This window comes from Artibeus jamaicensis, unplaced genomic scaffold (genome assembly GCF_021234435.1).
Source record: "Artibeus jamaicensis isolate MK-2021 breed Jamaican fruit bat unplaced genomic scaffold, CSHL_Jam_final contig_387, whole genome shotgun sequence".
In the NCBI taxonomy this organism is placed as follows: Eukaryota; Metazoa; Chordata; class Mammalia; order Chiroptera; family Phyllostomidae; genus Artibeus; species Artibeus jamaicensis.
In genome coordinates, this window is record NW_026521812.1 from 8,746,116 (window position 1) to 8,810,175 (window position 64,060).

A 64,060-nucleotide genomic window follows, 5' to 3' on the forward strand; every position below is an offset into this window, starting at 1 on the left:
GAGTTTCCCTCTAGGCACAGGACTTTTTCTGCAAATTTTCTGTGTGATCATATCACCTACCCAGGTTCACTGCCAGCAGAGACCTTGAGGATCCTCTCAGTGGCTATACAAATCACCCTCTTCCTCTATCATTTCCCTATTTCCAAAGTTAACATCAGAGACTGAAAATAAACAGGGTTTGGCAGCTGCCCAGGACCAGCTCTAACCCTCGGTCGTGGAACCAAAAGCACAAAGCAAATATAACCCTAGGCTCGCCCGGACACCGATGCCGGAACCGAGGACGTGCGGCCACGGGGGTCGCGGGTGCAACCCGGCGGAAGCGCGTCTCGACGCAGCGGAAATGGGTCACGTGGGGCGGAGGAGGGGCGCGGAAGAGACGAAGGGGCCTGCGCCTGGCGCCCAGCTGGACTTCGGCTGTAGGGTCTGTATTTTAAGTGACGTCTAGGAGGGAATCCCAGCAGGTCGCTGTGTGACGGACTTTAGCGCTTCTCCGTACGATTTCTAAATCGTCCCCGCGCCGCCGCCCTCTGCCCTCTGCCGGGCTTGGGGACCTAGTGCCCGGCGCTGCGGCCGGACTTTGCCAGGTGAGCAGCGGATGGGGAAAATATTCCTCAGAACGTGGAGAAATAGCTGAATTGGGAGGCATTATTTCAACGTGCTAACTTAAATTAGGAATACTTTCCAGGCCCTGGGATAGGTAGTGTTAAATGGCTAGAGAAAAACAGTTATCTGAGCCAATCAAATGTAATGTCGTGAAGCATACAGTCACCAAGAATTGCAAAGTGGGGCCAAAGAGCCAAAGATTTTATAGGACAAAGAATAAAGAAAGAAAGAGACATGAAATATCAGATTGAATGGGCTCCATAGTCAACCTTGTGTAGGTTTGTAACCTAAGGGCAGGTGCTGATGTAAAGGAAAGTGGTTTTCCGGAAATCCTGGAGGAAGAGGGGCTCTTGTCTCAAAGCCCATGTTAGCATCTCAGGCGTCTTGTCTAGTTTATGTAGGGGAACGGTGTAGGAAGAAGGGAACTAAAAAATTTCTGGCAACGTGTTATTTCTGGGCTCTGCCCTTGGCAGGTCTCGGGATGCATCATCCTGTAGATTCGTCACTGTATCAGCAGTTTTCACTGCTGCTATCTGGGAAAATGCTTACAAGGAAACTTTCCATACCTGAATCTTTTATGAGTTTGTTAGTACTGCCTATTCTGTAATCACCACCTGATTAGAATATTCGGTTTACTTCAATCTCTGTTACAGGTTGAGAAGGCCCAAAGTCGGCTTCGCTTTGGGAGATTTGCCTGACACAATATACTGCGTTTCTGGTAAAAGGGAGCATTTATGGGATGGCAGAGTTTCCTGTTGGCTTGCTGATGTGCAGTCCTGGGAAGGTAATGTTCCCGAGGATCTCTGTAATTGTCCTTCTCACGACCTATGCGTTAAATTAGCTGGGTTAACTAAAACTTACACCATTTGTTTTGTGCGGCCAACTTTCCAACAACAACAAACATAAATGCCCAACTCATTTTTAGAGTTTTTTTAGAACCTGAATAATCCTTTTATTGCCACACACATACAAAGTTATAAATGTAGGGGATCAAAACCACCGATTACTTACCTGTTAAAAAGACTGATAAGGCCTAGTAAGAAAAATCTACATCTCCCTCCTCCAACCCCCTTTTTCTCACACATCTGAGAGCCTCTTGTTTACCAACCAGTGATCTAGGTAAGAACTCCCTTCCTGAAACTGGGCTTGGAAGAAAAACGTTTTAGGGTAAAGACTGAAATTGTGAAATCTACTAGGGGAGGGAGGAACGTAATAATGAGATCAAACAGCTGACCTCTTCTTGAAATTGTACTGTTCTGACTTGAAAGACCAGTGTGTAAAGATCAGCGGAGCACAAGCTGCGATCAACATTCCAGTATGAGAAACTAGCTTTCGAAAAAGAATGGAGTCTAATGAGGGTAAGTGGGGAGAATAATCAACATGTTAAGTGGAGAACTGTTAAGCTTTCTATGATATGGATTCTTAAGCCTGTTTGCCACCTGATTATTTCATTTATCAAGCACTGCTCAAGGCACTGCAAATGCCTTCCTGCTGTTAAATCTAGTGGCAGATTTGGTTAAGGAAGGAACTACGGAACAGTGTGACGGTTAATAAAGAATATGAAGGAGAACAGGCAATGAGAAAGAGTATTTTACATTGTGTAGCATGTTAAAGGAGATGGTCGGGAGTTACTCTCATGGAGAGAAAGTGTAATAGGTGAGGGCTCACCTATACAGAGACTTCGAATGAAGAGAACACCTGAAGAATTTGAGGAACTGAAGAAGTTAATTGTGGCTGTATGAGGAAAAAGGGTGTGTGTGGCATGTAATGAAATTTGAAATTATATAATGAGAGCCTAAAATGAACTCAAAACTTTTTTTAAAAGATCCTGTATTGATTGTCTGAAATAGAATATATCTGATTTTTTGTTGTTTACTACCTATCTTAGGCTGTTTTCTTATTAAGTATGTGTTTGTGGTTATTTTGTGCTTTACTGAATTTCAGAATGTGTAACAGGTTTTAAGAGAATGGCTAGGTTATTCCCCACGCAGAGGGGGCAGCCCTTTGATCACCTTAGCAGAACTTACCAAAACGGAGAGTGGCACCTTCCATCTCCGACTTCCCCAGTGCTCCCTTCTCTTTCCCTCTTCCTGTGACTTGACTGCAAGCTCATTCAGCTGAACTGAATCTGCTTGAGGCAGGACAGCAAAGTTCCCTGCATGACAAGTTGTAAACGTTTGCTTTGTCCTGAAGAAAGTTTATGAAATTGTAAATGTCTTAGAATCTGTTCAGCCCTGGCTGGTGTAGCTCAGTGGATTGAGCGCGGGCCTGCAAACCACACAATTGCGGTTCGATTCCCAGTCAGGGCACATGCCTGGGTTGCAGTCCAGTTCCCAGCAGGGGAACCATACATTGGCAAACAAAAGGCAACCATACATTGATGTTTCTCTCCCTCTCTCCTTCCCCCCCACTTCCCCTCTAAAGATAAATAAATAATAAAATCTTAAAAAAAAAAAGGAAAAAAAAAAGAATCTGTTCATAATATTGTAAGTCTGGAACTGATTACTTGGCTGCATGTTTAGAGAAAACCTGAATCACAACCCTTGTTCAATTACTTGTACTTTCAGGAACTATAATCACTTAATAATAGCTAACACTTTGTCAGCTCTTCAGCACTGAAGCCTTGTCTCTGAAGTTAGAATTGGGATGAAAGTGTACATATTAGCTATTAACAAATTTCTAGATTTGGATTCCTCAACCGAGGTCAGCAAATCTGGTAGCCTTAAGCAGGGCCCTTGAGTTTTTATGGTACTGTTTGTGGCATAGACAAAGGAATATGAGAAGAGGAGAGAAAAGGGGGAGAGTTAGCGGAAAGGGGCAGGAGTGGGTAGGGGGCAAGTGAAAATATATGGAATTAATAGAGAGAAGGCTAACATGAAGTATTTGTAAGGTTTCCTTGGAAAAATCAGCATATTGAAGATGTCTAATGAGGTAAAATATTAGTGACATAAATATTTAAATTTGTAATGATTTAAGGACAAAGAGAAATAGATCCGATGGAATCAGTACCAGTTGTCTTTGAGTTGTTGACTTGGAGGGAGGGGTAATGTATGAAGAGAGAGTGGACTCATTACAATGAAAAAAGACATGTTGTTCATTGATTCTGTTATCCCACAATAAGAATTTAAAATGCTAGTGATTTTATAAACCATACTCCATTATCTTCTTGTTTAATTCTTGTTCTTTTCCCCAAACACAATATTGTGGAAAACAAAGGCATTTTTTTAAAAAATAGCCATCCAAGTCCTTATCTGGTTTCTTTGGCACATTTATTTTATACTGAAGTCATAGTCAGTGTGAAAAAGATCAAGACTTCTTCTTCCCCAATTTAACTTTCTGTAGAGTTGTCTCTTGTATATCTGATATATCCCTAGGTGCAAAACATGCAAGAACATAATCCAAGAAAAAGCAAGCTTGGACATATTTGAGAGGGGGGAGGGGCAAGAATGGGAGAGAGTAGCAGGGAGAGAGAGAGACTTGAAATCAGACACAAAGAATATCCCATATTCTTTACTTTATATAAAATTCAAAGCAGACAAACTGATTTTGAATATTAGAGGTCAAGATAGTTATCTTTATTTGGAGTGGTGATTGAAAGGTGGCAGAGTAAACCTGAGATTCATGTTATCTGCTGAGTGCTATATACTGAAATGTATTTGCCTTGGGGAAGTTCATTGAGCTGTACATTCTTCTGAATGTATGTTTTATGTCAACAGTGGTGCTCATGTAAGGTAAAAAGTCTGTGGGCAGAGTTGTGATCACTTGATAAAAGTGAGACAAGAGTAACAGAACCCTGGGAACACAGAAACCACCCACACATTCCGATTTTTCTCCATCTGCCTCTGGACCCCTTCCAGCCTCTATAAAAACATCACAGAAAGTAAGGATTATGCTAAGAATCAAATTTCTGTTAAAGAGTGGGCTTTCTCTTGTAGCATTTCTGCATTGAGACTGTCTGTAAGTGGACATTTGGACTGATTTCTTCTTAAATTTTGGAAATGTTAGAATTGCAGAAATAACTACTGTCATGAGAAGGATTACCTGGAGGCAGGAAATGGTGCTAAACGCAGAACAGCAACATTCTTCTAACCCTCCCTAGTGTATTAGAACCGTGTAAATGCACTGTCACTCTGTTACCATCTCAGTGGTAGATCCTGAAATGATGTCCTTTGTGAATTATTTGGTTTGAGAAAAGGGAAAAAGGGAAAGAATTCCATACTAGAGCCATCTCTTCTAAGAGTGCTTTTATAAGTTGGGAAATACTTCCAATTAAATAGGAAGGTCTATTAACAAAATAATGTGACAAAAGTGTCTGTTCATCTGTGCTACATATACTTATGTCTCTTTTCCAGAAATGGCAGGAAGTCTTTTGAAGACATCATCTGAGTCTCTAAGGACAAAATTGCTACATCAAACAGGATTGTCACTTTATACTACATCTCATGGCTTCCATGAAGAGAAAGTAAAGAAAATACTTCAGCAGTTTCCTGGGGGAACCATTGACCTTCAGAAGGAAGACAATGGCATTGGCATTCTTACTCTGAACAATCCAAGTAAAAGGAATGCCTTCTCGGGTATAGAGAGTTTTCTTTTGCTTGTGACAGAATAACACTAAGTCTAACCTGCTGTTACATGACTCTTATCCTTACCCTGGTGACATTAACTCTTGGAAGTCATGGATCCTTGTAGAACATGAAAACAAAACTGTCATGTGAGCCAGGAACATTTTTTTACTAATTGTGGAAATTTTAATGCTTTTCTTTTAAAACAACCCACAAATACAGATGCTGATGAAAAGGAAACTGTCAAATTAATCTTGACTATTTTTTTCCATTGAAATGTACTAACTGCTTACTAACATCATTTGTTTGTGTTCAGCTAATGTCACTGGGAAACAAAAGGCATTTTTCAAATATTTTTAAAAACTAAAAAGAAAAACTTATACATTAAAAAAGAAATGACTGATTACCTTAAATTTTTTGTGTGAATTGAAATAAGACTGACTTTAACCATGTAATTCCAATATTACCAGTGAAAATGCTTCCCGCGCCTGTTTATTGCTCCTTTCCTAACTCTTAGATACTGTAAATACCTTCTGTTTGCTAGCCAGTGCTCTTGGCATTCAAGAATTTTATGTTTGAGAGACCTGAAGGTCCAGGATATATGGTAATTTGCAATTTGCCAAAGCTGAAATTCAAATGATGCTACCTTGATGTTATGCAGAAGCTAATGAGTAACCTTGCTGAATACCCAGCCCTTGTATTTCAAGGTGATTTTGGCAATTTCTCTATTTGTCATTTATATACTTTATGAAGGTAAATTATATTCTGTAGTAGCATTTGAAATATTGGGCTCAAAAATACCTGAATGCATTGTCATGTATCTATATATAGTCACACCTATAAACATAATTCAAAAGACTGTAAACCATAAGTTGTCTATGGTGGATCTTTAAATCAAAGATGACTTTTCCTTTCCACCCAGCAGAGTTCACAGATGTCTATCTCTGTTAGTGTTAATCACGAGAAATATAATGCAAGACACAAATGTGAGCCACATATGTAGTTTCAAATTCTGCAGTAGCCATATTTTAAACAGTAAAATGAAACAGGTAAAATTAATTTAAATTTCTAATTTAACCCAGTGTATTCAAAATATTTTAACATGTGACTAATATAAGAATTTAAGCATTTTTTAAAATACCAAGTCTTTGAAATCTGGTGTGTGTTTTACTCCTATTGCACAACCCATTGCGCCTTTGGACTCGCTACATTTTGAGTGGGTTATAATAGCTACGTGAGGTGGTGGCTACTTTAATGAACAGTGCAGTTTCATACCTTCATCGAGTCCAGAGAATAAAGACCTAGGAAACTAACATTAGCCTAGGAAAAATAAGATTAGCAAAGTACGATTGCTCTAAGAGTGAGATTAGATTAATAGTTTTCATTTACTACTGAATAGCCACAAATACATTAGTAAAACTTTGTGTTCAGATGGAAACAAATGTTAATTTGGTTCCTAATTAACACTAATACAAATAGAACTATTATACATTAGTGTGGATAATGGTATTTTGTTGGGTTGGGAGATGATGATTGAGCCCCATACTACATAACCCCCAAGGCCTTTGTTTGAAAATCACCCAACCAGATAATCTTTAGGGTCCCTTCCAACTTTTAACATGTATTTTACAAAGTCAGAAAGATGAGTTCAAGATTAACTACTGGTATAGATTTCTCATAGTCAGGGCCAGCTTTTTTTTTCTTGAAGCTTAAATATTAGGGATGACTAAAGGTCCATATTTACTTATATAGATCTATTCTCCCCTTAAAGGTGTATTTTTCTATAAAAAGAAAAATATTAGACTGTAAATCTTTTGAGATTTGCAAGAACTATATTTCTAAAGCACCTAGGACATCCGTGGATAGGTCTGCTGTTCCAACTAGGCCATAACTAGAATTAAGAAGGATAGCCGCATTAGTCATTATTTATTGTGGGACCACTTCCCTCCTTGTTACTTCAAAAAATGACCAGAAAATAATAGTTCTTGACCTCATGAGGTTTATATTCCTTAGAAGTGAACATATAGTTTAATGGGCTATACGTAGTAAATTTTGGAATCTTGTGGTAGAGATTTTGCCAATTTCAACCCTCTGTTACGATCTTTCTATTGGCTTTTAAAGCATGTTCTTAAGCAGAAGACAGAGTAAATTTAATCATGCTGAGAGCATTATGAACTTTCCAAACTTGGAAGACTTCCACAAATAAGTGTAAATGCCAGTCTCTGCTATTTCCACCTTAAATATGTCTATTATAAACAAACTCCAATAGAATTTTTGAATGATATCAAGGTAACAGTCTAAATAATTTATAGAATTAATGTTTGCTAGTCATTCTATTGTCAACTAGGTACTTCCATGGTATGCCTTGAGCTTCTTAGCACAGTTTCTCAGCCAGGAAACAAGATAACATTTACCCTGTGTTACACTAGTTTTGATGTGGTTAGGTATGAAATGTCACTGTAGTTTCAACTGCAACCTACTTGAATAGCAGACCTGCCAAGGATGTCCTAGATGCTTTAGAAATACAGTTCTTGCTCTCAAAACACTTACTATCTAGTAGGGTTTTTTTTTTTGTTTTGTTTTTTTACAGAAAAGCACACATTTAGGGTGAGAATAAATCTGTATAGGTAAATATGGACTTTCAGTGATCCCAGTACTGCCTGCCCAGTATTACCATCTCATGCTCTGAGGCCGTACCATAGTTGAATTAGGGATACGGGCACAACTCGTTATGTGTTTGCTCACCAAGACAGTGCATACTGCTGTGAAGTGAGACCTGTACTTCATTTTACCCTAAGGAATATGTTAACACCATATTCCATAGTTTGATTCTAATGTTCGTATTCCTAGGAAATATATATGTTCTCATTTTTCTTCAAAACCATATATTTGTGTAATTTCTTAAGAAAGAGATTGCTGACAAATTGTGAACTTTTAAAACAGGCAAAAAAATAAGTAAATAAAGCAGGCACTGTTATGTGTACCTCTTCTGGATATATTCTCAGTGGCAGCATAGCAGGGATTTAACATTCAGTAAAAACTTGTAAAATGTATGATCTAAGTACCTTGTTTGCCACCGCATTGTTTCTAAATTATTTCTATTCTCTGAGTGTCTTAGCCGTTTGTGATTCCCCTTCTACTCTCTGACAGGTGTTATGATGCTACAGCTTTTGGAAAAAGTGATTGAATTGGAAAATTGGACAGAAGGGAAAGGCCTCATTGTTCGTGGGGCAAAAAATACTTTTTGCTCAGGGTCTGATCTGAATGCTGTGAAGGCACTAGGAACTCCAGAGGCAAGTATATATGAATTGTGTACTAGGTTCTACAAGCTTATTAGACACGTATGGCCGAGATATTTCTATTTTACTTATATTTATATCTTATTTACATTTGTTGTAATGACAGCTACTCTTTAATAGCTTTTCAAGGATCAGAGTTTTGTTTTGCTTCTTCAAGATTAGTAGTGTGAAATACTGGAATTTAAAAAAGGACAGGAAAATTAGCAATAACCAAAGTGTTACACATTATTAAATTTAGCAAGAATTTGAGTTTTTAAGTGGAAGCCCCTTCCATCTCCTGATAAAGAATTTTACACAAGGTATAATATAAAGTACTGTCATATCTTTGGTACAGAGTAGGCTTCAACAAATGATAACAATTTAAAATTTTGCTTTTAATTATTATGCCTATAGAAAAAAATCTTAATCATCTTCCATTATCAGTCCTCCTAGGAACCTCTTTTTCTTCAATTCAGGCTTCCACCCACAACAAAATGAGAGAGAGAAAGGGCAGGGGGGGAGGGGAGAGAGAGAGAAAAAAAATGACAAGGAAAAGGAAAAAATGTATTTGTTGCCATTTAATTATAGATCTGGGCTATATTTAGGTAGTAAAAGGGGAGTTGTATTATTTATTTATTTTTAACCTATTTTTAAAAAATTGTTGATACTGTTACAGATGCCCCCCCATTTCCCTTCCTTTTCCCTCCCTCCCCCCCAAGCCCGGACACCAGCCTTCAGTCGCCCTCCCCCCGAGATCTATCAGTCAGTTCCATTGCATCCATGGCTCTGGTTTGGTTTGGTTCCTCAGTTTAGTTTGTTCATTAGATTCCATGTGTGAGTGAGATCAAATAGTATTTGTCTTTCTCTGAATGGCTTATTTTGCTTAGCATACTGTTCTCCGGGGTCATCCATGAGAACACAAAGGGTAAGGTTGCTTCTTTGCTATTCCACAACTCTCACACCACTACCCGTGTTTGCATAAATATATGGGAGCAGAGTTCTCTTGGTAATTTTGGCAGACTTGCATTTGAAGGCTGGTTTCAACACTTTCTGGCTAAGTTATTGCACAGTCACTTAATCTTTCCAAATCTTATCTTCCTAATCTATAAATGAGAATTATGTATTTCACACACTATTGTAAGGACTCAAGGTAATGTATATAAAGTGACTTCTAGCACAGTATCTGAAAAATGTAGCTATTTTTACTTTAAAGCTCTTGATATCAATAAATATTCATGAAATGGTTCACAATTTGTAGCACCACCAGACTTAAATTTGTAATGCGTCTGAATGGTTAGAGTGTGAAGCTGGCAAATCAAATGTATGGACTCTTGCCCATGCTCTACTAATAATTAAACATGTGACCTGCAAGTCACTTGATTATAATTTTTCATCTCCACAGTGATTGAATTACTCAGCACCTTTGTTCACAAAAGACACTGTAAAGGTAGAATGAGAAAATAGGTGTTTGTGGGTCTGATACAAGTCAGGTAGGAAAACATCCCTAAAACGGTGAAAGGTTATTTTGTTTTCTTCTAGTTAGAAGGTTGTTTCTGTCTCTTCAGATGATGCGGCCAGGATTCTCCCTCCATGTATGTAAAAGTTAAAGTGGAAACACACGAATGGTCTGAGTTGTGTAGGAAAACGTATACTTTTTATACAGACTTAAGGGGTCACTTTAAAAAGTGCGTTCTTTCTAATATGGACATTCTCCAAGTTATCTACTCTGCTGAATGCCTGCAGTTGAGTAAGGTTAACTTCTGAGCAACCGCTGACAACTAAGGTGGAGGGGCCCCCAGTGCTAAAGCAGCTCTGGGGGTGTCGGTCACCTGCAGTGACGCATATCTGCCAGTCTAATCAAAAATCCTGGAGTTGTGATTTTACTTTATAATGTGTATTTTAGAACCCAGCTCAGTACTTAAAATACCTCATTTTATTTAAAGCATTTTCCTGGGTAGATGGATTCTTTCTTGTACTTTTATGAAGCCTGCTTATTTCCATATTTTGCTATGTATAATGCACTCCCATGCATAATGTGCACCCACATTTTTGGCCCAAACTTTCAAGAAAAAAAATCGTTCATTTTAATTTTTAATTAGTTTATACTTAGATACTTTTTTGTATTATAAAGGAATTTATTGTTGAGCATATCATGATATAAGAAGTGTCATGTAATAAATAGTTATAAAAGATGAGAACAGATACAAGGTATTTCAGGTGCTACCCATGTATAATACACATCCTTATTTTCCCCTCAGAAATTTGGGCAAAAATGTGTGCATTATACATGGCAAAGTACAGTAATAGTATAGGAAATATGCAGCATAGAAATAGGAAATTTGAATAAACTTCTCTTATGGATAATATTAAAAAGCACAGTAATATGTATGGGGTATATTTGTCTCACAATGATTTTAAAATTAACAAGCAGTAGAAATAATGTCTATAAAGTTCCTGATAAGTATTTCTACTTCTCACATAGATGGCATTTCTATATGTCTCAGAAATAACTACAGGTATGTGTGACACTGAAATTTAAAGTGGCATGGGGACTTATGGGGCTCGTCCTTGTGTATGAATGTGTCTGCCCCTCACTGCCAGGAGTACACTTACTCTTTTTTCTTGTAGGTGCATCAGTAGCATCTGCCAATTAGGGTGCATTTGCTCTTTGAGCATGATGCTTTTAGAAATTGGCTTACTTTCCTTTCTAATTACAATAAGATACTTGAAAGTGACTATTAGATGGCAGTAAAAAAACACGATTATGTTGATGTTTTTGCCACTGTATTTTTTCATTTAAATTTTTTTATTAATGAAAATGACCAAATATAAACAAAAGTAGAGAGACTAATACAGTGAAACCCTCGTGTATGTACTCATTATAGCATCAGCAACCATAATCATTTTATTAAATCTGTTTATCATTCCACTTTTTTTATGTAGCTGGTCTGTTAAGAAGTTGGTTTCATTTTGGCTTTCTTTGTTTAGTGAGTAGGAAAAGAGCTTCAACTGTCCTTACTAGTCAATTAATTCTTGAGAAAGAATACCAAGAATTCTTGGTATTGAGAATAGTCGTGGCAGAGAGATGAATTGGCACAGCACAAGCATTAGGCCCTGGGAAGTTATGGGACAGAGAAAAGAATAAAGTAGGAAAAAATCTGATGTAAGTACTGGGTTGGCCAAAAGGTCCATATGTGTTTTGATTTCATAAAAGACACATTTTTCATTTTCACCAATAACTTAATTGATTATTGTGAGTATGTCAGCTCTCTCTTGTAGTATAATGTAGATTATCCTAATGTCTGGATTTGATCGCTGTCTACTTCAACTGGTCCACCTGCCTGTGGAGCATTCATTGTCCAGCAAGAAATCTCCAGCATGAAACTTTTGACACTTTCTGTGACACAGTCACAGGACTTTCTCCACACACTGCACAAATCTTTTTTTGCATTTCAGTTGTGTTTTTACCTTTCTTGAAATAAGAAAACATAATATGGTGAAAATGTTGCTTATTTTCTCCTATCTTCAATATTAAAGTGGCTATACAAAAGTTCACCCATTTCGGTAAGTTTTTTTTTTTTTAAACACACTGATATGACAGCTGTCACAATACAGTTGGTTTTGAATGAAGTTAAAGACAATTAAGCACCACTAGAGCCATCTTACTGAAAAAACCAAATGACCTTTTTGACCAACCCAATATTTACCCAATTATACGATTTGAATTTGTTTTCACAGATGTTCTGTAGGTCACAGTAAGTCTTTTTTTCAGAGGGCAAAAATAATTAAGATCTAATTATAAGCTTTAAGATATGAGGAGATAAAAACCTTTTTACTTTGCACTGAATAGGTATTAACCCTTAAGGAAAAGTCGAACATTTTAGAAACCTTCACACACTTAATCTAGCTTGAAAATATCCTTTGCCCCCTGACCTACTTTGTCCTATTCTGCCAATCCATTGCTCCTTGTTTCTCATTGCTTAAATTTGTACAGCGACCTCAAAGTTCTTGTCTACCTGTATTGCTTTTGGGACTACTATTGAACAGTCCCATTTTAGCCTTACTGATTTATAGACAAGCTATTACAGTTTTCTCTAAGCTCTTCCAAAGTATTCTGAAGATATAAATAAGATATGTTTATATCTGAAGATATAAACATAGCAGGCACTTAGTGGGGGAAAGAGGCTCATTTATGGTTCTAGGATAAGATACTTTATGGGTTGGGCATTTCCCACTTAAGATAAATATGGCTTAGAGTAAATAGGATGTTAATATAGTTCCTTTGGCACTTAGGCTTTGTATTGCACTTCTCATTTCTATTTTTGTAGAGAAAGCTGGAAAAGTAGGGTTGGGTCTCAGGGTATCTTCCAGAAAGGATGAAAATATCACCTCCTGCAGCAGCTCTACTGACCTATTTTTAGTGTTTGCCAGTTTGCAACTTTCATTTATCAGAGCAAGTCTAGCTTTTCATTGGTTTTTTTCTTTTAGTTCTATCACAAGTAGGGATTTATTGCTGATTGGCAGTTTGGCTGTAGAGTCTTTGTGGTGTTGTGGTGTTGACCACAATTTCATACTGCTTTTAAACTTTTTTACTGTTTTACATTTGAATGAGAATTCTAACAGTACACAGGCTGATACCTCCTTCACTTTCATTTCAATCAATTCTAAATACTGCCATCAGAATGTTAAGTGCTCTAAACCTAGTAACAGAAAATATGCCTAATAGAATTATTTTGAGATCCTTTAACAGGCTGTTGTAGACAGGTTTTCAATAGAATATAAATCATTCTGGTTTTGAACGTATAGCTCTTTGTGCTTGTATTAATTTTCTTTTCACTTTATAATATAGACTGCCCTCCCTTAGAAAGGATTTTGTTTAGGAAATTGGTACCATACTGGTTTTTACCATTCATTGCCTGCATTTGTTTTATTGGTCAGCATAGTTATCCATCTAAAAGTCATCTGACTCAGTTAATGTCATCAGGCATATACTATATATATGTAGCGAAACATTGTACCAGCCTCTGAAGATAATAAAGAAGGCATTTTTCCAACTTCATGGAACGTACTGCTTAAGCCTTAAGTAAATGCCATCTCCCCTTCTACTTTATGAAGCCTTCCCAACTACCCCAGCCAATTGAAATGAATTGTTTCTTATTTGGTACTATTCTCAGTTTGTTGGAGCATTTTAAAAAATACTTATGCTATACATTGATGTATTGCATTTCTTTATCTCATAGATTTTTGAGGAATAGGAACTGGGACCACAGTCTACTTACCGTAGTCTCTAGCCCTAATCTTGCAAAGACAAGCCGAAGAACAAATCCTGACACAATGTACACGAGACAGTCTATAAGTATTATCGTTAAATTACAAAAATAAAAATATTGCGAAAACACAAAGGAGGACAGTATTACTATAGGGTTTAGACAGTGTTGATGGAAAATATTTGATCTGTGCACTCCCTAAAATATGTAGAGGCAAGGACAGGCTTTCTTTGGAGTAATGGGAGTGTGAACAAAGACATGGGAATAAGTGTAAGCTGCTAAAGGAATGGCAAGTAGTTTGTTGTGGCTGAAGTTAAGATGCTTGGATGAATGGTACAGGTGTCGGTAAAGTTGGTAAAATAGTTTGGGATCAGTCCTCCCAAGAAATTTAGACTATTTTATTGGTGATAGGAAATAATCATCTTATGGGAAGGTTCACGGGAAGCAGGATGCACTATATGTTGCAGAAGAAAAAGAAGTTAAATACAGAAAGGTGATTTGGGAAGCAAGGCTATTTTAATAATCTAAGCATGAATAACAAAAGTCTGAACTAGTGTAATGACAGTGAAAATAAATGAAGGGATTATGTTGGAAGTATTTTGAAGGAAGAATTTGGGAGACACGCTCGGTGACTAGATGAGTGTGGAAGAACTGTGAAATGGAAGGGCCAAAGAAAACCAAAATTATGAGCCTTATTGACAAGATGACCTTTTTCTCTTAACTTATAACTTGCTTACTTTTATGTGGACATTTTTCCAGCTGTCCTTTAAATCAAATAGAACAGGTATTTTTTTTATTCTTTATTCCTTCCTTATGGATGAGGAAACTGAAGTTCATAGTTATGCCTTGCTCACGTTCGTGTTATTATACAGTGGTAATGCTAGGATTCAAACTCAGCTCTGTTTTGCCATGAGTATGAAGTATTGGCAGAATGTGAAATTTCTAGTAGGTTTTGCGACTCTATGTGAAAGCAATAGTTGAAGCAATGGAAATGGATCAGATTTCCAAAGAAATTGTAGATAAGGTGGTGAAGAGAATGATGGATTGGATTGGTATACATGCATTTAGTGGATTTAGCTGAATAAAAAGAGAAAAAGAAAACTGAAAAAGAACAGTAAAAGAGAAGAGAATCAGGAGTGGACGGGTTACTAGAAATTGAGATTATCAAAATAAAGAAACTTGTCAAAGCAAAATACCATTTCTTATAGATAGAGGAAGATGAGGAAAGGAAAAGCCATTTAATCTGACATGAAGATTATTAGCAGCTTTTGAGGGGAGTCTTGAGAGAAGTTTATATATAGATCAGAGTATACTGGCCTGAAGGAGAAAAAAAAATGCGATGAGTTTAGACTACCTTTAAGAAATTGCTTTTATGCGTTTATATTCTTAGGGATCGGAGTTTTGGATAATTAGCGGGTGCCTCTTATGTCTCCTCTCTCCATACTACTCTGAGTAGAACTCCGTACTCTTCTGGGTCATTTGATTTAAACTCTCACATCTAAGTGTTTGCTAATGCCTCCTGCAAAGCTGAGCTCGAATCCTAGAAAATCAACATCAAAAACTGCATCAATGTGCATTTCATAGCATCAAAGAATTTTAAATGAAACCTCTTTAAAAAATGTTAGATGTATTTTTGACTTTGCTTCTAACTCCTGAAATAAAAATCTTATATAATAATTTACATTAAACCTTTGTGTTTATTTTTATTTAAAGGATGGAGTGGCCTTATGTATGTTCATGCAAAACACCTTAACAAGACTTATGAGGTAATATAGTTTTCTTTTCAAAATATGATTTCTAAAAAACAAAAAATAGCTCTTTATTCTATGTGTTGCACCAGTTAAAAGAGTGAGCTGATTTTCCAATTATATTTATTCTAATGATGACCTATTTGTGCCATCAAGGGCAATCATTTAATTAAACATTAGCGAAATAAGTATTTAAAAAATAAGATACATGAGAGAAAAAGAATTTAAGACACAGCACTTTTCCCTAAAGCACGTATATTACTATTAGCTATATATATGTAGCTATAGAGATGAGAAAGTTAAATATTGATATTACAGCAGAATAAAGACACATAAAGGTTACCTAATCTAAGTTGGTAGAATGTATAGTGAAATGGTCTGTTATCTAGAGGAGAGAGAAGAAGAACTGTGGATTTCTGGAGAGGATGGATTCACTTTGCACCTAAATGAATAAGCAAAAAGAGATGATTCTTGGCCTATTGCTGTGCATTTGGGGTTACAAACTGACTGGTTTGGGCTGATTAGCTCTCTACTACTGTATTCCAACTGGAAACAACTTAATTACAAAAACTAAGGAAATTCATATTTATTTAGTATATTTACTAATTGGACATCACTGTACTTTTGTTCTTCATATGTGAGAGCATAAAAAGAACAAAGGAATCATAACAATACTATTCTAAAATACTTTTTATTGTATTGGCAACTGTTCACCTCCATTTTCCTATTACATTTGACTTTTTCTTAGATAAATCTTGAGTTTTGTTTAAATATTTTTTTTAAATTGGGAGTAGCGTAATGTGCAGTCACTTTAAAGCTACAGCTTTGCATTTCAGTTAGAACCTACAAAACAAATCCAGACCTTCCAAACATTTTAGACTTACCTTTTAACACTGAAACAGTACCGCACTGCAAAGTGGGCCTTTGCCCCCAGGAGAGGTGAAGAGATTTCTTTTTACCACAGAGCATCCCTTTCACGTAGGAATTGTCTATGGATCGTTTCAGTGAGCAGTGGAAAGGTAGGGACCTTTGTAACAACACAGCCTGGGAACTCCTTCTTCTGTACCACATATCCTCCCTTTGGCTACGGCCCTAACTTTCCCATGTATAATCTGATGTGAGTAAAAGTGGACCAAAACAATATCACATTGAATTGTTCCTGATTGCTGGTAAGTAGTTGAAAAGTTCCAGGAGCTGTATGTTATCCAGAAATATCCATTTATTTGGAATAAAGTTACAAGCTGACTACAATTTGAAAATATATGATTCAGAGAGGTATTTTGATAAATTTACATGGCATTTAGTATGAATTATGTATCTTCAGATATATTATACTCTTTTGCTCCTCATGATCCCTATCCTGAGGTTTATTATTATAAACATAGTTCAATAATTTTGTTTCTATTGCATCTCAAGTTTTAAAATAATATTTGCAGATTAATACTGAAATGAAAAATGTTAACATACATTTTTCCTTTTTCCTTCAACATACAGACTTCCACTAATAAGTGTCGCACTAGTTCAAGGCTGGGCGTTGGGTGGAGGAGCAGAGTTTATTACGGCATGTGATTTCAGGTAGGGTGAAAACTGCACTACCCTTGCACAGGTACGACTAACGTGCTCAGATTTATTATTCACCTGAACATAAATATTTCATATAATCTTAAAATAGGAAAATCAATTAGCACATTATTTTATGTTATCATTAGAATAGATTATTTTAGTCAGTCAAGCATAACTCTGCCATCACTTTATTACCACTCATTCAAAAAGTTAACAAAATAAATTGAGTTTAAATAAATCAAATTCATTTAAGCAAAATCCTTCCCAGCATCTTGGGCTTTAAACAACTTTTATGTTCAGCTGATACTCAGGGAATTTATTCCTGACATAACCCTTTTCTGCATTGTAGGAATAGCTCTGAGCCAGTGTTTGAGTCAGTTCCCGAATGTAATTTAGAACTGTGATTTATTAAATTTATTCTGTGAAAAGCCACTTCATAGGATTGTGTTCAGTGTTAACAGTATTCCCGTCTCTAGACCATTTGGCATTGTTTCTGAATTTCTATTCTCCTTTCTTCACTTTTGACATCTTCTGTTGAACAAGGCAGTGCCCCTTTCAAATTTGGAGCTAGATTCAGATTCTCAGGGGACTTGTTCTTTCTTCCTTCCAGTTAAAAATTATGTATTGAAAACTACTGTGTTCATGGGTATTTGAAGCTAAAAGCAACTGTTCATAATTGAGGAAGATTTACCCTTGTAGGAATTCACACTTGTGAGGAGGAAGTTCTCTTTCCCAGTGGTTTAATAAATAGGCATTTGCGAGACGTATTCTACTGGACTGTCTCTCCTGATTAAAGAGTCAAAGATTTAGTGTCTCTTGTTCTTGGTGCTGATAGAACCAAATCACCTGTGGTTGAACATTGAACCCTTTTGAAAGCTAAACTAACTTGTGGGGTTTGTTTGTAATGAGTAGATGAAGACAATGATTTTTTTTAAGAAAAATTCAGACATGACCTTTTGTCCAAATTAAGGTTTTAACATAGTGAAACCTTCTCACTAAAGTGTGGAGTCAAAATAAAACTCATAGGCACCATCCCCTAAACAGTATAACTTTATGCAGTCTATTAGGAGAGTACAAATACTGAACTGGCAATTGTGAACACCTTTTGCTATGTTCACTAATTTGTTAACTCATCTTTATTGTACTCCTTTGCTTATTAAGCACCCTATTCATAAAAATCCCAAGATTTGGGGACAGTGAATTCCTGCGATAGGAAATCACTGCTCTCAGTCTCACCCAAGCCGCGCACTGTCAACTTTCGGAATAGTGTCTCCGGTTCCACTCCAGCCTCGCTAGCTACTGTGTGTACTGTGAGGTTAGCGCACATGTAACGAAGCTGCCCTGCCTAGGTTCTCATTCTGGCTCTGCTATAGCTGCACAAGATGTTTAAGTATTGATACAGTTACCTCAGTTTTTCCTCTGTGAAATGAGGTTACTGCTGTACCCTGTACAATTATTCTGAGGATTGACATGAAGTTCTGTAGAAAACTAGTATGTTATTGAGTGCTAACGTCTTAACAGAGCAACCAGGGTAACCCTTTTAAATAAGTCAGATACTACTCTCTTGAGTAACCTCCTCCAAATAGCTTCACGCTTAAAAAATAAAGTCTGAACTCTCATGTAAGGCATATACACCTACCTCTCCAATTTCTACTGCCATTACTGTTTCCTCCATTCCAAGTACAGAAACCTGTACCCAGAGATTCTAAGAAATTCTCCTTCAAGGCCTTTGTACTTGTAGTCCCTCTTCCTGGAACACTTGCCCCCCCACCCCCGATTTTTTCATTGCTCACTCACTAGGGTAGCTGCTCAAATATTCAGAGGCCTTTTCCATCTAAAATAGCACACCCCTGACACACACACCCTCCTTCTCTAGTCCCTTGCCCCATTTTATTGTTATAACTCTTACCACCACTGACATTGTATCATTCAGTGTCTATTAACAGGAATGGAAACTGGCATTGGTAGTGCTCAGTACATATTTGCTGGGAGACTGGATAGATACTGGTTAAAAAACAATTTTTCTTTTCCCATGGACAACTGACTCTGTTTTTTATTTTTTCATAGTATGCACGTAACATTACCTACTCACGTATTTTCACTTAACCTAGGTTTTCTCATTAGGGCACCACTTACTTTAGAGGTGCATTTGGGCTTTTAAAAATAAAGACACATTCTTATTTATAAAGAAGCAAGCACAACAAAAATGTTGATACTGGTTTTAGAGGGAGGTCGTTGATTATTGTATATAATTCGAATTCTATATTTAGCCAGATTTTTTAACATTCAGTTTTTAATGTATCTACCTATAAAGACCTATGGAGACTTCTGATCAGATCATGAAAGGTTGGTAATTGATGACTAAAGCATATATACTTAGTTAAAATTAAGTTGTTTTTTTTCTTTTCTGTGTTGCAGATTAATGACTGCAGGGAGTGAGATCAGATTTGTTCACAAGGAGATGGGTATAATACCAAGCTGGGGTGGCGCTACCCGGCTAGCTGAAATTATCGGCCGTAGACAAGCTCTCAAAGTGCTAAGTGGGGCCCTCAAAATGGATTCCAAACAGGCTTTAAACCTAGGAATGGTTGACGAGGTCTTGCAGTCTTCAGGTGAAACTGAAAGTCTGGGAGAGGCACAAGAGTGGCTAAAGCAGTTTACCCAAGGGCCCACAGAAGTAATTAGAGCTTTGAAAAAAGCTGTTTCTTCAGGCAAAGAGCTTTGTTTCCAAGAGGCATTACAGACCGAAAGAGATCTTTTAGGGACACTTTGGGGTGGACCAGCAAATCTGGAGGCTATTGCTAGGAAAGGAAAATTCTGTAAGTAGATGTTTTAAAATAAAAGGTACTGCAATGATTAATGTGTAAAAAAGTTAAATATGAAATGTCAGAATTACTTCGAAGGGTACCACTGGTATTTGGGTTTTTAATCATTTCTGAGTACCTAAACTCATTGGCATAATTTTTAGAATACTCTAGTACCCCCTCCACTTGCAGAAGTTAGGTTCCATGATTCCCAGGGGAAACCTGAAAGTGAGGATAGGAACAAACCCTCTGTATACTATTTTTTCCTTTAATTACACACCTGTGATAAAGCTTAATTTACAAATCAGGCACAGTAAGAGATTAACAGTACTAATAAGCAATTATAATATACTTTAATAAAAGCTTTGTGAATGTGATCTCTTCAAAATACTTTATTCTACTTACGTTTTTACTTGCAGGAAGCACGTTATTGTTTCTCTCTGATATGTCCAAATTGCCAGCATCACTATTCTGGCACTTTGGGGCCATTATTAAATAAAATAAGGTTTATCTGAACAAGCAAGCACTGTGATACTGATAACAGAGCTACTAAGTGACCAACAGGCAGGTAGAATACACAGATACACTGGACAAAGGGATTCAAGTCCTGGGTAGGGTGATGTAGGACAATGTAAGTCTTCATCATGCTACCAAGAATAGTATACCATTGAAAACATGGCTTATTTCTAGAATATTCCATTTAATATTTTTGGGTTACAGTTAACTGTAGGTAACGAAAACCTCAAAGTGAAAGTACATATGTAGGGAGGGGTGGAAATTATTGTATTTCAGCATTTACCAAGTAAATCTGGAATGTTTGACTACATACAAAATACTTTTGGCTTAAAAATTAATACCCACTCCCAAATTCCCATACCATTTCTTAGCCTATAACCAAAAACTAGTTTTTAAAAGAAAAAATTTCAGCCCTGGCTGGCGTAGCTCGGTGGATTGAGCACAGGCCTGCGAACCAAAGGATTGCAGTTTGATCCCCAGTCAGGGCACATGCCTGGGTTGTAGGCCAGTTCCCAGCAGGGGACACATGAGAGGCAACCAACCATACATTGATGTTTCTCTCCCTCTCTCCTTCCTTTCCCCTCTAAAGGTAAATAAATAAAAATCTTTACAACATTTACTCATATTAAAGAAAATTTCTATACGAAACCTACTCCTGGGGTTATTTTTATTGTTTGTTCTGCCTTATCTGGAAAATAATTTATAAAAACAAAAAACAACCTTAATGAAACTTGAAATTAAAGAACAAAAGTGGAAACAGGAAAGGGTATCACCAATCGTTTTGTGCTCTAAGAAGGCATGGAGAATGAAAGATGCTCCCCAGCTTACCCCCTACAAATTTGGAGTTTTATTTATTTGATGTTTCTAATAATTTTATATTTTAAATTACATACTAAACAAGGATGGCCACCATGTAGCATGTCTACTGACTACAAAACTGGCCATTCATTTGTGTGCCCTGGAATTTACTGCTGTTTTTTCAATTTTACTACAGGCATTCTGTAACCTCCATTTGTACTGTACATCAGATTTCTGTTTTTCCTGAAAAGTAGCTAGCCTTTATTCTTTTATAACTTTTAAAACTGAATTTAGTAAAAATACATAACTTAATATCATGATTATATCAGTAACAGACTATAAAAAACATAAGTCAAAGAATTAAGTCCCAATTTTAACATATCACAGAGGTAAAAGATAATTTCAAAGTAGTGACAGTTTTTATTTGCTATTTTTAAAACTCAATTCACACCTCAAAATCATATTAAACTCTTACATAAACTTCATCAACATGATCCTACTGTTTTGAGTTAGGAAAATACAGTAAGACCAACTTATATTACTTTTTTACAGAATCAAATTCTGAGTAACCAAGTCAACCCAATACTTCCTACCTGGCCACAGGTTCTACAACATTTTGTATAAAGTGAATTTGTGTCTATGAATACTATCAGTATAAGTAAACACTTATACTCTGTTTATAAGTAAGCCTACCATTCAGATTAGTGTTAGATTGCTAATGAAGACTGGCAAGAAAAATATTCTCTCCTATTGATTATTTAAGAAATCCATCTCATACGCTCTTCATTTACTTCTATGTGTATTTACTCCATGCACAATGCCTGTAGATTGTTTAATGCCCCCTACGGGGAAAAAAAAAAACAAAAACAAAAAAAAACAGACTTCTCTGAGCAGGTGACTTATTTAAGCTGAACACCACCACTTGAAATTACCACATTTTTAATGACCTTTGGCCACAAACGTCAAAATGTTTCCATCCCATTTCCAGACCTAAGCAAGAGACGATTTATTTTTGATAAACTCTAGTATTTATTAAATTATAAATTTTGTAATCAAAAAGAAAACTGGATCAAGAGAAACATCAAACTACAAGGACTAGACAGCAAAGTGTATGGGAACGCCATGAAATATGTTACAGACAAGATTATGGAACGTTCAGTTATTAGAGGTGTTCTTTACACTTCCATTTCAGTAACTTTACTAGTAAAGTTTTCGTCTATTTTAAAATCCCAAATTCACATGTATTCTCACATTAAGCTTCCTGTTAAAACTGATACTGGACATTTCATAGGTGCCAAATTTTAGTTAATGGTTTTAAGTCAATCCATGCAGAAAAGTTAAGACAAAATGCAAGAGTCAGATGGGACGATTAAATGCACAGATAATACAGATACACCGGCCAAAAGAACTTTAGAAATCTTTAAAAACTGTAAAATAAACAGACCTCAAGAAAACTGGGTTATTACTAAACAACTCTCAACTATTAACACCCAAGTTCCTTATATTAAATAAATTTCTCAACAGAGACATGTTAGACATTTTAATTACAGATCTATCCTTCCTATACCCCTTCCCACCCCAACTCCCAAAATGTATTATTAGGGATGAGTATGTTATGTGGGCAGAAATTTACAGATAACCATTTTAACCTTGAGCATGGAGTTGAAGACTTTTTTAATTTAAACTTCGGTTACTGTGCACTGTCCATCAGGCCTTCTAGATCTAACAGTGCTACTCACTGTTACACCCCCTGCTAGTGATCCATCAGTTCCTGATCGATCTGCTCGATCAGATACTGTCTGGTTTGTGTTAGGAACCAAGAGTCTCTGTTGGGTCAAGGAGTGTTGTGCAACAAGCGCTGATACATCCTCACTATCACTACTGGCATCTGATTCAGTTTCTTCAATGGAAGTATCTGGTGCTGGTACCCTGCCTGAAGTTGGTAATTCATGGTCTTCTCCTTCCCCTCTATGGCTCCTTTCAGCCAGGCTGTCTCCAATGAGCTGTAAATGAGCAAAAGAGTCTTCCAGAGAAGTGCTTGCATCAGGGGTTGGTGTTGCAGGGCTTGTTAACTGACCATCTACTGATGTCAGGGGCCTTACAGAAGAAGACACCAGAGGCTGAACAGAAGCTCCACTCTGTGCCGATACACTGTCCGCTCCATCAGCAGAGCTCTCTCTTGCTAGGTTTACAGTATTAGCATCACAGTCCAGCCTAAGTCCAGCTACTCCCTTCTTTGGTATATCTATTATATCCCGCTTAATTTTCCTGCGACGTCCATGTTCATTTCGCCTATATTGAACCATATTTTCAAGATCGGCAACATACAGAAATCCAGCAATTAACATTTCAGTGCTCTTTTTACCTTTGGAGAAAGCATCTTCCAGCTCTCTACTAGTGCGTTCATCGTACTGCCACCACCCGTTTCTTCCTTCATAATACCATGCATATTCACCATTCCCTCTACTTGCTGCTTTGAGTTCTTCTGGTGACAATAAGGTTGGCTTGTCAAGGAAATCCTCAGGAATTTCTTGTCGACATAGGGCACATCGCTTTCCAAGCCATGAAGCTCCCTTTACACACAGATAGCAGAAAACATGTTTACAAGGCAGACTAACTGGGTGAACACATGTTTGCAGACAAATGGCACATTCAGGGACAGTTAGAGAAGGTGCGGTATTAGAACAGGACTCATTCGCTTTCTTGTTCGTAGGAAGCATGTTTACTGAGTGATCAATTTCACCACAGCCAGCCATCCTAAGAAAATAAAATACGTATGTTATGACTCTGTTTTAACTTTTAATTCAACAATTCAGGAAAAACTTATAAAACACCTATCATATGTAAGCCACATACTAGACAACGGGGATACAAAAATGAAAATACAGGAAAAACTCTTAACGTGTAAAAAATCTTTTTGGTTTGTATACCATTAATTTTTGCTTGTTGGGGGCAATAGGGGTCACAAATGTTAAGCCTAAAATTAAAAAAATACAATTAAGGTACAGATAGATTTTAAATAAATACACCATTTTATTCAGTCACAGATCATGTAAGATAGAACTAAATGAGATTTAAAAATGTACAGTACATTCTAGACTCACTTTGACAATCAGTCTGGAAAGCAGTTACAGAAACAAAAAAAATGGCTGAAAGTAATTCAGATGACCATTACAGAAAGTGATGACTTTGTAGCCTTTTAGGATATTAATGGGTGGCAATTTTGCAAATATTACCATATGTTAATGTGCTTTTGGTCCTTGAAAAGTACACCACACGTAACTAAGACTAAAGCTGCAATCCCAGAGGCTCCCTAGCCCTGCTGTGAATCTGAAAGCACAGGTTAAACCAGTCATTTCATTCCCTCTCTGTGAAACACTCTCTTTTAACAGCCTCTTTTTGTTGCCATGACCTTTTTCTAAACCACATATGCTCTTCCTGCTGTACTCCTTCAAAATGACCTTATCTATTCTAATGGCTTCAATTGTTACCTATATACAAATGATTCACAAATTGATATCACCAGCTCAGGTCTCTCTTTTCAGCCCTAGACGTATAGTTCTAATTACCTATTTTAGATCTCTTCTCCAATGCCACGGAGACACAAAAACTAAACTCAAGATGTTTCCTCCTCATTTCCTCCTTTACAGCACCACCATCCGCTTTTTGAAGCTAGAAATCCATACCGGAAATTGCCCTTTTCTTACCATTTTCCTATCCAAAACATCAGCAAGCCAACATTTTATTCTCTATCTCCTGAATCATACTACTATCATCCATCTCTACACTTCCCTAGCCACCAAGTGCCCATTGTTTATTTAATTACTGTGTATGACTTTTAATTGGTTCAACCTTACCACCTGCTTAAAAAGTTGATTTTAGGACTAAGACCAGGATATCTCTATGCCCTGAATGGTCTGGACCCCAAGTCCCATGCCAGCCTCATCTCACCTGAAACTTTGCCTTGATTGGCCTTCCAGCCACACTGGCTACTCTCTCCAATAACAGTTTTTCTCCACATGTCCTCACTTCCCACCTCCCCAGCTCTCCATGGGCAAACTATTTCTCATATGACATCCCTCTGGACAAAGCCTCCATGACTACGTCAAATCACCTTCCCCGCCCCCCTACTACCATGCACTTCTCATTTGTAGCACTTAACAGAACTGCAGTGTTACACCTACCTGTGGAATTATTTTGTTAATGTCAGTTTCCCCATAGGTGGGTGGGCTTTATAAGGGCAGAGAATAGGCCACTCTTGGCTCATTTCTGTATTTCCATATATAATGTATGGCAGACGTAGAACACTCAAAATTTTGTTAAGAAAATGAATGTTTTCCCTAAGAAAAATATGAATACATCGCATTATGAAATAAGTTGTGGGGGATTTTGTTTTATTTTCAATAACATTAAGTTAAACAGCTGACTGATAAACACTTTCTTCCCTAAGTGCTCACTTACACATACCTTTGGAATGTATAAAAATTCCGTCGGTACAATTAACGATCAGTCCTGAAGCAGCACCCCATATACTGATAATCACCTATGTGATGACTATATTCTGAAATGCTGCAAATGGCCAAGGGAGAAAGGATAACCTAAATAAAGGCAGTTTATGCAATGAGACCAAGAGTGGACAATAAATCTAAAAACCTGAATGTTGGTTTCCCTGTTACTTATATACACTTAGGCACTCAGTTAAACCCTTAGTCTAAATTTCCTCACCTGCGTATCACAGTTTATAAAACTTACGTGAGAATAGCACCCCCCCAAAAAAAAAGCTTTGTAATCACTAAAGCTCCCCTGATGTTACAATCATGTAAGACCAAGGGAGAAAATGACATGAATGTCCAAGATGCCCTGAAGAGAAGAGAGGAAAAAAAGAAAGACACAGACTTGTCAAACTGGGTGTATGAAGGTTATACACTAGTCTAGAATTTAGGACTTCTGCATTGTTGATTCAGATAAGCATTTATTACACAACTACTATGGTCCATGTACAGTGAAGAGTACTGACAGAGGTAAAGATGTGTAAGACACATCCACTGTATAAAATATGCAAACATGCATACAAGCAAGCATATAATCAGACGATGGCTTGATTCTTGCAGTAACAAAAATGTGTTAGATACTTATTAAAAGTAATCATCATGAGAGAGATGACAGGATGGATATAGGTCAGAAAGTTTAGGGTACAGGAGGCTGGGAGTGGAGGAAACTCAAGGCAGAGACATTGAGTCAAATAACCAATGGAAAGGCAGGAGATGAAGTGATAAGGTAATCAGACTGAGTAAGTGTAAAATTTTAGAAAGAAAAACAAAAGCCTGGTAAAATTTAAACAAAACGCTGAATGTGTTACTATGACAAATACTTTAAAAAATACATAATCCAAAACCCTGCTATATTTAAGTAAAATTGACACAAAAAGACAATTTTCCATCAATCTGGAAGATAAGTAGCTAAGTTAGCTTATCTACAAAAACATTACTCTCTGCCCTACTTAATATGACCAATATCTTATATAATCCTTATTCTATGCATGGATAAACCTAAATATATAATTTAAAAACTAAAAAAAAAAGAGAGAGAAGCTATTACAACCACCCCAGGGGAAAGCATGAGCTGTAAATAACACACTTGTAAAAGCACAATTCTGTTTGGGCAGGAATTCTCATTAGAATGGAGTTCTTAAAGAATGAAGGAAAGGTGGATAAATTTCACAGAAAACACACAACAGGCAACTAAAGCTTCATTATTTCACCTGAAGCACTTTCAACTACCTATTTGGCATAGCAGATTTGAAATTCTGCTTTCATTTAGCCCACCAACTATACCATTAGTCTAAATAAAAAATGAAGGAAAAACTTAGTAAATACATCTTACACAATTGTGGATGAGGCACATAAGAGTGCACAAGATAAAACTCAATATAGGACAAGATAAAGACAAGACAACCCAAACTACTAGACTGCCTATAAAACATAACACATACTTAAAAACATAAGACATACCACTTTAGTTTCCTACAAAGTCTCTATTTTGCATAGTTTCAATGACCTTCAAATAGGTCAGATGCTAACATGTGCAGAGGATCATACAAATATGTAAATAAGAAATGCCCCGCCCTCTTTTGCAGAGCAAGGGTCTGAAAAAGAGTTAATGCTAATCAATGAGAGGTATTCTCTAACTAATAAATGTCTTAGGAAACTTAGTGGCCATTCAAAAAAGGGAATATATTTCCTGGTTACTAAATTAAGAGTAACTTAATATTTAAAAATTTGGAGTTAAGGTTAGTTCAACTCTGTTAAAGAACATACATATAACTGGATTTGTAATGTGATATTATAACTTTTAAGCACAAATCCCATTCTTCTTCTTCCCATAGAAGACTTAGAGGGTTATGGAAAACTGCTTAAGTTCTTAGATTTTGTTTAATCTTCTTGAAGACATCTAGTCAAAAGGTAAAATTACTATAAATGAAAAAGGTCTTTAGTTTACATGGTACTGAATAACTTTTTAGACAATAAAAATTTCAAATATTGAAAACCAGATTTTTTAAAGTGTGAGCTCAGAATCTAATTATAAACACAACAAAAAGGAAAGAAAGAATAAGTTAACATACTACCTTTTGGTAAGTCCAAAGCTATCAAAAATGAATGTCACCTTCCTTCCCCAAACTTTGACTACTTTTAAAAGAAAAAAATTCCTTAAATCTTTAGCCCTCCTAGAATACAAAGAGTTTAAAGTTTAATACAAGTTAAAAATGAAACTTTCAAATTTAAATTTAACAATGACCATTTCTAAGTCCTCTTAATCAGGAGTGTCATACTCATTTTCCCCAAGGGCCACATCAGCCTCACAGTTGCCATCAAAGGGCTGAAATAATTTTAGGACTGTATAAATGTAACTAGTCCTTACCTGTTATAGGAGTTGAAATTACATTCAGAGTTGAATGGCTTCACAGTCTGCACTCTTAAATGCTACAGAGATTGCCTCCAAAATAATTATGATTGCCCAAATATAAGAACCACCATCAATAATGTTAGGAAAGGTAGAGCTCCAAGGAGTTACTAAGAAGTTTCACAAAGTGGTAAAGGAATGAAATTTATATTGCCTGCCTCAAGAGCTCTGTCACTTTTAATATTTCCCTTTTTTCCCCCTTCCATTTTGAACACAGAAAAGTATGTGAGCATCTAAAATGCCCATTGCACAAGGAAGGAGATGCAAAATACTTGCCATCAAAGTGTAGAGGCAGATAAATTAATGGCCACATTCACACATTACTGATTAGTTTTACAAAAGGCATAACAGATACCAGAGAGAAAAAAGAAAGGAATGGTAACTAACAGGGATGTGATACATTTTGAATGAACAAAATGTACTATGCAATAAGTGCTGCAAAGACCTTGTACATTATGCTATCTTAACAAATTTAAACATTTATTCTAAATATCAATGATTCTTAATAAATTTTAGGTCACAGACTTACTAAGATTTGATGAAATCTTACATAAAATTTCAAGGGGGTTCAAGAATCTCTATAAAGCTGGTCTACCTAGAACGCCCAAAGAGGCAAGAGGAATCTACTGAAGGATTTTATGTAAGACAGTGACAGCCAACTTTAGTAACATCAAGATCACTTGGACAGCAGTTTAAAGGAAGACTTGGTGGCACAGTTCAAACACCTGGATTCCCCATCCTTTACAAGATAATGGGAAGGAGGCTGCAGATGTAAGGTTCCAACAACAGATATGAGAAATAGGAAGGAAACAGAAATAAAAACATGGGTTACTGATGAATGGTGGTACTATATCCATCAGGATACAGAACTGAGAGAAAGTTCTGTCTCAGATATAATGATTCTGAGATAATTATGAAGTCATCAGATGAAGATAGGTAGATGAAAGCTGAATTTACTAGACTGGTACTCCAAAGAAATCTAAGCTCAAAGAATACTGATGAATCAACATACATGGTTCTTGGAGACATGAAAATGGATGAATGCCCAAATTAAATCTGTAAAGACAATAGACAAAAAGAGTCAATTACAGAACCCTGAATTACCCCAACATTTCTAAGTAAGGCAAAATATGAGGGGGACTCAAAGAAACTGGAAATTATCTTCTGGAGGTGGGCCCCTTTTTAGCTTCCCCCTCTCAGTGAGTGTGCTAGGAACCCATCTGTATCAGTGCACCAACAGGTATTGTTGTGAGGGGCTGCCTTAGGCTTCAGTGAATTTTTTGGAAGACTCAATACATTTGCCCATTTCATGATGGGTGATTTACGAACACATCTGCCCAAATAGCGGTGAGTGTTCAGCAGTTTTTGCCCAAAAATGACAGGATCCCTGTGCCCCATGCTCCCTATTCATTCTATCTCACCCTGAGCAACTTTTTTTTGTTTCCCCTGATGAAAAAAGTCCTCAAAGGGAAATATTTTGCCAATATGTAAGAGGTAAAACAAAAAATGGCAGAAGCAGTAAAAGGCATCAAAATCGACAAGTTCAAAAACTGTTTTGAGCAGTGGGAAAAACGTCTTCATGGATGTACTGTAACAAATGGAGAGTACTTTGAAGGTGACTGAAGTTTAAACTTGTAAGAATAAATACACAATTTTTAATAAATAGGGGTTTTGGTTGGGGTCCCCCCTCATAGACTGCAAAGGATGCAAAAAATGGTCACAGAGAAATAGAGAATAAAGAGAGACCACCACCATAAAGGCCATGAGGGAGACACTTGCAAAAAAGAAGGGTCAAACAAGGAGAGGACTTATAAAAGTTACTCTTTAACTCAGGAAAATCTCCACTTTTGTAGTGAAAATTTGGTGCATAAACTGGGAGCACCACATAGTGATTAGCCATTTTGCTTTCCCAGAGACCATTGAACCTGCTATCAGTAACTTTTCACTCAGCTAAGACATCTTATTTTCCCTATTCGCAAACAGGCTATTACTATATAGCACTTCCAACCTTTTAGCTAAGAGATATACTGAACTCCCTTATCATTAAGAAATTAGATAAAAATGAATTCTCAAAATTTATCTTTATTTTCTATCTTCCTTATTACCATTCCTCTTGGCTCAGATGAGGCACTGCTAGTTGTCTTCCAAGATAATCCCTCAATTTCTGGAATTAGAACCATGTTACCCTGGCTGGTGTAGCTCAGTGGATTGAGTGTGGGCCTGCGAACCAGACAATCATGGTTCGATTCCCAGTCAGGGCACATGCCAGGGTTGCAGGCAGGTTCCCTGCAGGCCAGTTCCCAGCAGGGGACGCATGAAAGGCAACCATACATTGATGTTTCTCTCCCTCTCCCCTTCCCCTCTAAAGATAAATAAAAAAAAAAAAAAAAACATGTTAGTTCCTCCAAGATTTTGAACATTCTCTAACCCTACATTTCAAAATCAACTACATGTGAAGAATAGTAATGGCCTCTTTTAGGCTAAATCTATATGATCACATTGCACTGAATATTATTAACCACTGACTTCTTTTGCTAAGTTTTTTTAAAGGCTTTATTTATGTATGTTTACAGAGAGGGGAAGGCAGGGAGGAAGAGAGGAACAGAAACATTAACATGAGAAACATCGATCTGTTGCCTTTCATACAAGCGCTAACAGGGACCAAACCTGCAACCCCAGCACGTGCCCTGACCAGGAATCAAACTAGTGACCTTTCACTGGGGGGCTATGCCCAATCAACTAAGCCACACTGGTCAGGGCTCTTTTTCTAAAAGTTTTACTCTCCATTTTCATGATGGTACTCTCTCCCAGTTCTCCTATTTCATTTTCTCTTGTCTTCTCTAGCTTACCTTAAATACCAGCATTCTTCACAAAGGCCCTATTTTCATACAACATTCTATATCTAAACAATCCACTGAACATTCCAAACACATATACTTACACGGCACCCAACATCTAGTATCCAGAACCATTCCACCTCAGACCTACATTTTCAAAGAGTCTACCTTATTATTTTCCAAATACTAAGTGAAACCAAATGTAACTAAAAACAAAATATCTGCTGGTTTAAAGTTGTATCTTCTTCCTTTGATCTTTAGCTTATAAAAAACTCTGAACCATTCTCATTGCTCCCTTATTCCTTGGCTGTTCTCTTTTCTATGACAGAAACTTATTATGTGTTCCCCTTATTCCCAAAGCCCGTGATCCAAATTCTAGTCCTGGACACCTTCATATTCACAATACTGACCTCCTAAGTCACCTCCCTGACTTCAGCCTTTCTTCCTCTCATCTTTTCTCAATTCAGTCATAATGAATTAAGTATTCCCTCCACTGAATCTTTAATCATTTTCTACTGTCTACATAATCTACAGTAAATTCCTAAACACTGGCTTAATTACACTGATACAGCCTTTAAAGTAATACAGAATCAGTTAAAAGTCTTGGCTCTACATTTATTTTCACTATGTTGACCAAAACAGTATTTTCCAAACTTCCCTAAAGGTAAGACTAAGTTGATGTGTTTTCCCCTAGAAATCTGGACTTAACTGGGTTAGTCTAAAAACTTGTGTTTTGTTTAATAACTGTCCCAAAGGGATTAACTCAGAAATTTAGTAAACAGGAACAAAATAACTTCGTCTAATTCTGTTTATCAGTAAATAAAGCTACTACTATCTTTCACAGTGATTAATTTCTATAATTGAATAAAATACCCACTTAAGAACCTGGCAGTGTAGTAGGTACTAAGCAAACACTCATTCCCTTTCCTGTAAAATCTTTCTTCCACGCCACTTCCCCACTTAGGCTTGCTTCCTGACTCCCCTGAGGTGCCTTCATGTTTTAGGCAGCTCTGCCCCTCCTCATCCCCTTAGCTTGAAAAATATTACCTAATTTCCTGATTGTTAAAATTCTATTGATTCTTTAAGATCATGCCAAAAGTTCTTCTGTTCACCCTGAACCATTCAGATGGAATAAATGCTCTCAGTTCCAAAAGCATTTTATTGCTACCTCACTATGGCATTTCTCCTACTATTTAATTATTAAGTTTATATATATGTCTCTCTTATTAGACCAGAGCCTAGGTCCTTGACAGTCAGCACACAGACTATTGGAACCACAGGATTAAAAAAAAAGACAGATAACAGATGGATAGACAGATAACATGAATAAAATTAAATAAAAGATATATCTGCCCTAATGAAGAAAAAGCTTATTGATTTAATTTTTTATGAAATTCTCAACAAGAATGATATGGTCACACTTTTAATGAGTATATAATCAAAGTATCATATTGGAAAAGTAGATGACAGTAGTTATATATCAAAGTAGAAGTACATGTGAAATAGTATGTGTAAGAGTCACTTTTTTGTTCAGTATTTTAAACACTGTCACCACCAAGACTACAAATGTCTAAAATGTTCACTGCATTTTTCAAGCAGGACAGTGTTCATATTAATGTGGAAGATGTAAATATGATGTTTATTGTATAAAAATGTTTCATCCAGAATAGAATGAAGTTCAATATAGGTATGATCATGTGGTACTGTAACATTTGGCAGCACATTTTATAAAGACTAAATAATAAGAAAATAACTAGTAAAACTGGGGATAAGAGTGAAATCAATATAAATTAAAATGCAATAATGTACAAATTTTAAAAAAAATTATTTTAGCAAAACAAGTTTTTAGCTCACTAGTATTTTATAACCCATAAGTGCCTCTTATTTATAAAAGCTGATACTGTCTACCTAGCATGGTTATTTAAGTAAGTTACTATGTAAAGAGAAAACAGGACATAGAAGAAACTGGGAGATCTTTCTAGTTTTTTAGTCTTCTATGAGCAAATTTTCTGTCTACAGTTTCACTCTTTGAAGAGACTTTTACCTATGAGATTTTTGTAAATCCTACATTAGTGATAAGTTAATCTAAATAAAATTGCTAACTCAATAAAATATCTAAAAATCAATACAAAAGCGCTCATTTTGTAAAATGAGAAATGACAGATATTTGATTTACTGCATTTTATCCCAGTACACGTAATTTACTACAGCGCTGGGAAACCATGATGCCACACTTACATTTCTATTATAGACCCTACAGGAGCTCATCACAAAAGTAAGGAGTCATCTCTACCGCCATGCAGCCACTTCACTGTGTTTGCTCTTCCACTGCTGGTTCATCCTGTGCTGCAAAAGAAAAAAATTCAACATCAAGTTCTCTACAGACTAATTAAGAACAACAAAATTATTTAATTATGAAAGGGTATGACCCTTTCATTTAACATAGTGCAGTGGCAAATTTTATCTTCCAAGTGAAAAAATTTCAAGACCAAGATGTTTGCTTTCACCACTATTCTACACTATACTAGAAGTTCTAGCCAGAGCAATTTGACTTGAAAAGATTTAAGGCATACAAATTTCTAAGAAAGAAGTTAAACTACCTTCATTTGCAGAGACAGTAAAACCATCTCTATTTTCTACACAGAAAATCTCAAAGAGTCCACAAGAAAGCTATTATAGCTAACACACAAATTCAGCACCAGGGTTGCATAGTAAGTCCATTTTGTTCCTATGTCTAGCAGTCAGCAATCCAAAAAGGAACTCGAGGAAGCAATTCCATTTATATTAGCATCTAAATGAAAAAAATACCCAAGAATCAACATCACCAACTTCTGACATAAATTAAAGAGCTAAATAAATGGACAACTAGTGTTCATGAAATGGTGTTCAAAATGATGTACAGATTCAAAAATTATTATAAAAATTCCAACAGCATTTTTTGCAGAAATAGAAAAGCCAGTTCTTAAATTGATATGGAATTGTGAAGAGCCCTAAATAGCCAAAACAATTGAGGATAAAAAAGAAACAAATCTGGAGAACACACATTTCCTGATTTTTAAACTTACTACACAGCAATAGTAATCAAGACAATGTCATACTGGCATAACAACAGACAAATGAGGCAGTAAAAGAGAGTCCAGAAATAAACCCACATATATAGAAGGCCAGCTGATTTTCAAAAAGGGTGCCAATTCCATTCAATGGGAAAAGAATAGTCTCTTCAACAAATGCTGCCACAATTGAATTTTTGCACGCAGAAAGTGAAACCCAGACCCCCAATTCACACCATATACAAAATAAACTCAAAATGGACTGACAACCCTAATATAAGAGTTAAGCCACGCAAGTCTTAGTAGAAAATGTTACAGGTAAATCTCCATAATCTAGAATTTGGTAATGGATTCCTAGATATGACACCAAATGTATGAGCAACAAAAGAAAAAAATGATAAACTGGATTTCATCAAAATTAAAACTTCCTAGCATCAAAGGACATTATCAAGCAAGTAAAATGACAACCTACATTACAGGAGTCTATGTCTATGAAGAGGGTTTACTATCTGGAATGTAGAATATTCCAGAATTCGTAGAATTCCTACAACTCAACAACAAAAATACAAAAGAAACATTTTAAAGTGGGCAAAAGACTTGAATAGACATTTGTTCAAAGAAGACTTAGAAATGGCCAATAAGAACATGAAAAGATACTCAATATTATATTAGTCATTAGGAAAATGTAAACGAAAATCAAAACTATATGCTATTTTACATTTACTTAGATGGCTACAATTTAAACAAACAAAAAAAGAAAATAAGCATTGGTGAGGATGAAGAAACTGGAAACCTTGTACTGTGTTGGTGCGAATGAAAAACAGTAAGTATAGCCACTGTGGAAAAGTGTTTGGTGGTTCCTCAAAAAAGTTAAATGTAACAACGGACAATTCTGCTCCCAGGCATATATCCATAGGAACTGAAAACAGGGACTTGGATACTTGCACATCAATGTCTGCTGTGACTATTCACAAAAGTCAAAAGGTGGGCACAGCCCAAGTGCCCAGTAACAAAAGAATGGATAAACAATATGACATGTAAAAGTGTAGTATTATTCAGCCATAATAAGAAATAAAAGTTTTCATACATGCTACAACATGGATAAACCTTGAAAACATAAACCTTATTTCACTCTGGCTAAGTGAAATAAGCCAGACACAAAAGGACAAATGTATGATCTCACGAATACAAAATATTAAAAATAGGCACATTTAAAGACAGAGTAGACTAGAGGTTACCAGCGGTTAGAGAGAGGGGTACAGAGTTTTTGTTTGAGGTGATGAAAAAGTTGTGGAAATATACAGTGCTGATGGGTATAAAACATTGTAAATGAAATTAACGACACTAAACTGTAGACTTAAAATGGCTAAAATAGTGAAGTTTTCATTTATTTTTTACAATAACAATTTTTAAGTGAAACAAGTTTTTTATGGATAAAGCGGCCCACATGATATGTACCCTATAGCCATTGCCTTCCTTCAAGGAGACACTGTGTGCAGAGATGAGCTTATCACATTAAGACCTCCTGACATTTATATGTATGTCCAACTTTACAGCCATGCCAAATTCTCCAACTGCCTCCTGTTCAAAGAATCCAAACGCAACAACTTCAGGTCCTGAATCCTTTTTCTTCTCATTCCATTATTTCCTCCTTCCACTTCACCATGCCCAATGCAGAAGGCATCATATTACATAGAACTTAGAATCAAGTACACACACAATGAGTGAAGAAATGAAGGGCCTCACAGAAAACAGCAAGATAGAAGCTTGCAATCTCCTTTCAGTTCCATATGCCTCTCACAGTGTGGGAATCTATCTCACTAAAAAATCTGGATTATTTTAGTGTTTAAAGATAAATCTTTTTTTGATATATGGCCTTAAAATACTAGTTTATCCCACAAATGTTTAATAAAACAATGTCTCAAAACTAGATAATTTTCAAAAGTAACTGATTAAATAGGATTTCTAAATAATCTTTTTGTTTTATTCTGACTTTAGAACTTACATGGTATGAACTACACTGTCCCGATTCCCCCTCCACCTAACCCATATTCTTTACCCTCTAGGCACCTATAACTTCAAGGGCACCACAGAAGTCTCCTACTCAAAACAGAAACTGCCCAACTGCACACACAGGACAGGAAGAAACATTCTACTATTCTAACACCATTACTCTTAACAAAACACTTATTCTTTGACGTCTCTACCACTGGCTATAATCACCTACAGTTCTCCCTTAACCTTCCAGAAAATGACTTAATGTTCTCGCTCTTGGTTATTTTCTTCAGGCTAACTCCTAATACATCACTATGAACCTATTTAAATATCCCTGAGAATGAATCTAACACCAAACTCAAAGGTTCTTAAACCTGTCCCTCTGAGGCTGCTTGTTAAAAATATGCATTCTCTGGCCCTAACCCTAGAGATTCTAGGCCAATAAATGTGGGTTGAACCCTAGGAATCTCACTTCAAATGGTACGGATGCAGGTAGGGCTTCACACACAACCTGAGAAACAGTCCTCAATTTTCAATTACTAAAATCCTAAATTCAGAGAATTTCACCCCCTTCCTCCAACAACAAAATATAATGGCAACATTTGGAACTGGATGCCACCTAAAACTGTGGCCTCTCTCAATCTTAATATCATTTTCAGATTACAAATTCTGGTGCTTCTAGATCATTAACTCACTCCCACGCCTTTTCTTTTTTTAAATATTTTATTTATTTATTTTTAGAGAGAGAGGAAGGGAAGGAGAAAGAGTGGGAGAGAAACATCAGTGTGTAATTGCCTCTCATGTGTCCCCCTACTGGGGACCTGGCCTGCAACCCAGGCATGTGCCCTGACTGGGAATCAAACTGTCAACCCTTTGCTTCACAGGCCCGCCCATGCTCAATCCACTAAGCTACACCAGCCAGGGTCCACACCTTTTCTTTTAATTTCATGGGAATTCCAGTCTCTTGACCACAATCTTTCCTTTATCCAGTTCCCAATCTCATTTTCTTTCCTGCCCAGGCTGGAGCTCACTTCCTAAAATAACTGTTGGGAGAAATAAAACATTAAAAAGCTAAACTTACTTATTCACATATCACAACATTTGAGCTCTAATTGTGAACAAGGCACATAGCTACAAAAAATATAAAGATGTCTAAGTTTTAAACCTTTCTTTGAAGAACTTAAAATCTAACAGCAGTAGTTACTACATTTGTAAGATTCAAGCTACCATTACATCTTTTGACAGGCACAAGATTTACCTCTCTGTTCAATGGCAATGAATTCTCCAGAATGCAGATAAATATCTATGAATAAAATCGATTTTAGTAAATCTTGCAATCTACGGTAACTTTTCCAACTTCTGTATCATATGGGTAATTTTCAACGTAGACTCAAAATAAGTAATAACCACTGAGGGAAGGAAAACTGATTAAAAATCCACCTAGTAATCTAGATATTAGCTATGAAAATTGTGATCCCCAGCCAACAGTATCAGCATTAGCTGGGAGTTCCTGAAAAATGAAAAGTCTGGAACTCCAGTCCACACCCAAGGAATCGGATCTTCAGGTGACTCATATGCATATTAATGTTTGGAAACACTATCCGATCTCTATCACTGAATATTTAAAACCCTATGAGATATAACTAAATCCAGCTTATAAATGAGGAAACCCAAGTTCACAAGGATTTAACCCAAAATCAATAGTGGGAGATGGGATTCAAATTCAAGTGCCTAAAAAAAAGTACACTTCTTCAGTATACTGTATCTCAGAGAAAAGATCCAGAATAGCAATATGAAATAGCATAATAGAAATATGATGCAAGCCACACATGTAAATTTAGTCTATTTGCAGTATTAACAACAATAAAAAACCAGGTAAAGTTAATTTTAAATAATATATTTTATTTGCCCTGGCTGGTGTGGCTCTGGATTGAGTGGTGGCCTGTGAACCAAAGAGTTGCTGGTTCGATTCCCAGTCTAGGGCACATGCCTGGGTTGTGGGCCAGATCCGCAAAGGGCAAGAGGCAACCACACATTGATGTTTCTCTCCCTCTTTTCCTCCCTTCCCCTCTCTAAAAATAGGTAAATAAAATCTTAAAATATATATGTGTATATTATTTAACCTAATATATTCAAAACATTACCATTTCCATATATATTCAATGTAAAGAAATTATTAATGTGCTATTTTTACATTCTTAAATGTATATGTACACTCTTTTAAATCCAGTGTGTTTTTTACACATACAGCACAATTCAGTCCAGACTAGCCACATATCAAGTGCTAAATAGCTCCTAGGCTAGTAGCTACAACAGACAGTACGGGTTTTGAATATCTTACACGTTAACAATTAGTTTTTAACACAAAACTGGCTACTTACTACAAGAATCTTTAAATAAACAAAATGAATTCCATGTTAGTTTACCCACACTTTTGCTAGCACAGATGAAAAAGAAAAATTGCATATTCTGTTGTGATCAAATCTGACAGATTTAGGTGGTCCCAATTCTGCCAAACCAATCCATTAATTCAGGCTTTTACAATACTATATAGGCACAAAATAAGGCACAGAATGTAATATTCAGAACGAACATGGGAAGTAGCCCTCACAAAACTTCTACATTTGAAACCAAAGATTTTTTTTCTTAAATAGGGGTGGGGAGGGAGAGGCTTTTTTACTTTCAGCCAAAAATAGAATAGTTTAATTCTAACTACAGGCGAGAAATAATTTGGCAAAAATAAATAATTCATACATACATAATTCCTGCTGCAATGAATGATTTGTAAATTATATACCAAACTCAATACAATTTATGGATCACTACAGTAAAATTTACAAAAAATCTTGACATGCAAATACCAATTAGTTAATGGGTTAATGTTCCTTCTTTAGGTGCAAATTTATACAGAAATGGTTAGAAAGGTAACATCAAAAGCAAAAAAAGGGAAAAGATTTAAACTAAATTAGATATTTCTCCCTCTTACCAATTCTGGAGATAAAAAAGTGACACCTATATTTTAAAGCAGATGAAAGAGTTTAGAGGTCATCAGTGAATTTAAATCGTTTACTCACTCAACCAATTTTTAACAATTGAAAATGAAGTATATTGTATTATGTATAACTTCTGGCCACTCAACAAATTTATACTCCTATAATTTGTATATACTGTTATTTTCTTTGAAAAATATCTAGTATTAATTACAATTCTACTTTTCAAGTCAGTCACAAGGAAATAAACAATCAAGCTTATTTTTCAGATACTAGATTCAAATATCTTTTTAAGAATTGTAAGAATTTTTAAGAACCAAAAAAGATAAGTATACAACAGTTAAAATATCAAATTATAGAGATTTAAAGACTTCCTGTATTTTTCCAATTACTAATAAAATAATAGAATAAAATAGTTGTTAGTTATTTTCAAAACACATAAAACAGGACTATTTTATATAAAAGCTATCAGTGACAGAAATGAAAAATATTTCCATTTGAATTTGTGGTATACGAAGGAGGAGGAGAAGGAGGAAAAGGAAGGAAGAGAAGGGAGGAGGAGGAGGAACGGGAGAAGAAGAACCAGTAAAAGGAATAGAGATGGGTTGTAATTTACTTTACACATCTATTTCTTAAAAGAGAGTCCCAAACTGAGATGTAACTAAGTGCCCTAATGTTTCCATTTTCAGCTTTCCCTCTCATCCCGTTGAAACTCAGCTTACTGAAAGCACAAGTCCTAATGGGAAATAAGTCTTTCCTGAAAACTCACAACTCCATGGGACCAAATACTTTATTTTTAAAAATGATTTTCCTGCCTTGGCTGGTGTGGCTCAGGGGATTGAGTACTGGCCCACAGAACAAAAGGCTGCCAGTTCAATTTCCAGTCAGGGCACATGCCTGGGTTGCAGGCCAGGTCCCCAGTTGGGGGTGCACGAGAGGCAAGCACACATTGATGTTTTTCTCCCTCTCTTTCTCCTTCCCTTCCCGTCTCTCTAAAGATAAATAAATAAAATATTTAAAATTTTTATTTCCCTTATTGTATAGCACTTCCCTTAAAAAAACATTCCTGGAGGACTATCTATATAGCTTTCACAATCTTCACACTCAAGCATTAAACCTTTACATTTTCGCCCCAAAATGTGGGCTTTGCATTTTAATAAAACATCAAATGTGAATGTGAACAAATGTCTTTTAATCACAGAAGTCAAACAGAAGCTTCATAGCCTGCAACCATCCTGTAAATACAAAAGGTTCTGCTGCTCATTATCTGTATGACCTTGGTCAAGTCCTGACTCCTGTAACTCATTAGTTACTTCACCCCACTCTATACTTCTGTAATTCTACATTCTAAATACCTTAAGCAATTTAACAAGTTTTGTTTTAATTAACCCAAAAGGTAATAAGCCATGAACACTAACAAGGGGTTGCAGCAAAATGTTAGTAAGACGGTTTCCACAGCCACAAAGAGTGCTCCTAATCCGGCCTGTTTCTTTCACAAACTCAGGTTCCCTAGGCACAAATCAGAAGCCATGCAAGAGAATGGAAAAGGTTCAGCACCTTCTGTTACTACACTGGGGGGAAAAAGCATTCAAATATTCAGCTGACTGTGTATCAGATGTTTCATGCTAATAAACTGCTCATACATAATATACAAACAGACCAATAACATAAAAAGACTTAATACTATCTTCTTCCAAGTCAGGAAATCATTTTCGGATCATTAAAAAAACAAACAAACAAACTTGTCCCATTCTTCTGGCAATTCAAGTTGGTGGAAAATGAAACAATGTATTTTACCAGTTGACACATGTCTACCTTTCTTTTTTATTTCTTGTCTAGTGGCCAGCTCTTTAGAAATATAATTTCCTGATGATCATAGTATTATCAAGCTTTTAACAACCCATAAATAACAAAAACATTCAAATGTCCACCATTATCTTCATTTTGCCCACAAGTTCCCGGGGCCCGTTTGAAACGTAAATTCTAAATTAAAGATTGGGCTTAACAAACTACTCCAATTTAAGACTTACAAAACTAAAATAAACACACCCAAAACCTATTTCTGGAGTGGCTTTCGCTCTTCTGGTTTTCTCTTTCAAATGAGATTTACTTGACCTATTTTCATGTGTTTTTAGAACATCCAGGGACTCATCACAAACAGTATCTGCTGGTCACAAAAACACCAAAGCCAGTAGCATAAATCCTATTCGTGTGGATCTTCTTCATGTGTCCTATATACCATACCACATCTTTTAAAAATCTAAATATAGATTCACTTACGTAAAAAGTCTTACGCTTTCCAAATTCTGTAATTATATACTGCTCTCAATGCCAATTTATACTCTCACAGCCTATTTAAAAAGTAAACACAGAGGAGGGGGCACCTGAAATGTCAATCATAAAAAGACAAAGCGTTTTCTAGCATTTTTGGCTTTCGTCCCCTCTCAATTCGCTTCAGTATCACAAAAATAGCACTTAAACAAAATACACGCACTTCCGAAAACTTGCGAGATAAAAGCTCACTAAACTGGCATTCGGGAAAAATAAAAGCATTTACGAAAACGGATACCGAGGGAAAAGATCTAGTTGCCAGAGTGCGTGTACACTGAGAACAATTTTGCAGCCTTTCGCAAGAAGCCTATGGAAAAGTAAAACAGCGACAACAATGGGAGACCGCACTCCTTCAGACAGGACGGGAGCAGCGAGAGAACTCCGCACCAGCGACCAGAACAAAGCACCAGCCTCCGCTTTTAAGATGCCCTGGGGTTTAGGACGCTCAATTGAACTGGCACTGAGAGATCTAGTTGTTCCGATACTTTTAATTAATCATCAAAGGAACTTAGACTACGCAGCTCTGGGCTTAACCAGGACAAGGTGGAGGTACTACTTTTCCTATTAGGCAAGACCCAGACACTGAGCGAGGGGAGGGGGAGAAGGAAGAGAAAGGAGCAGCCAAAGACGCTCCGGAAAGAGACGAAATGCGGGGACTGCACACCCCGGCTGCGATCTAACCTGAGGCCCCGGTAGAGGCCTCCACACGGGAAACGGGGGGCAGGATACAGCCCTGAACCATCGCGGCCCCTAACTCTGAGGCCGGAAGGACGCAGCTGCCAGGGGAGAGCACAGGGACCTGGCTGCCAACCGAGGCAGCGACCAGGACCCCGGCGGCAGAGGCTGCGCAGTAATGGCCGCTCTCCGCCTCGCACCCAGACCGTGACCACCTCCGGCCGACGACCAGGACACGGGCTGCGGCGAGTCGCCAGCAAAGCAGAGCCATCACAGCCTTCTTGCCTGCGACAGCAGCTACGGTGGGGGGCAGCCGGAAGGGCTAAGCTGGCCCATCCTATCCGGTCTCGTGGTGCACAGCCACTGCCCCGCCGGCCCAAGGGCGTCCGCCGCGGTACCGGCCCCTGACCCCGCCACCGCCCCTCTCAGGCCCGGAGCGCAGAGCCGACCCGGACCCTGTCGCGGCTGGAGGTGACACCGCGGGCCATCAGTCCTCTCACCGAGTTAGGACCCCGGAGGGGCTGACTTTCACCCTGCCCCCGCGAGGGCTTCACCTCCGACTCCCACCTCTCAGGCCACAGCCGTGGCCGCCTCGCAGTCTTTTCTCCTCGGCCTCACAGCCCGCAGCGGCCGGGGACGCGCGCGGCCGTCACGTGACCGGCGTCGCGTCGCGGGGGGGCGGGAACAGCGCCGCGCTCCCGGGCGCTCGCGTCAGCCCCTCCCAGCCCCGGCTCCCCAGTCCCCTGGAGCAGCGCACCGCCCGCCTTCGCCTGCCTGCGCGCATCTGCGGTTTCACTTCCTGAGCCCTCGAAGTGGTTGCTTCAGCTGTAATTGGGTGCAGAAGACTCTGAAAGAGTGTGGGTCCCGCAGAGAGAGATTTGGGACCTAGGAGTAAGACACGCAAAGGACCAGCAGGCGGTGCTGCTCAGAAACCCTGATTCCAGACCCAGAAGAAGCCTTTGAATACCTAGCTGGATTTGGGGGTCAACCGCTGTTGGCAAAACATCATTTGTTCTCGTTTCAAGAAAGAAAAGAAGCCCTTTTGGACGTTTTCTGAAAGGTTGAGCAATGTAATTGAAAAAAAAAAAAGGATCTTTCTTTTTGGACCCATTTTTTTTAGACTAGGCATAGGAAGCTGGAGAAAGAGGTTAATTAGCTTGAGAATCTACACCTAAACAAATAGGTTATTTTGTTGCACGCGGGTGGTTTTAAACATCAAAATCTAGGGTATATCCTCCATTTCACTTTATCTTTTATGGACCTGACGGTATTTTATTAATATGTAGTAAAAATAGAGTGGAAGAGCGTGCTTTTTGTTTTTATTTATTTACTTATTTATTATTTTTCCCTCTTTGCCATCATCCACCCAGCAACTCCCATCCCCCCTCCAATCAATCCCCACACTGTTGTTCATGTCCGTGGGTCATTCAGATGTGTTTTTTGACTATTTCCGTCCCCTTCTTTCCACTATTATCCCCCCTACCTCTCTCCTCTGGCCACTTTCCTCTGTTCCACATTTCTGTATTTATGGTTCTATTTTGCTTGTTAGACTCCTCCTATGAATGAAATCATATGGTTTTGACTGTCACCAGCTGGCTTATTTCACTTAGCATAATGCTTTCCAGATCTATCCATGCTGTCGGATGGGTAGGAGCTCCTTCTTTCTTTCTGCTGTGTAGTGTTCCATCACGTAAATGTACCACAGTTTTTTGATCGACTCATCTACTGATGGGCACTTAGGTTGCTTCCAGCACTTGGCTATTGTAAATTTTGCTGCTGTGAACATTTGGGTGCATGGATTCTTTTGGATTGGTGTTTCAGGACTCTTAGGGTATAATCCCAGCAGCTGGATCACTGGGTCAAAAGGCACTTTCATTTCTAATTTTTGAGGAAATTCCATACTGTTTTTCACAGTGGCTGCACCAGTATGCATTCTCAGCAATAGTGGACTAAGGTTCCCTTTTCTCTACATCCTCGCTAGCAGTTGTTTATTGATTTATCAATGATGGTCATTCTTACAGGTGTGAGGTGATATCCTGTTGTGGTTTTAGTGTGCATCTCTTTTGATGGCTAGTGCTGTTGAGCATCTCTTCATATGATTGTGGGCCATCTCTATGTCCTCTTTGGAGAAGTGTCTATTCAGGTCCTTTGCCTATTTTTTAATTGGGTTATTTTAAACTAGTGTTGAGTGGTATGAGTTCTTTATATATTTTGGAGATTAAACCCTTGTCTGATGTATCTTTGGAAAACAAGTTCTCCCATATAGTCAGTACCCTTTTCACTTTGATGATAGTTTCTTTAGTCATGCAGAAGCTTTTTAATTTGATGTAGTCCCACTTATTTATTTTTCCATTATTTCCCTTGCCCTAGGAGATATGTCAGCAAAAATATTGCTATGTGGGATGTCTCAAATTTTACTGCCTATGTTTTCCACTAGGACTTGTATGGTATCAAGATTTATATTTGTCTTTTATCCATTTTGAATTTATTCTGGTATATAGGGTAATTTGGTGGTCTAGTTTCATTTTTTTGCAAGTGCCAGGCTAGTTCTCCCCTTTTTGTCTTCTAAAAGACAAAATATTCCATGCCAATATCATCTTACTTGCATTGCTGTTGCATTTGTGATCTCATTAACTTTATTCGAGGTTGGAAGTTTTCAGTGTCCTTAAATATACAGATGACTACATTTTCTTATATTCCGCTGAAATGAGTGTTTTTGAGGTTCTTATTCATACAAGGCCTATATCAGTCTGAAACCAATTCTTGAAGAACACCATCTAGCTCAGTGATGCTTTCTCATGTAAGTAAAAGCAATATTTTTATAACTTATTTAAATGTAGCAATATTGAATTGTATGTTCTCCAGCTTTAAACTTAATTCTCTATCTTTATGCCCTCCTTAACTATCCAGTTTTACCCCTGTACCCTACATAACCTATAAAAACATAACAGCAAAAATTTGATATGTATTTGAAGATTCCAGCTTCAAGACATAAATACTACTATTAACTAAAAACATGCAAGGTTTGAAGTGCTTTACACATATTAGCTGACAATCAACTATTTTTTAGGGACCATTGTTATTCCCATTTTACAGACACAGGTACAGTTAGGATTTGAAACCATACAGCAACTGTCAGAGTTTACTTAGTCAGGTTCTCTATTTTTCAGTTATGAAATAGATATAACAAAGTTAAAGGACTTGCTTAAAGACTCTTGTTAAAAATAAAACTGGAGTCAGAACACAGGTATGTTTCCTGACCAGTAAATACTTTTACAGGAAAAGTTATTCACAGTTCCTCAGATGCTCTAGACACATATTTAGAACAGGGCCCCTAAATGAATATTATAATTTGTATTGTATCTGTCTATCTCTCTATTCATCTGCAAGCAAGAATGAACAGGAATCCCACTAAAACACCCATCCAGACTTTCTCTCAGTCACACCTATAAACTTAGTCATTTCAATGAATAGCTCCATCTTTCCTTGTTCAAACTTCCTCTCTTTTATGTCTCATATCCATTTTGCAAATATTCTATTGGTTCTTACTTCAAAACACACCTAGAACCTAACTACGTACCCGCTCTGCTACAACCTACAGAATGTCTCATTCGGATTATTGCCTTAGGCCTGGGGCTTGGTTTTCTTGCTTCTGTCCTTGCTTTCCTTTGACTCTATTCCCAAAACAGAGGCCAAAGTAAACTTATTGAAAAGGAAATCACATCATAACAACCCTCTGTTCAAAGTCTCCCATAGCTTCCTGAAACAAAGGAAAATCTGAAGTTCTTAATGGCTCTAAAGTGCCCCTTGTTACCTCTCTGACCTCACGAACTGCGCACTCAACTTAGTGACCAGAGAAGCCTCTGCACGAGCTCTGTGCCTCAGTCTCTGCAGTTGCCCTTTCCCGTTTGGAACCCTCTGTCCCATTACAGCTTCCTCCCTGTGCTTGTGCTCAAATGCTGTGTTTCAGTAAGCTCTCTCCTTGCCACCCTATTGCATTATAAACCATGACATCTCCCATTACCAATGTTTCTTATTCCTTCCTTCACTTTTCCTAGTACTTTTCACAGTGTAAGGAATGATTTAGTTTGCTTATTCATCTTTATTGTGTATATCTCCACTCTAGAATATAAATCTCTCAAGGACAGGAATTTGTAATCTATTTCATACCCCAACTGCCAAGAACAGTGCCTGACACTTTTAGAGAGGCTCTTGGTAACTATGTTGAATGAATGCACACATGCTTATATACCAAATAATATACAAATGAATAAAAACTTCTTGCTATTTGTCAGAAATTATAAATAAAGAGGAGAATTGAATGTGTGGAGTAGTATGTGCCCCACCTCTGCCAGCCACCTGAAAGGGAGTGATGAGTTTCTGTCTGTGAATATTACAGGACAGAATCTCTCAACATTATCACAAGTGTTTTAAAAGTAATTGAGCAATTGTTAAAATGCCCAAATTTTCAAGTGATTTACTTAAACAAATAAATTAATCCTAACAGATATAAGGTATCTTTGTAATAATGTTACTGTCACTGGCATTCTATTTTGCTTCATTGAATCAAAGATAAAGTAGTTTCAACAGCATACTAGGAATTGCTCATTATTCATAGCCCACCGTCTGTTTCCTAGGAGCTTATAAAAGGCTTTCGTGAATACCTCCAGTCATTCCCCGTTCCCCTACTACCTCGAATATGTTTGATGTTACTTGTTTGCTTCATAATCAAAATAATCTTTTTGTTTCATGGCTGTCTGAAGACGTCCATGAAAACATGCGTGAGAAAATTATATGTTTTATATCGGAAACCATATTGAAAACTATTGGTGTAGCTAGTCTAGGGCAATCGTTTTGAAACTGTTTCTACTGCTCCCTGTGGTTCTTGAGATACTTTCAGAGGGAACCACAGGTAAAAATTACACTACACCTCCCGCTGTCTTGTTCACTCACTCACTTTCTCTCTCCAGTATGTAGTCAAGTTTTCTAGAGGCTACGTGATGTGTGATGGAGCAACAGATTGAATATAGATGTGGATATTAGATTTTGTCTATATCGCTTAAACCAGGCATTAAAGAGTTTCACAAAGCACAAAATAGTACCACCATTCTCACTAAGTTAACTTTATTTTTAAAAATATAGTTATTTTTCAGAAAATAGTTATGTTAACAATTAACTGGCTTATTATTTTTAATGAATTAAAAACATTTTACACAGTTTCCAGTTTTAGTTTCTAACTTGGTAAATATTGATAGATTAATACATATCAACAAGAGTTCTGTTGACTCTTCTATAATTTTTAAGAGTACAAAGGAGTCCCAAGACCAGAAAATTTTGAGAACACTGGTCTGAAGCTATTTTGTGTACCAACCCTAAGCTAGATTTCTTCCCACATGCCAACAATCATCTGATAACTGTGGACACAATTTTCTCATATGTCTGGAAACAGAACAAACCAGATTCAGGAATGTACGAGTCATTATAGCTAGCAGATGAATAGAAATAAAGCCAAGGGGAAGTTTTGGAAGCAAATTTTTCCACTTCAGTTGACAATTCTGTTCCAAGAGCTGATACGTAGCTTGGTCTGTGTCCTACCATTAGCTGTTGTTCTACTTACAGTAATCGAATAATATATACTTTTCTAGTAGAATTCCTTTGTAAATAACAGTATGGTAGACAATTTTCCTTGTGCTTTTCCTTTACCTAATGTGATAATTAATGCTCTCTCTTTGACTAGTTCTCAGTGTTCCTACTGCAGCCCCAGAAGTTACAAGTGAATTATGTGAATTGTATGCCTGGGAACTACCCCAGTGCCAAACAGTCACTGAGTTAACTGTGACAGTGTGACCATAGAGTAAAGCATGACTTTCCTAACCCTGGACTTATGTACACATGATATATGTATTGATTTTCAGATGTCTCATATTGACAATATTATCTATTATATTATTGCCAAAGTTCATGACATGACCTCTCACTGAGCATAACATTGAAAGATAAGACTAAATGTTCTATTTTATTTTTAGACAGAATAATTTGTTATTTTTGTTATTTTATTTTATTTATTTTTAAGTGTAAAGGTTTTTTTTTTTTACTTTTTACTTTTTAAAAGATTTTATTTATTTATTTTTAGAGAGAGGGGAAGGAAAGAGAAAGAGAAGGAAAGAAACTCAATGCATGGTTGCCTCTTACACACCTCACTACTGGGGACCTGGCCTGCAGCCCAGGCATGTGACCTGACTGGGAATTGAACCAGCAACCTTTGGTTCACTGAGCCACACCAGCCAGGACTAATTTGTTATTTTTATTGTTTTACTAAAATGCTAGTGAAGCAGTACACCCTATTACATAAAAGAAAAAGCTTAAAGTTGTACAGGTAGCAATTATGTTTTCAATGCCACATTTTCCTCAGAATGGTTAGGATTTAGCAAATCAATGTTAAATGGTTTTATAATCAGACATATTTGGGATGGCGATCATTTATTTATAAAATTATACTCATATTCTCCCAGTTTAATACAATTATAACCTAAAAATTTGAAATACTTTTCACAGCAGAGTATCAGTCAGCGTCTTGTTTAGAAGACAGAAACCACCTTAAGTATTTCAAGCAAAGGGAATTTAATGCAGTAAATTGGTTGCAAAAGTATTATAAACTGGAGGGGTCAAAAAAGGGAAGCTAAGGGTACCCTGGTATCAGTAAGTGCAGAAAGTCACGGGCACTCCCAAGGCGGGAGGAGCAAAGGGTAGACTGGGGTTCCCGGACCAACTCACACGTTGCTGGAGCCCTTCTGTTTGAATGATGGCAACAGGAATCCAGGAGGCCATGTGCTCCCAGAAGCTGCAGGGATCCAGGCAGGCATGGCCACCGGCAGTCCCCTCCCCCTGTCACTGCCAGAACCAGGAACAAGAAAAGAATCATCTCCTTGCTTCCCACCTTTTGTTTGCTCATGAGTGCCTTCCATCACTGGAACCCCCCAGGAAACCAGTGGTCAGTAGATTCTGGAAAGTAACCTTTTCCAGCTTCCTTACGTATAAAGTAGAATATAGAAGTGCCAGTATGAGGCTGGGCATCAAGAGAGAAGAAATTTGCTGCTACTCTGACTGGAATCATTTCTCCTTTTGTTCTTCCCTGCTTCCCTGGTTTCCCTGGTGGGGTGGGGGTGGGGGGTCAATGAGATTCTGGAAAACAGTACTTCATTTCTGTAAATGGCACATGTAAACTGGTCTAAGTCAGTGAGCACAGACAAACCCCAGCATATACAAATGCCTAGACTGGAAGATGTGGGCATTTGACCTAAGAGTGCTATTCAATTTCCTATGAAATTCTGAGACTTTTGCAGAGAGTTGTGGAATACAGTCCTTGTCCTTTGGATGGAGTCCAGTGCAAATGTCACACATTGAGCTGCCTCAACCACATCGCTACCATGTGGAAAACCAAACTGATAGATGGAGGACAGCGGGCTAAGAGAATGGCAGAGGCCTTGTTGAAGTACACTGCCTTTTCACAGCTGTCTTTTCTCTGAATTTGTCAGTTATGCGAGCTCATATAGCCACTTTATTGTTTAAGTCAGTGTGAGCCAACATTTCCTGTAGATGTAAAACAAGGAATGCAATAGTACACGATACAGTTCCTACTGGCAACAGACATGCTGGCACCGAGTAGCCCCATACTCTAGCTCCAGAATTTCATAATTCTGGCTCTCATACTTGTCCTACCAAACTGTCAGAAATATAAGGCAAAAAGTGTAAAGAAAAAAACTTGTTTTGCACAACTGGTACATTTCTTAACCTTTGATAGAGTACATAGCTTAAAATAAAAAAGGTAATAGCAAGGAGATGTTGCATGATATTTTAAGGATGAATCAATAGCTATACAATAAATTTTGTATCTATAAGAAAATATACCTTTTTTCCAAGTATAATAATTACCAAGCATGTAGTAATTACCAAACAGAATGGGAAAAAGAAGAAACTCATGTACTCAGACTACAAAGTATATTTCAATAAATTTCTCAAATCATGACTTACTCAGATTATATTTTATGATACCAATCTAATTAAGCTGGATATTAAAACAAAATATTAAATGGGAAAAAATTCCCTATCATTTCAAAGTCCAAAAGGATCTAACAATAAAATCAATATAATTTGATACCATCTTAAAAAGAACACTACTAGCATTTTTTAATGTGAGCAAAATGTACATCAAATTTCATAGTCTTAAAATTTATTACAAAAACTAGAAATGTAGAATAAAATACAAGAATACAGGAATAAAATCCTAAATATTGGGTTAGTCAAAAAAGTTTGGTATTTTGGGGGGTTTGGCCAAAAAGTTCACTTGTTTTTTTTCTGTAAGGCGGCTTTAGTAGCACTTAGTTGTTTTTAGCTTCACTTGAAACAATTTTGTTAGATAATATTGTGACAGCTGTCATATCAGTATGCTTTGAAAAAAACTTATCAAAATCGGTGAATTTTTGTGTAGCCATTTTAATATTGAAGATAGAAGAAAATAAGCTATATTTTGGCATCTTATGTTTTATTACTTCAAGAAAGGTAAAAACAACTGAAATGCAAAATAGATTGGTACAGCATATGGAGAAGGTGCTATGACTAATCAAACATGTCAGAAGTGGTTTGCAAAGTTTCATGCTGGAGATTACTTGCTGGATGATGTTCCATGGTTGGGTAGACCAGTTGAAGTTGGTTGAAGTTGACAATGGCCAAATCAAAACATTAAGGAAAACAATCAGCATTACACCACACAGCAAGTAGATGACATACTCAAAATACCTGGATCAAGCATAGAAAGTCATTTGTACCAGCGTGGTTATGTTCATCATACTGCTTGCTTTGGTGTTTGGGTCCCGCATAAGTTAATGGAAAAAAAACCCTTCTTGACAGTAATTCCTCATTTTATTCTCTACTTAAACATAACAAAAACCTTCCATTTTTAAAACAAATTGTGATGGGTGATGAAAAGTGGATACTTCACAATAACATGGAATGGAAGAGTTAGTGGGACAAGTGAAATGAACTACCACTGACCACATTAAAGGCCAATCTTCATCCAGAGAGGGTGATGTTGCATATATGGTGGAACTGGAAGAGAGTTGTCTATTACGAGCTCCTTCCAGAAAGCTAAACGATTAATTACAATAAGTACTGCCTTCAACTAGACCAACTGGATGCAGCACTAAACAAAAAACATCTTGAATCAGTCAACAGAGAATGCATAATCTTCCATCAGGATAATGACCAGGCAAAAACTGTTACAGCTTGACTGGGAAGTTCTGATTCATCCACATATTCACCAGACACTGCACCTTCAGATTTCTAGTTATTTCAGTCTTTACAATATTCTCTTGATGGAAAAAATTTCAATTAACTAGAAGACAGCAATAGGCACCAGGATCAGTTCTTTGCTCAAAAAGATAAAAACTTTTGGGAAGTTGAAATTATGAAGTTGCCTGAAAGATGGTGGAACGTAGGGGAACAAAAAGGTAGATACATTGTTCAATACAGTTATGATGAAAATGAAAAATGTGTCTTTTACGTTTACTTAAAAACCAAACAATCATTTGGCCAACCCAATAGAAAAATCAAAGTAGAATTGATAATACAAAAGTTTTGCCCAATTTAAAAATATAAGTGCACTATAACATAAATCTTGAGCAAATTTTATTATGAAAATATACAAAATATAAATAAGTATTATTAAGAATGAGAAAAACAACCATAGTATGAAAGAAGTGAACATTACTAGGAAATACTGTATTAATAAACTTAAAAGTTCCAGTAACACAAGTAACTGAGAACATAGAAATCTTTGTATACAAAGAAATTTTTCCTACACATTGGACTAACTGTGCGTTCTACAAGAGTTTTGCTACGGTCAAAATATTTGCATTCCACACCCCCACAAAATTGTGCTGCAATCTTGAATCTCAAAGGTGATGGTAGTAGTATGTGGGCTTTTGGGAAAGATTCGGTCATGAGAGCAGAAAATTCTGAAACCTGGAAAAGGTCTCTCACCCACTTTGCTGGCACCCTGGTCTCGAACTTAATAGACTCCAGAACTGTGAGCAATATACAAGTAGGTCTGTCCATAAAATATCCATCCATGTAGTATGAAAAATAGAGGCATTAATGGAAGAAAACATAAGATACAAGAAACATTGTACATAGGACAGTGATGCCTCAGTCCCCTTCAAAGTAAGCACCTTTGGACTTCACACAGTTCTGCCAATCACCACCAGCTGCTCCATTATATTTTCCTGAATTTCATGGATGGTGTGAAATCTCTTCCCTTTTAAAGGTGATTTTAGTTTTGAGAAAAGCCAGAAGTTGCAGGGCGCCAAATCTGGACTGTAAGGAGGCTGAATCACCTGCATGGTTTGATGTTTTGCCTAAAGTCTTCACTAGACATGATGCATGAGCAGGCACATCATTGTGATGAAGCTCCCAATCACCAGTTGCCCATAGCTGCAGCCTTCCGAATCATGTGAGTAGTGTCCATGGAGGAATGTTCAAGCTTACCCCAAAATTTGATGCAGATTTGTTGCTTCACTCGGTCATTTTGAATGCGATGGTCACACAGTACACATGCTCACTCAAGGGCATCTACCACCTCCTCTGACTAGTACAGCAAAGTAGTCTTTGTTCACGCAGGCGCATTCCAGTCCACTTTTCTTGGCTGCCAGGCTATATGCAGGTCTCGAAAACAGTTCTTGTTGTATTAACAGTGGCTGGACTTTTTCTGGACAGCCCTTGTATTTCGGTTATTTATAAGCTGCCCAGTCTTGGTTTATTGTTATAGAAGCTCCAATGGACTAAGACAAATCTCTTTACCTGGATCTTTGATGGTTTCTTCAGTCAGTGGGTCTCAACTTAAATGTCATGTTTTTTTAGAGGCTTTTATTTTTTTCTGGAGTAATTGTGATTCCTCAAGATCTATTAGCTTTGTCACTTCCTACCATATCACACTCTTTTTTAAAAATTTTATTTATTTATCTTTAGAAGGGAAGGGAAGGAGAAAGGGAGAGAAATATCAATGTATTTTTGCCTCTTTTGTGTCCCCTGCTGGGAACTGGCCTGCAACCCAGGCATGTGCCCTGATGGGGAATTGAACCAAGATCTTTTGGTTCTCAGGCCTGTGCTCAATCCACTGAACTGCACCAGCCAGGGCTCCATATCACACTCTTAATTTCACCAGAGCATTTTTCTTGATATTTTAAATTTTTATTTTTTGGTTTATTATCTGTCTTGCCTTCTGAGAATTAATTCCTTGAGAAAAGGGGTGTTGAATGTCATTATTGTCCAATGCTCATAAAACAGTGTCACGTAGTTGATAACAATAAAGTCTAAAATAAAATACATTTGTTAGGAAAATAAAAATGACAAGAATCACAAAGCACATATCCAATAATCATGGAATTACTTTAAAAATTTTAAAATTACTTTAAAATTCCATTACTTTGGAATTACTTCCAAAGCACAACAGTTACTTTAGAGACCTTTCAAGCTTTAACAAAAATTTTTCATGTTACATAAAATGTTTGATAGCTCCGAAAATGAATACCAGTTATTTAATTACATGTTTATTGTAGAAATCCCAAAAGAATAAACTGTAAAATTCTCAGAACCAGAAAAAATATAAGTCGAATATTTAGATTCAAAATAAACATACAAAAATTAAATGTTTCATTAAAATATTTTAAAATAAATATTTTATTAACATTTACATTATTTTTAAATTAATAAGGACTTATTTTGAAATTCAAATTTCAGATGAAAATCTGAAAGGATGTTATTGGAGTTGGACCAGTTGGACGAATAAATACTCTTATATTTACCCAGACGTGCAGGAAATAATAACCACTAGTAAACAAGAGTGCAGTGTTCAGTGAGAAAAGAATAAGCTCTTAATAAGAGAAGCTATTGTTGTAATGAAGCTGCCTTATGAGGAAATGTTGGTTACCCAGAGAAAAGAATATGTTGCATCCACTTATACTATAAAGCAGAGATTGAGAATGGGTCGCCCTTGTATCAGAACAGGGCCACAAAACTATACCGGAATTCTAAAAATCAGAAAAAAAATCTTTATCAAAATGTAAATGTTAAAGAACAAAAAGCCTGGGGAAAAAAGTAATTCAGAAGATGTAACAACAATGGACCTACCTTCCCAGATGGCAGCCTTTGGCAGGAACGGGAGTGGGGGGCCCCCCGGTGCTCGCAATTTGGCACACAGTTCTTCTTTCCTCCCATTTCGTGCCAGCTTGCCTCACGCGCTGACGTGAGTGGCTCCATTCCTATAGTCATTTGTGACTAAAAACTCCAGATGGATCACGAGTCGAGTTGGGTAGAAAAGATAAAACCATGAAATAAATTAGAAGACACCGTTGGATATTTTATTGGCTCTTACGAACTGGTCTAAGCCAACTGACCTTGTGCGGCTTTTAGGTTACTTTTGTCAGCAGGAGTTTCCAATACTTAGATGTGGGTTAGGATTAACTATTTCCCCACAAGCTCTATCAGGTTATGAAGACAGAAACTTGTGGGCCAAATTATTATTAGAAAAGATGAAAAATGTCTCATTAGGAATCAAGTTTTGGTACTGTCCTTAAGCAAACAAGATAACAGACTCTTTAAATTCTCATACTGTATACCATTCAAGCAAGGGTTGTAAGTGTCTCTATGTTTTTTATTTGATGTGCATACCTCAAATGCCACTAGTTTTACCAGTGGCAGTTTTACCAGCTCCTCAACAAAGACCTTTCCCCTTTTCTACTATTCATATTTTGATTAGCAAAAGTTCTGGTGGTGATCAGAGATAAATCAGCCAAAGCACTCCTACTTGGAGTCTGGCCTTTCTGATTGATACTAACTGGTGACCCTTTGGAAAGGGAAATCTATTAGGGCAAATTACCACACATAACACACTGCTTAAGCCAGATATCATATGCATAATAGCACACTGTCTATGCCAGAGTTCTTTAAACTGATTTAGAGACACCATAATACTGGTCTTTTGTGGGAAGCACTTCCTAAGCATAAAAGAGTTGGAAAAAGTTGCAGAGGAAAAGGGCAATATGTGATGTCATAAAAATGGCAAGGTTCTGTATATCAAAAATACCTTAAATTAAAAGGGGAATGAAAACTATTGAAAGTATTATTGGAAATTATTTCCTAAGTGAACTATATTTCATTATATATATATATATATATATATATATATATATATACATATATACACACACACACAAATGTACATTATATATTACATATGTGGGCATTTCTGTTTTCTTCTCTGTCTTCTTTTATGTTACCTTCTTATGAAGAATGGTTATATGGATTTTCACTAAAGGTGTAAGGAACATATGTTTGCTCTAGATTAAGCAGTTTATTTCACTCCAGCATCCTCATCTTGCTTCTCTCCCATGTTGATGCAGCTGACTCCCTTTATTTTTCCTTTTTTAAAGATTTTATTTATTTATTTTTAGACAGAGGGGAAGGGAGGGAGAGAGGGAGAGAAACGTCAATGTGTGATTGCCTTTCATGCGCCCCCTACTGGGGACCTGACCTGGCCACAACTCTGGCATGTGCCATAGACCGGGAATCCAAACGGTAACTATTTGATTCACAGGACGGTGCACAATCCACGGAGCCACATCATCCAGAACACAGCTGACTTCCCTTAGTCTTATTCCACTGGTCATAGACCCTCTATTGGTCACCACTGAGGAAACCCTGTCCTGATCTTAGGCAAAGAAAACTCTCCTGCAGTGCAAATGACTAGGGATTTTAGTTTTGTGATTGGAGATGGCAAGGTATGTGTGGGTGTTGTTTTGTTTTTGCTATGTACCTGTTATACACCACTCGCTTAGAGATATCTTCCTTAACAAGGGAGAATTTCCTAGCCACCGTCATGGATACTGGAAGCTCCAGAATATAGCTTTTCTTTCTTCATTATTGTTGCTCTTGGATGTCGCAGAGCAGGCAGAGATTCACAGGAGCCACCACGGGCAGGAGTAGTTCCAGAATAAAGTCTCGGTGTCAGCTAACACCCCTATCACCCCTATCCCAGAGACTGAAGAAAGATCCTTCCTCTCCCAGACAGAGGTTCACCTTCATTTCCTACTCTAGTGTCAACCACTTCCTAGAATGATAAATCTTAATATATCCTTTCTCTAATATATATAAAAAATCATGGTCTTGCACCAAGATTCAACTGGCAATTAAAATGTTGTTCTGCATTGGTACATTTTCCAAAACCTGTATTATTCAGTCAGGCAGTGGACATCTGTTTTCCATGTCTGCCAGAAATCCATTTCCTCTTCTTTTGAAATGGAGCCTTGAACTTATATTGGGAAAACTACTCCTTCGCTATTGGATACAACCATGCAACTATCAATCAAGATGTCTCCATTTCCCCTGGCCAAGGTTAGGCATGTGACCCATGCTATGCCAATCAGATGTTTTCCTGTCCTTGGAATTTAAACTTCATATAGAATGTGGAGAAAGGTGGAAAAAGCAGTTGGAGCTGGTCCACCCCATCTGCTTGTGACTGTCCATTTGTTTCCATTTCCCCCATAGACACTTTGGTTACTTTTCCAAGACTGACTCTGAGATTATATAAAGATGTCTCATATTCTTCAGTCCTCCAATATATTCCTCTGTACTTGCTAGACTGGGCTGATCTTTGTTTCCTGCACCTAAAGAATTCTAACTGCTACAAATTCTACTTATGATTTCATATTATATAAGTATGCTTTTTCTCCAAATTTCATGTTATTCGATTGCCTCTACCTTCCTGTGGTAGAATCCTAAATCTTACGAACCTCAACTGCTCATTTGGTCTACTTTTCTCCTGAGGCTGGATCTATCCACTGGTTGGGGCTACGATCGCATCATGCCTGGAATGTGGTTACGAAGGTCAAATGACTGTCATGACTCATTTTAAAATTATAGTACTTTTCTCTTTGCTTTTTATTGCTTCAAATCAAAAGCACTCCAAATTTCTGATGGAAAGAGAAGAAAATGACTGAAAGTAATGATCAGTGATGTGGAGGTTCTTCTTTCCCCTTTTGTTGCCACCTAATAGGAATAAATAGGCCAATGTAGATATAATCAGGGCTGAGGTTCCTGAGTTATGGGGTCAAAAATTAAACTTATCTTTTGGAAAGACATGCCTATGTTCTATATTAGACTTACTTAAAATGTCTCTTTAACAATAGAGCTCTAAGGCAAAAAACTGTGTGAAATAATATAAATATAAATATAAATATAAATATAAATATAAATATAAATATAAATATAAATAGTTTCTGTCACAAAGCTTCTAAAATCCTTGTAATTTTCTAAATGAAAGAACATCAAGGGCATCTTGTGTTCTAACATTTAGCGTCTGATTACTGTTCCTGACAGAGTTTCTAAATCACATGGACTTTCATGGGTTGTAGCAGTGTCTTATTCCAATGAGGTAACTCTGGGTGGGTTCCTAGACGGGGGCTGCTCACCAGGACGAGACATGATTAGAGGCTTGGAATTTTCACCCTCATCCCCCATCATGCAGGAAGTGGAGAGAGACTGAAAATTAAGCTGATAATGATCATGCCTCCATAACAAAGCCTCTACAAAATGCCAAATGTACATGGTTCAGGCAACTTCCAGGTTGCCAAACAGGTGGAGGTGTTGGGAAAGTGTTGTACCTGGAGAGACCATTGGAATTCCATGCCCCTCCCCGCTTACCTTTCACTATATCTCTTCTGTAAAAATACCTTCTTTGAATTTGAAAAGGATGTGCATTTCTGAACTGTTCTCTAAATTATTAAATTATTGCTCACATCTTTTAAAAAGTTTAAAATATGATTACTGATTTTAGAGAGAAGACAGAGGAGAAAGAGAAACATCATTGTGAGAGAGAAACATTGATTGGTTGCCTTCCCAGAAGTACCCCTGCAGTCTAGGGTATGTACTCTGACAGGGAAGCAAATCCACAACCTTTGGTGTACAGGATGACACTCCAACCTACGGAGCCACAACGGCCAGGGCTAAAAAATATTTTTTTAAATATTAATTATCAGTATCTATGCTTTGACTATCAGTTGTGGAGGGATGTGTATTATAATTTTCTTTGTCAATATTTTGTCATACTTTACTCTTCCTATTTGCCTTACAACCCAATCCTAGTCCATCCTGATAGATATATCTAATGGAATATTCCATGAGCTCCAACTTCAGCTTTATCTTTCCATTTATTATTGCTTTATTTTATATTTATGGTTGCTAGAGTTTGCCCTTCTTTCAAGTTAAGAGTTGTACTAAGCCACTTAAAAAATATCCAAAGTTTTCATTACAGTCAAAAGGAAGCCATCTATACCAGCTCAGCTCAATGTGTTTGCTCATGTTCCTCTTCTGCTTTCCAATCTGTCCTTAATTCCTTCTTCCTAAGATAAAAAGGCTGACTTTTAGCTTATTAATTTATTACAACTATATCTTTTTTTTACAATTTTTTAAATCTTTTGGATTGGACCCCTTATTTTCTTGTTATTATTTTGTATTTCCTTTTATAAAACTACTTAAGACTTTTGAAGAAAATTTTAAGAAGAGGTATATGTTTTGAATATCTTCTTAGTTTCTATTTGTAGCACTGTTCTTTGTTTTTACATATCTTTTTAATTTACTGAGGTTTTATTTGTACAAAGTTATGCAAGAAAAAAATTTTCCGTTACAAGAATGCTTGAAAAGGCCATGTAATTTATGTAAAATGTAGCTGATACATAATTATATAAATCTTATTGTTGACAGATTATTTGGTTATACTCTATACTTACAATTTTTCATTTACGTGACCACTCATGAGGTGAGAATGACATCGCACATTTCCTTACTTCTTTTGTGCTTCTAAAAATGTTTTCTTGAATTTTTTTGTGTTAGAATTTAGTGGTATTTAAATAAATGTTACTTAACAAATTTGTGTAAAAACTGGTGTGATATATAGGAGATACAATGGTATATAAAGCTACATACTATCAAATAGTCATTGTGGCTTTTACTCTTTATCGCTATGTGGCACTCCTTTTTTATTTATATTTTTTGCTTAAATTATAATTTATTTCCAGATTCCATAAATAAATAAAAAGTTGAATATTCTGTGTATCTATGTGTATGGCTAAATGTGTGTAAATATGTATATATATGTACACACATATACACACATTGCCTATTTATATATAGTGCTTAAGATGATCAATTCTGGAATCACAAAACCATATATACATCTCAAATCAGTGTATTACACAATCACTGTGTCTATTTCCTTAACTATAAAATATAGTTGTAAAACCTATTTTAGAGGGTCGTATTAAAATCAAACACTATTTTATATGTAAAGTTTTAACAACTATATGGTATATAACCCTATGTTACATATTATCTATTTGTGTGTGTACTCATATTTTGTCATGGAATATAACACTTGGTAAAGAGTAAACATTCATAAATGTTATGTCAAAAATGTGGAGAATTTCTTATCTGAAGCAGCATTCAAATACCGACAAATAAATGTAACAACAAAACAAAACAGGAAGCTAAACATACTCCAGTTTAATGTCTTTAGGCTGGTACTAAAGACATTTTCACACTGCAGTACAGGTATAGAAACCCAAATAGAGGCCAAGAATCTTGCTAAGTTAACAACAACAACAACAAAAAAGTCAGAGTTTAGGGAGGCTGAGTGGGCTAGAATTTGCTAGTGAGAAAAAAAATGAAAAAAGAGTTCTTAAGATTTTTAGAGGGATCTCTTGAATCTTAGCTAAGAAGTGATCTATACCTAAATAAGAAAAACTACCTAAAGATCACAGAAAGAACCACCATGAAGAAATAGGCAGAAGAATTCCTAGGAATCATATAATACAGGGAATTGTTCATTTTTTCTACCAGCACATGTGTAAAGACCATGTAATATGAAGTTCATCAGATAGAATTTTCAAAAGAATATCACTTGAATGGGAATACATTAGACCTAGACAGAAGGCTTCTTTGGACACTGTTCAATGATGTCCTGCTTACCCTGTTGGTGAAGGAAGAGTTCCTGCCCGAAATAATATGAGACAACCAACCACATGGTACCCAACAAGGAACAGAAGAGTTTGGCAGCAATTTACTGGCCATATATACTCACAGCTTGAGAGTGGACATCATCTGTCATGCAGGGCCACATGGAGGTTGTACTGGGAAGCAAACTAACTCCAAAGGGGCCACGGGAAGAGTGGAAATAACAAGATAGGCCCCTTGCTTCTGAGAGGATTTTATGATTGACTTGTATTTGTCATATGTAATATAGCACTGACAAAATTATGGCTGACAAGAGTATGTGGGCTGGCAATGAGGTAAAACATATTAGGTTGAAAACAAGTATGGAACAACCTTTACAACTGATAATGAAACTAAGGTGGCAGGCCTTCCTACATGGTGGAAGATATATCTGATGAGAGCAGAATGCACAGCTAGACATGTGGGCATGTGAAGGTCAAAGATATTAAGGCACCACTGTAACTTTTAGTTTTTACACTACAGATACTCTAAATGAAATTTAAAAGAGGACTCAAAAGGATCTAATTGATTATATAAGTAACTTATAATTTATGTCTTATAATTAACATGCCAGAAAAATTCAACACAATTTAAAGAAATAAGACATATAAAGTAACTGATACTATAAAATCTATCATACCCAATACCAATCAAAATTAAAATTAAAATTTTTATGCAAGTGAGTATAAATGTATGACCTATAACAATTAGGAAAATAAGTCAATAACAATTCTGGACAATATTGACCCAGAAATATTAGAGAGGGTAAAATGAACAACAGTGTTTAAATAGCTCTCACAGATATGATCCACATGTTCAAGTTACTAGAGCAGAACATGTCATAATGAGGAGAGGAGTCTTTTATAAGACAGAATAAAAATACCCCACGTGGAAGTTTTACAGATGGAAATACAATATCAGGCGTAGTATGGAATTAAGAACGGACTAGAGGCAGTAGAAGAAAATATCAGTGAAATCGAAGAGAAAGCAATAGAAACTAGTTACAATGAAGCATAGAGAGGAAAAAAATAGGTCGAAAAACAAAACATTCAACATCCAGGAGGAGAACATGTAGCAGTTTAATATACATGTAATTGGAACCCCAGAGGAAAGGGGTTGGGTGTGGGGAGTGTCAGAAAAACATTTGAAGATATAATGAGTACACATTTTCCAAATTTGATGAAAGCTATAGATCCACTGATCCAAGATGATCAATAAAATAACTCAGAAAACCATGTCAAGTCACATCATAATAAAATTACAGGAAACTAGATATAATGAGAAAGCCTTAATAGCAACCAGAGGAAAAAATAATATAATGAAACATATTCAAGAATAACAACACAAACAACGGAAGCCAGAAAACAGCGAATGGAGTACCCTTTATGAAGCACTGCAGTAAAACATGGTTAATTTAGAATTCTTTAGCCAGTAGGAATATGTTTCAAATACTAAAGCAGAATATAACTTTTTTCAGACTAATAAAGTTGGAAGAATTCATTGCTACCAGACATGAATGACAAGAAATGTAAAAAAAAAAAAAAAGAAAGGAAAGAAAAGGAAAAAACTTATTCAGGCAGGTGGAAAATGATAATAAAGGGAACTTGAATTTTAACTAATGAATGAAAAGAATCTGAAATATTAAATAGATGAAAGATGGATATCTTATTTTTAACTCATTTTTTACATCTCTAAAATATAATGACTACTTAAAGCCAAAAGAATAACAATGTGTTGTGCAGAAAAGCATTAATGGAATAAAATTATAACAAAAATAACACAAAGAATGGGAGAGGAGAATGAATATATACAGTTTTATGATTTTTAGACTATACATGAGTTAATAATATTTTTGAAGGCAGACTGTAATGTTGCTATATTGTAACATCTAAAGCCGTCACTAAACAAATAAAAAAGAACGGGTAATAAGTAAGTCAATGGTAGGAATCAATAGAATAAAAAAAATGCTTGATCTAAAAGAAAAACAGAAAAAATAGATCAAATTTGCAGATGAGACAATTAACTTTCCATCTTTCCATTTCCGTCTCTGCCTCTTTTTACTCATTTCTCTCACTGTGCCCCAGGACAGGCAGTGCATCATAGCGGTTTGGGCCTGGACCCTGGAGCCAGATGTCTTGGGACCAGACCTTATCTCTATCACATATTGTGGGATGACTTGGACAAATTACTTAATATTTCAGCATTGAAATGTATTCCCTTGAAACATAAAGATAATGATAGTCCCCAACTCATACATATGCCTCTATAATCTATATGTACATGTGTATATACCAAGCTCTGTCCAAAAAGTATCCAACTACATACTATGAAAAATAGAGACATTTGCTGAAGAAGATGCAAGGTATAACAAACATCGTACATAGGACAATGACATCTCGGTCCCCTTCAAAGGACACACCTTGGGACTTCACAGAGTTCTCCCAGTGTCTCTTCTGCTGTTCAAAACACTCTGCAAAAGCCTTTGTTGGAATCACTCTCAGCTGCCCTGTCACATTTTCCTGAATCTCATCAACTGTTTGAAATCTCTTCCCTTTCAAAGGTGGTTTTAGTTTTGGGGAAAGCCAGAAGTTGCAGGGCGTCACATCTGGGCTGTAGTGGGTGGGGCTGAGTCACCTGGGTGATTTGATGTTTTGCCAAGAAACTACACCAGACAAGAAGTGTGAGAGTGGTGGTGAAGCTGCCAATCACCAGTTGCCCATAGCTCTGGCTATTTTTGTAGTATTGTATCTCTCAACTGATGAAGATCAGTTGCTGATCTTTGCTGATTGCAGCCCAGACACGTTCAGCATTCTCAGGTGTTCTGCTTGTTGGAGGCCTTCCAGAACATGGATCACTTTCCACAAGTTCTCAACCATCTTTGAAGTGTTCGTGCCACAGGCTATTTGCTCTGCACTCATTGCATCATTTCCAAAAGCCTTATGAATCATCTGAATAGTTTCCACAGAGGAATCTTGAAACTTAACTCAAAATTTGATGCAGATTTGTTGCTCTATCTGCTCAGTCATTTTAATGCCATGGCCACATGGTACACCTGCTCACTCAATGGTGCGAGCGAGGAGGTCTACCTCCTCCTCTGACTATACAGTGAAGTCATCATTGTTCACACATGCACACTTCCGGCCACTCTCCTCGGCTGTCAGGTTAGGTATCGGTGTCATGCAAAGCATTCTAGTTGTATTAACAATGACTGGAACTTTTTCTGGACACACCTTGTGTGTACACACATCTGTATGTGTGTATGTGAGTGATACCTGGCTCACAATAAGCGCTCTCTGAGCACTAGGCATGGTTGTGTGTTTGGATTCTCACTGGGTCTTTCTTTCCATTCTCTCACCCACTGTTATTTTCCTCCTCTATTTCTTCCTTTTCTCTGGAAAGTTAACTGAAGTGAAAATTACTCTTGAAATAAACCTTGGAGAATTGTAGAATGAATGTAGAATTCAACATTCCCATGATTTTTAAAAATAAGTAGATTGTAATACATTTCTGCCTTTAAAAAATCCCAAATTGATATAAGAAACTTTAAACTTGTATAGATATTGACTTGTTTTTTTCTTTTTTTTTTGAGGCAAAAGACTGAATATATAAAAATATTCCAGGCTTCATTTGGGGAGAGATTCCAACTTTTTTTTTTGAGTTGCACATCTGACAGGTGACATTCCTATATTCCTGTGAAGGACAGTTCTGCAGGTGGATTTTGAGCCTCGTGTAATCAGTGCAATTTCTGACAGAGTGTCTCCAAGGTTATAATTTTCCTTTCTATAAAGACAGGATATTGTCTTAGGCCAGGGTTCTCAGAGCATACAAACCCCCAGATGTGATATGTAAGAGAAGTGAACACAGGAGACAGCAGAAAGAGAGTAGGGTTAGCAGGTCGGGGAAGCACAACAATGCAGGGAGAAGACCCAGACTTCTGTTGTGGACAATGTCCGATTCTCTGGAATGTGAAATTCACCTCCTAAC

General features: G+C 36.9%; 2 protein-coding genes across 16 annotated transcripts; one reads left to right on the top strand and one right to left on the bottom strand.

Annotated features, from left to right (window-relative positions):
• The first annotated feature begins 327 nt into the window (after positions 1-327).
• ECHDC1 (ethylmalonyl-CoA decarboxylase 1) lies at positions 328-20,202 on the top strand. 5 transcript variants are annotated; one of them, XM_037139586.2, is made up of 8 exons: positions 329-584; positions 1,257-1,387; positions 1,872-1,961; positions 4,956-5,177; positions 8,316-8,458; positions 15,424-15,476; positions 16,953-17,033; positions 19,440-20,202. In XM_037139586.2, the coding sequence occupies exons 3-8, from the start codon at positions 1,946-1,948 to the stop codon at positions 19,846-19,848; spliced, it is 924 nt and encodes a 307-aa protein (XP_036995481.2). In that variant the 5' UTR covers positions 329-584; positions 1,257-1,387; positions 1,872-1,945; the 3' UTR covers positions 19,849-20,202. The 5 variants fall into 5 exon arrangements, with proteins under 5 accessions (XP_036995485.2, XP_036995481.2, XP_036995482.2 ...); XM_037139587.2 differs by having other exon boundaries at positions 1,877-1,961; XM_037139590.2 differs by lacking the exon at positions 1,872-1,961 and having other exon boundaries at positions 328-584.
• An 80-nt stretch (positions 20,203-20,282) lies between these two features.
• RNF146 (ring finger protein 146) lies at positions 20,283-42,649 on the bottom strand. 11 transcript variants are annotated; one of them, XM_037139600.2, is made up of 4 exons: positions 42,478-42,630; positions 33,175-33,282; positions 25,324-25,479; positions 20,283-23,896 (listed from the first exon to the last, which is right to left on the bottom strand). In XM_037139600.2, exon 4 carries the CDS (start codon positions 23,893-23,895, stop codon positions 22,819-22,821), a length of 1,077 nt encoding a protein of 358 aa, XP_036995495.1. In that variant the 5' UTR covers position 23,896; positions 25,324-25,479; positions 33,175-33,282; positions 42,478-42,630; the 3' UTR covers positions 20,283-22,818. The 11 variants fall into 11 exon arrangements, 10 of the variants coding, with proteins under 10 accessions (XP_036995495.1, XP_036995489.1, XP_036995488.1 ...); XM_037139594.2 differs by lacking the exon at positions 25,324-25,479 and adding an exon at positions 36,913-37,024 and having other exon boundaries at positions 42,478-42,629; XM_037139593.2 differs by lacking the exon at positions 25,324-25,479 and having other exon boundaries at positions 42,545-42,649.
• Positions 42,650-64,060: the final 21,411 nt, after the last annotated feature.

What these genes read in the sequence shown, in the direction of transcription:
- ECHDC1 (XM_037139586.2), top strand. An exon ending in AGGCACTAGGAACTCCAGAG is followed by an intron (nt 8,459 to 15,423) that starts GCAAGTATATAT and finishes TTTTATTTAAAG; the next exon opens with GATGGAGTGGCCTTATGTAT. An exon ending in ACCTTAACAAGACTTATGAG is followed by an intron (nt 15,477 to 16,952) that starts GTAATATAGTTT and finishes TTCAACATACAG; the next exon opens with ACTTCCACTAATAAGTGTCG.